The sequence below is a fragment of the Notolepis coatsorum genome (assembly GCF_963971535.1).
Source record: "Notolepis coatsorum genome assembly, chromosome: 1".
Classification (NCBI taxonomy): Eukaryota; Metazoa; Chordata; class Actinopteri; order Aulopiformes; family Paralepididae; genus Notolepis; species Notolepis coatsorum.
The window spans coordinates 308876225-308948070 of NC_140165.1; the positions used below are offsets into that span (position 1 = coordinate 308876225).

General features: G+C 40.5%; 4 protein-coding genes across 4 annotated transcripts; 3 read left to right on the forward strand and 1 right to left on the reverse strand.

Annotated features, from left to right (window-relative positions):
* Positions 1 to 2478: 2478 nt before the first annotated feature.
* On the reverse strand, positions 2479 to 6241 carry LOC311225861 (E3 ubiquitin-protein ligase TRIM39-like; the record flags this gene model as incomplete). Its single annotated transcript, XM_084311253.1, has 3 exons — positions 2479 to 3023; positions 5045 to 5099; positions 5849 to 6241. The coding sequence occupies 3 exons, from the start codon at positions 6239 to 6241 to the stop codon at positions 2479 to 2481; spliced, it is 993 nt and encodes a 330-aa protein (XP_084167379.1).
* Positions 6242 to 23455: 17214 nt separating this feature from the next.
* LOC311225872 (E3 ubiquitin-protein ligase TRIM39-like) lies at positions 23456 to 27123 on the forward strand (the record flags this gene model as incomplete). Its single annotated transcript, XM_084311264.1, has 3 exons — positions 23456 to 23848; positions 24517 to 24571; positions 26579 to 27123. The coding sequence occupies 3 exons, from the start codon at positions 23456 to 23458 to the stop codon at positions 27121 to 27123; spliced, it is 993 nt and encodes a 330-aa protein (XP_084167390.1).
* Positions 27124 to 49541: 22418 nt separating this feature from the next.
* Positions 49542 to 53293, forward strand: LOC311225883 (E3 ubiquitin-protein ligase TRIM39-like; the record flags this gene model as incomplete). Its single annotated transcript, XM_084311275.1, has 4 exons — positions 49542 to 49934; positions 50058 to 50117; positions 50677 to 50731; positions 52749 to 53293. 4 exons carry the CDS (start codon positions 49542 to 49544, stop codon positions 53291 to 53293), a joined length of 1053 nt encoding a protein of 350 aa, XP_084167401.1.
* Positions 53294 to 63757: 10464 nt separating this feature from the next.
* LOC311237401 (succinate receptor 1-like) lies at positions 63758 to 67818 on the forward strand. Its single transcript, XM_084325251.1, has 2 exons — positions 63758 to 63936; positions 65090 to 67818. The coding sequence occupies exons 1-2, from the start codon at positions 63784 to 63786 to the stop codon at positions 66047 to 66049; spliced, it is 1113 nt and encodes a 370-aa protein (XP_084181377.1). The 5' UTR covers positions 63758 to 63783; the 3' UTR covers positions 66050 to 67818.
* The last annotated feature ends 4028 nt before the right edge of the window (positions 67819 to 71846 follow it).

Below are 71846 nucleotides of genomic sequence, written 5' to 3' on the forward strand. Positions count from 1 at the left end.
AATTTGAAATGAAGGCCCCCAGCTGAGGTCATAACATACAGAGGCTGACTGACTGTGGAGGAAGATAGTGGCTGCAACCTTTTCTTCTTTAAACACAAAACAATTGTAATTCTTCACCGGCAGCACAGAGTTGATTGAGGTTGGCTTAGATGTCTGGAAGTGTTTGCAGTATTATGCCACAAGAGAGCACTGTTGTATTGCAATAGAGAGTAGAGCCACTGCCGATGGAGACTGACATCAGTGTTCAGGTTAACAGAGCATGAGGTGAGGAGAACCTTTAAGAAAGGCAGCAGGACCGGATGGCATCCCCTGTTGCGTCCTAAAAGTCTGTGCCGACCAACTGGCCCTGGTATTCACTGACATATTCAACCTGTAGAACAGTCTGTCATCCCCACCTGTTTGAAAAAGTCCACTATTGTCCCTGTACCCAAAAAATTAGAGAGTTAAATAATTTTGTGTCCTGTAGGCTACTGTGCAGGACAGTGCAGGACAGTCCTACTGATATTAGTGGTGGTGATGGTGTGTTTATGTTTAGTAGTAACATTGTAACAGTTACAATGGAGTAAAGGATATTAAGAAACACTTATTTTCTGTTGTTGTGGACAGCTGAATGTCAACTCTTCTGATGGTAAGTCATATGTTTAATTTACGCAAGCCAGCCTTGGCTCTTTTAACAATATGCAAAATATGCTGTACTCATACTGAAGTTATTCATATACTGTATACTAGGTCTGATCTGCTTGGGATTCCACGTGACATACTTAATGCTGTGTGTGTGAGAGAGAGAGAGAGAGAGAGAGAGAGAGAGAGAGAGAGAGAGAGAGAGAGAGAGAGAGAGAGAGAGAGAGAGAGAGAGAGAGAGAGAGAGAGAGAGAGAGAGAGAGAGAGAGAGAGAGAGAGAGAGAGAGAGAGAGAGAGAGAGAGAGAGAGAGAGAGAGAGAGAGACAAGATGAGGTGGAAACCGAGCTCCACTTAACAACCTGCCCACTATACCGAGACATCCGAGACATAATACTTCCCACAAATTGCAAACACCCAAAGAGACTTTGAAAACATGGACAATAACTCAAAACTCCCATACCTAGTGGGAGAAATACAAGAATGTGCAAACACAGCAAGATTTGTGAGCTGCTGTGACAAGAAAAGGACATCCAACGGAATACAACCACCATAAAGACTGTATGTAAGAAATTCCTTCTGTAATGTACCGATTTCTTTTGATTTCTCTGTTTGATTGTTTTGTTTGGCAATGTAAACATATGTTTCCCATGTCAATAAAGCCCATTTGAATTGAGAGAGAGAGAGAGAGAGAGCATCGATCTCCTCTCTCTACCTCTCTCTCTTCAACGCAGTGAGCTCTCCGTAGTATAATCATGATCATTATCATCGACTGGAATAAAAAATAAAAATAAAATTTACAATTTACATAGAATGATTTTAAAACTCCAACCCAGGACTAACTAATTTGTTCTGAGTTAATCTCTTAGATCAGCGTTAGCAGCTAAGGTTAGTTAAGGTTTTTACCAGGACGGGTATATAAAGCATGTTACTCATTTATTGGACCCATTGCTCACGGTCTGACAACAGGGGCAAAAACAAGCTCATTGATGGATGTAATAACAGATGGAATCATTAAATGTGGTTCCACACGCTACTGAGGCTCCCGACTGTTAAATGAATTGCCAATGTCTCGTTTCTTCCTCGTTACTGATAAGACTTCAATCCACCAAAGACCAAACATGTGTAGCAACTGCAGAAGAAGCTTTTCATTGGCAAATTTCTCATGGGCGCAACTCACAAATTAATGTTCCTTACAAATGGGGCACCATTTATAAAAGGAAATAACAGGCTTTCCAACAGTATAAAATGCATTGCCAAAAAGCAGTTAGAGAAATAATCCAAACACATTTCCAAACATTTTGTTCCATGTTTAGTATTGTATACAAATGTTTAACATCTCATTTTCCCTCCATCAAGTTAGTATGAGACAATCCCTGTTAAATTTTAAGAGGTTCAAATGATTTGATAAATGTAGACCTCTGTACATATCGCAAACACACCATACAATCATCATTTTAACTCCCATCTGTAGTGTCGTCTCTAGTTCAGAAGGTACATCTGTAGTGTTCTCTAGCTAGTGTCTACGACCCTGACCAAAGCCAGAAAATGTGACCACACACCACCCCCGGTCCCCCCTACATTGGCTCCCAATCCAGGCCACATCTGACTTTATAAAGTGCTTCTGCAAACAAAATACTGGTTTACACCACTGCATTCCATTACGATATAGACACTGGCACATGCCGTCTGCGCCAAAGAGACAGGCCATCCATCATTAGGCTCAACAAGATGCAGGCAGCAATGAAGTTATAAAAGTCTTTATTAAAAATACAAATTCATACATTTAAAAAAACCAAACGCATAAAAACATTTTTAAAATTGCATGCAGTAGACAAGACTAGTCCCCATGAGTAGTCTCTAGATCGACATGCCAATCCTGGCAGTCAGCGGGCCGACCCCCTTGTCCGGGCAGAAGGCTGGGAAGAGTCTCCCTTTATTCGAGTCTACAATGAGTTTGTAGATGCAGGACTCATTCCTGTAAAAACATAGGTAACCTCTGCCACTGTAACATATGCCAAGTGTCACCCTGGAAGTGTTATCCACCGGCACCGGCAACGGTGTTCCACAAACTGTGAACTGGCCATTCAGGCACTCCAGGACCCAGAAGCCATTCTCAGGGCGAAGGCCGCCATACTTCTTCAACCTTGTGGCAGACTCTGTCGCCACGCCGACAAACCAGGAATTACCAGTGTTGAATCCCTCCCACGCATCGATCTTAACCTCCCAGTAGGACCGTTTTGTGGGGCAGAGGGCGTTGGAGCCGAGGACGCAGGGAATGCCTGTAAAGCGCCGAGCACTCGGGCAAAAGCTCCGGTTTCTCTTGTGGTTCACACGGATGGTTCTGCTCTTGTTCAGGAAGATTAAAGATGGATGTGCCGTCACCTGGTCATAAGTCACAGCAACTGGTGGTAGAACAATGAAAAGTGGTTAATTCTAGTAAAATAAGGACCATAAATTAACATTCGGTGTGGCAATAAACACCAGCAATAGATTCAAAATGATCCATTTGGTGCAAGAATGAATTAACTTTGCCAATGACAAAAAAAGGTAAGCCATGGTAATGCCACCAACGTCAGTCACACATTTTAAACATACAAGTAAAATCACATACAGTACCTGCACATTTCTCCACGGTTGCATGTTCTAAAAGGAAGGTAAACAAAGACAATACATCAAGTCTCATGGCATCAGGCTAAACTTGTACCGTTTAGTTTTGTACATGCCATGTATATCATGCCAGTTTGGGTACCACTTTTACTATACACACACACACTTCAGATTTTGTATTGCAACGTGTAATATAACAGATCGGGCATACAGACCCTCATCTGCACCAACTGTAAAATGAAATATAGAATCCATCGTTTCCATCATTAACCTGCCCATACCCAATCTATTTTACAGATTATAATGACAGAAATCCATTAATCTTTCTGAGTTTCTCATTTTACGCCAGTCTATAATTATGCCAATCACTGCTGGGTTGCAATTCTTGTATGAAAAGTACTATACAAATAATTATACATCTGTACCAGGTTTAAAAAGGGTACCCTGCCTTACCCATGTCGGGAAAGGTATTGGTTTCCCTATCCATCACAGCCATAAAACGATTGCAGATATGTATGTAATGGCATACATCAGGCGGATCAAGATGACACTGATCAAGATGAACTTTGATGGAGAGAAGAATCTAGAGGGGGGGGGGGGGGTGAAAATGGGTCCATGTCAAGTTGATAACTAAACAGCAATCACATTCCAGCAATAACCATCTACAGACACGGTTTTCCAAACTATTCATGTACAAGGTGAATGTCAGACATTTCATAATTTTTGGGGGTTTTCTGCATTTTTCTCCCATCCCAATTTAGTCGTTATGCCAATTTCCTTCCTGGTCGTTGCGTGCATTACCCCACCGTTGGTCTGAGGAGGGTGTAGACTATCAAATGCCTTCTCCCAATACATGTGGAGTCGCCAGCTGCTTATTTTTCACCCGACAGCGAAATCTGATGAGTTTCACTGGGGGAACGTAACGTGTGCAGAGGTTCACGCCATCTGCCCCAGATCCCCTCCCTGCTGAACAGGCACCCCGACCGACCAATAGGAGTCGCAGTTTGCAATGACCAGACACCTATCCCACCTACCAACAATGCCAATTGTGTTAGTAGGGACGACTGACCCAAGCTGGAGGTACCTCCGACAGCCCGATTCAATCCCAGAGTCTCTGCGGTGGTAGGAGAGTGCTTAGTCCACTGCACTACCCAGCCGCACCTACATTTAATTTTTAAACTGAAAGACCAACCCACCATACAGTAGGTCTCTAGATGAAGACAAGGAGTTCTACTGTACCTTCAAGAAGCTGAAGTCATCCGTTAAGCCCCTATGAAGTAGGTTCCTCGTCCTAGTCCTGGTCTCAGTCCAGCACCGAAAGTCATCACAGCTTTCCAACTCAGTCAGCTTGAGTGTAAAACAAAAAAAAAGACAGTTGATGATATGAGACAATTCAAACTGAATTATAGAGAAATGTTCACGAGGTACAGGGATGAGGAAGGGATTTGACATTGATGGGTGTTTTACATTTTTATATATACAATTTTGTTTTGCATATATATATTGCATATTTATTTGTTTAAGGTTTTAAATTAGTACACTCATTGAGTAGTGGAAAAGTGTACTTCTTTTCGAACATGTAAAATGTTTTGCTTTTGTTTATTTATGTATTTTCCCATTTAATTTCTTGATCAATGATTTGTTTTGGTTTTATATCGTTTGTATTTACATGTTCGAAATAAAGATTTCAATCAAAAATCTAAATTGCTACCAGTATAACCAAGTAAGCAGATTAGTGCAAATTGTTAAATCATGGCGTCAACCATTCTCTGGACGACCAACAGGTGAAGGTTCTTCATGTGTTGCGCAGAAGCACCAGTCAGGCTTGAACGAGACAACTCCAGGTCATGGGCCACACGCCGCACCCTGGCCTGTGGGAGGGATCATAGAGATTGAGCATAGTTATTAATTATTGAAAAACAGGTGACGCAGCACTTCAGACTATTGCACCATCACTGTCCCTAAGAAGGCATCGTGTGGACCAATTGTCATCTACTCACTAGATGTTCCGTGTCAACACTTCCTTTGGTCCATCCTCCTTCCAATTTGCTGCTCCCAGCAGTGGATGAGGTGCAAAATATGTTGAAGATGGACAAATTGACCCCCCCCCCCCCCCCCCTCACTACTTTAAGGATCTGCAACTCCCAGCCTTGAACTAATATTTATTCCGCTTCATGGATTACATACCATGTAATTTTATTTAGTAGTTTTTATTATTTCTCCAATCTCTGATGTATGCATAGTATTTTATTTAGTTTGTCCCCTTTAAGAGGGCCTTTTGCCCTCTCACCAATTCATCATTGTAAGTAAGAATGTGTTCTTAATTGACCTGCCTGGTTAAATAAAAGTTAAAATATAACCCCTCATCTGGTTGTTTTAGTCAGTGCTACACAAAAGAAAGTTGACACGGAATGGGCAGTCTTTAGTAACCCTCCTCACCTCAGAGCGTTCAACGTAGTTCAGAGCACCAAGTTTACCCTGGATCACTGGAAGCATCACCTGGGTCGATATAGAAATATATGCAGGCATCGGATACATGTCACAAGAAAACACTTCCAAAACTAAGTACTTGCAGATGAAAGTTTTATTCGAGTAATAGTTACTACCGACATGACCTTACCTTCAGAGCCGTGGATATGGTCACAACATCATGTCCGTCTCCCTTGTGAGTCTGCATGGCACATGACTGACACAACATGACATCATGCTTCATACAGAAGAGGCTCAGCACACGGTGGTGCACTGAGCACATCGGCCTGTCCTCCGGTCGCCCTACAGGGGTGGACGCCATCCTGTAGGACTCAACAATGTCTTGCAGAACACAATTGACGTGCAAGGCTGGTCGACCCAAGAAGTCTTTCCGGCAGATGGGACAGCTGGTTCCGTAGCTCTGGTACATCTCCAAACAAGCCTTGCAGAAGGTATGGCCACACGGCGTGGAGACTGGCTCATTGAGCAGGTCTAAGCAGAGGGGACACTGCAGCCTCTGTGCAGCCTCAGCAATGGAAGCCATCTAGGGGTAGAGAGACATTACTTGGCTACATATTGGACCAGACAAAAGAGTCAGGGTGGAGGCTTCAACATCAAAAGGGCATCACAACAACTGAAACAGTAACTGGGGAAAGGTGCACACATGTATGGATGAAATATATCTTGATTTTGCCAATAACAGTAACCTATAACCTAATAAACCAAGGTCCTAAACATTATGCCAATAGCAGTAACTATACCACGAATTAAACAAGAGGGAAAAAAATACATTTCGAAGAGGATACCTTCTTTTTTTCGTTACAGCCCTAAAATATATTTATTAAAAGGATCCCTCGTCTAATATATATCCTGACTCATTTTAAGTGGAACATAAAAAGATTTTCAAATATGGCACTTGGTGAGGGGTTCAAGAAGCCTCCTTTGGGACTGTATACAGGAGCAGCCTTCACATGAGAGAAAGTGACATCGCACACATTAACATGAAGGCGCTGGGAGCGAGTTAGCAAGGCATTAATTTGCTGCAAGTGGTATTTATTTTGTTAAAATAATAGCTCTACATTCCAACAGCCATCACTTACAGATGTTGATAAGTAAGATGGCTCTCCCAGTCCCACCCGTTCTGCAGTAAGAATAAAATAAATGTTATTGTATCTCATCCCATTCCAACTTCACCTATAGTCAGGAGAGAACTCTACTGCAAAATTGTCACATTTGAAATAAAAACTAGTTAAAAGCAAATATGCTTGAAACAAGTAAAATAATCTGTCAATTCAGTTGGATATCTAGGATCCTCTCCCGATAGAATACAGAAAGGGATATTCCAAAAAAAAAGTCTGGTTACTGGAGGGAGGGACTGGGAGACCTATGCTACTGAACAAACAATCAGTGATTGTAGAATGTAGAGCCATATAACACATTTTAACTAAATAAATACCCTTTGATGATGGCTTTACTATTAATATTAGGTATTGGAATAGACTTAAATATAAACACATTTCAAACCTGTTCAGATAGTTGGCCCTCTTCAGTTGATGAGAATTAAGTTTCAGCAAAACAACCTACTGTGGAAGAGTGGAAGACGTGTTTTACTTTAGTTACAATTAGCCTCCAAACATTAGCCTCCAAACAGATGCTAACAATCAGGCTACAAACACTAGCATGTCACAGACACTAGTTAACCAATTAACCCTTCCAGAACCAGACAGAGCCAAGCAAACAGTCCCAACAGGAACTCCAACCTAATGCCAGCAAGAATCTAACAGATTTCAACAAAACCAGGTCAAATAACAACAAACAAAAACCAATAAAGTCAATCTCAAAAGGTCCACCAACTAAAGGCCCCAATTTGTCACAAACGGGTCAATTGTGACAAATAGGGATTGAGTCCACACGTGAAAAGTTATTTCACAATATAATTTATTTAAACTTATATAACAAACAATAATTTATATAAACAATGAATATGTATAAGAATCAGTGATGAATGCAATGTGTGGATGAGTGAAAAAGGTGTGGTGTGGTGCAAGTAGGAATATTATAGTTCAAAAGGGTGGTGGATAACCTGTTCATGGAGATGGAGATGGAGAAGCAGAGTGAGAAGGTTAACGAGGGACATATACATACAGGCAGCTCTCACTGCCCAGGTGAGTCCAATTGGGCTGACAAGCCACTCACTACCTGCTCTGGAGAGGCAGTAGACTCACCAATCAGCATGCAGAGTGGGGGCCGTCACACTGACAACAGCCCTCTATCACAACACACCAAAAGCTGGCTTTTTTAACACACAATCACAGAAACACCTGTCAGGTGTGACACCTGTGATGTCAGCGGTTACACCTCAGTGGTTTATGTAGGGAATAAACTACTATTTTCATATCAGAAAGACACACAGACCAACAGGTAACACTTATAAAGTAAAAATGGTAAAATTGTTACATTAACACTATCAGTGCCGGCCTTGTTTTCCTTTTTACCACCTTGAATGCCATCATCCACTTCAATGTTAGCGTTAACAACGCATAATCTATGTTTTAAATTATGGCTATGTGTCTAATATGCCCGTCGCTTATCAATGACTTGTTTGCAGTCAACATTGTCGAAACGGATTGTTTTTTAATCGGTTCATATTCTTTTTATAGCATTTCGAAAAGCTATCGTTCTCTCGAAAATTTCCGGAAAATTGAAAGATTCCCACATAAACAGCATTTATTGGAATATTCTCAAATACACTAGACACGTTGTCATTTGTCGGCCTATTTATGAATAGTTTTCAAATAACCGCTAGATTATCGATAATATATGTGTACTTATGCACGCTATAGAAGCGAGCTGGGAAATCTATTCTCTCATTTCCTCAACATCACACACACACACACACACACACATACACACACACAGCACATGCTGATATCTCAGTGAATACAGCTCTGATTATCCTAAAACTGGTAACATAGACTCCTTACCTTAGATCAGATGTTCTCCAACAAGATTATTCCAATTCCTGATCGCCATTCCAAATATCGATCGCGTTTATTGATTGATTATTGGCTGCTGTATATATATATTCCACGCTGCTTTCCAACTCGCGATCACTTCCATGTTCATCAGACGGCTTGCCAGCACAGTGGATTGGCTCCACCTCCACAGATCCAGCAGTATAATCAAATGGCCTGCAGTTACACAGGGATAGACGATAGGGGGCGGTATTTTCCCATCTGAGCTTCTAGAGGCTCTGCTGTACCAACGGGAGACTCGGTTGATGAAATATGAATTCAGATCGCTAATAAAAAAATCAAACGACAATTCACGTTGTCGGCACTCAACGGGGGGCATGATAAGACGACAATACACGTCGTCTGCACTCAAAGTGTTAATGTTTTTCCTGAATCAAGTGGAGGTCTCTCATAGGCCCGTTTAGGTGTCTTGCCTCTGCGTTGGCACCAATCTTTTATCATTTTTGCATTTGTATTTGTATACAGGGCTGTTTCTGACCATTTTGGTGCCCTAGGCCAGGCCCCCCCCCCCCCCCCCTTTGTAGATTTTTTTGTCAAATGAGTCGTGCAATAGTCAATTTTGGTGAGTTGTTTTTACACAATTCACTCATGACATTTAGGTAACATTAATGAACAAAGTGACAACTACACTATGTAAATTGTAAACCTATTTTTTTTTTTTATTCCAGTCGATCATAATGATCATGATTATACTACGGAGAGCTCACTGCGTTGAAGAGAGAGAGGTAGAGAGAGGAGATCGATGCTCTCTCTCTCTCTCTCTCTCTCTCTCTCTCTCTCTCTCTCTCTCTCTCTCTCTCTCTCTCTCTCTCTCTCTCAATTCAATTCAAATGGGCTTTATTGACATGGGAAACATACGTTTACATTGCCAAAGCCAAACAAAACAAAACAATCAAACAGAGAAATCAAAAGAAATCGGTACATTACAGAAGGAATTTCTTGTACAGTCTTTATGGTGGTTGTATTCCGTTGGATGTCCTTTTCTTGTCACAGCAGCTCACAAATCTTGCTGCTGTGTTTGCACATTCTTGTATTTCTCCCACTATAGGTATGGGAGTTTTGAGTTATTGTCCATGTTTTCAAAGTCTCTTTGGGTGTTTACAATTTGTGGGACGTATATGTCTCTGATGTCTTGGTATAGTCGGCAGGTTGTTAAGAAGTGGAGCTCGGTTTCCACCTCATCTTGTGTGCATCTCTCTCTCTCTCTCTCTCTCTCTCTCTCTCTCTCTCTCTCTCTCTCTCTCTCTCTCTCTCTCTCTCTCTCTCTCTCACACACAGCATTAAGTATGTCACATGGAATCCCAAGCAGATCAGACCTAGTATACAGTATATGAATAACTTCAGTATGAGTACAGCATATTTTGCATATTGTTAAAAGAGCCAAGGCTGGCTTGTGTAAATTAAACATATGACTTACCATCAGAAGAGTTAACATTCAGCTGTCCACAACAACAAAAAACGTGTTTCCTTTACTCCATTGTAACTGTTACAATGTTACTACTAAACATAAACACACCATCACCACCACTAATATCTTTAAGAAAAAAATATTTTTATTAGAACTGAATGTATCAAATTAAATAACACATTTTAAATTGCAATTATTATATATAACCAGATAATCAGTAATAGAATTGATAAAATAAAACAAACTGAACTGTACATTAAATGATAAAACTATAAACAATATAATTATCATTAACAAAATAATGTGTGCATTTTGTGTCAGGTGCATTTATTATAGATGAGTTATGCATTTGTCTTCCAAATTTAACCCGACAAGACAGTCAATTTTAATCGATCAGGAATTGAGGAGGACTGTGGAGAGAGAATCCCTGACTCAATATCTTTGGGAACTATAAGAAAAAAAATTACTGAGATGGTAAACAAATGCATGAACAAAACATCAACAGATGGAGACAACATTGATATGACCCTGGTAAAGAATATAATTGAGGGAATTGTGGATCCATTAACTCACATATTTTATCTTCCATTCAAAACGGGAACATTTCCAGAAAAAATTTAAATGGCTAAAGTTATCCCAAAGCTGGAGATAAACACCTCTTCACCAAGTAACAGACCGGTATCATTATTATCACAGTTCTCAAAAATACTTGAGAAACTATATGATGAAAGACTGGCCAAATTCATTGAAAAACGTCAACTATTAATGGATAGTCAGTATGGTTTCAGAACAGCTAGATCTACTTCCATGGCATTAATGGAGCTACAGTAGTAGAACAAATAACCACATGTATAGAGAGAAAGAAATACGCACTTCGTATATTCATTGACCTTAAAAAAGATTTGATACAATAGATCATGAGATTCTACTTAAAAAGATGGACAGGTATGATGTCAGAGGGGTCGCATTTGAATGGCTTAAAAGCTATATTAGTCATAGACAGCAATTTGTTCAAATAAGCCAGAACAAGTCAAGGTGCTTAAATATTACCTGTGGTGTCCCACAGGGGTCAGTGTTGGGACCCAAATTGCTGCTGGAAACCACACATAAAATATCTATGCTCAAAAATTGTGAAAAGCTTGGGAATTCTGGGTAAAATGAAATACATCTTAAATCAGAAATCACTGTACACTCTGTATTGCACACTCATTGTACCCTACCTCCTGTCATATTGTGTTGAAATTTGGGGAAATACATATAAAACCAACCTACAAAAGATATGCACACTGCAAAAAATAGCTATAAGGATTGTACATCATGATGGTTATAGAGATCATACCAATTGTTTATTTGTTAAAAGTCAAACTCTGAAATTTTAAGATTTGGTTAAATTCAAAACTGCACAATTCATGTTTAAAGTAACACAAAATATAGTCCCGGGCAACATACAAAAATGTTCATGGGCAGAGATGGGGGTTATAATCTAAGAGGGGAATTTAATTTAAAACAACCTATTGTCTGTACAAAAGCAAGTGCATCTCAGTTTGTGGGGTATTCATTTGGAATAGTCAAGTCAAGTCAAGAGTTTTATTTGTCACGGCATACAAGTATACAATGAAATGCGGGTGGTCTTGCCCGCAACGATGTGCAATACAGTAGTACAACATATAATAGAATCCAATAAAACAACATTGTGCAATAAACAGGTAACATAGTGGGGCATCTCGGTATTTGTACATAGTTATTTACAGAGCATGGAGGACATGCTAGGTCCTTTGGTAGTGCAATACACTGTTTCTGTTGCTATACTATTTTTAAGTGACCTTTCCTTTGTGGCCATAAGTGTGGGCGTGTGCAGCATGAGTGTGTGCTTGCTCATGTTAAAGTGGCTGCTAGTGTGCGAGCGTGTACAGCGTGCGTGTCGTGTGTGTGCTCATGTGTGCTTGTGTTTGGAGAGTTCAGTGTTCTGTGGCACTCAGTGTTCAGTGTTCAAGGCTCTGATGGCCTGGGGGAAGAAGCTGAGCCGAAGCCTCTCTGTCCTAGTAGCTGGGGTTCGCAGGCGTCTGCCTGACCTCAGCAGCTGGAACAGGCTGTTATTGGGGTGGTGAGGGTCTTTCATTATTCTGCAGGCTCTGGATTTGCACCTCTTGTTGTATAGAACCTGCAGGGGAGGTAGTGCAATACCCGTGGTACGCTCGTCTGGTTGTCCTGGCACCAGCGTTCCAGTACCTCAACCTCCTCCCGGTAGGCCTTCTCGTCTTTGTCCGAGATCAGCCCCACCACCACGTGTCGTCTGCAAACTTCACTATGGTGTTGGAGCTGAACTTGGCCACACAATCGTGTGTGTAGAGTGAGTACAGCAGGGGGCTCAGAACACAGCCCTGGGGGGACCCGATGCTCAGGGTGATGGTGTTGGAGGTCTGACCCCCCACCCTGACCGCCTGGGGTCTTTCACTCAGAAAGTCCAGTACCCAGGCGCTCAGAGCGGAGCTCAGACCCAGCTCGATCAGCTTGTCCACCAGTCTGGTGGGGACTATGGTGTTGAACGCTGAGCTGTAGTCAATGAACAACAGTCTCACATAGCCCCCCTTCTGGCGGTCAAGGTGAGAGAGGGTGCTGTGCAGTACCTGGGAGACCGCGTCGTCAGTGGACCTGTTTGTCCTGTATGCAAATTGCATAGGGTCCATATCACTTGGGGAGGGAGGCACAAATGTGATCCTTGACCAGCCTCTCGAAACATTTCATGACCACAGAGGTGAGTGCCACCGGTCTGTAGTCATTGAGACATGTTGGGGAGGGTTTCTTCGGTACAGGGATGATGGTAGACATCTTGAAGCAGGCAGGGACAACTGACTCCGCCAGGGATTGATTAAATATGGCGGTGAACACAGGGGCTAGCTGGTTGGCACAGGACTTAAGTATGCGTCCTGTTATACCATCTGGGCCAGCCGCTTTCCTGGTGTTCACCTGCATAAATGCTCTTCTCACACTGTGTTCCCCCCTCTTGTGGAGCAGGCGATGTGTTGAGAAAAGGACAGCATCACTTTTTTCAAATTCGCCTGGTTGAAATCACCAGCTACGATCGTCGCTGCGTCTGGGTGTTTGATCTGGTGTTTATTGAGATGGTCGTGTAGTTCCACCAGCGCTTTGCCAGTGTTCGCTTGTGGAGGGATATATACGGCGGTCATGATGACCGCGGTGAACTCACGGGGGAGGTGGAACGGACGGCACAGAATTGAAAGATCCTTGATGTAGCAATAAAAACAAGTACTATACTACACTTCCTTAACAGACACATCTGTTAATACTCATCATAGCCAGGCCATTGCGACGGTCCTGTGACATTGTAGACCTCAAGTATGTTTTAATGAGCTTCAATTTTGAGAAGCTCCTTGTTGCAACCCTGGCTCAGAGGGAAGCAACATAAAGGGGACACAGACACCAACGGTCAAGTTTTTTCTTTATTTAAATTTTTTTAAACCTTCTTTCTCTGATTTTCTGTGTCAGTGGATTTATGTACTGGTGTGTGGACATGGGTGTTTGTAGTGTCTGTATGTCAGGATGTGTGGTATAAAAAGAAAAATACATACAATAATATTCCATTTTATAGACAAAAGAATAAAAAAGGAATAACATTTCCAAACATTTTGTTCCATGTTTAGTATTGTATACAAATGTTTAACATTTCTCTTTTTCCCTCCATCAAGTTAGTATGAGACACTCTGTAGACCTCGTACAATCGCAAACACACCATACAATCATCATTTTAACTCCCATCTGTAGTGTCGTCACTAGGTCAGAAGGTACATCTGTAGTGTTGTCTCTAGCATAGTGTCTACGACCCTGACCAAAGCCAGAAAATGTGACCACACACATCCCTGTCCCCCCTACATTGGCTCCCAATCCAGGCCACATCTGACTGTATAAAGTGCTTCTGCAAACAAAATACTGGTTTACACCACTGCATTTATCATTCCATTATGATAAAGACACTGGCACATGCCGTCTGTGCCAAAGAGACAGGCCATCCATCATTAGGCTCAACAAGATGCAGGCAGCAATGAAGTTATAAAAGTCTTTATTAAAAATACAAATTCATACATTTAAAAAAAAAAAAAAAACACAAAAACATTTTTAAAAGTGCATGCAGTAGACAAGACTAGTCCCCATGAGTAGTCTAGATCGACATGCCAATCCTGGCAGTCAGCGGGCCGACCCCCTTGTCCGGGCAGAAGGCTGGGAAGAGTCTCCCTTTATGAGAGTCTACAATGAGTTTGTAGATGCAGGACTCATTCCTGTAAAAAAATAGGTAACCTCTGCCACTGTAACATATGCCAAGTGTCACCCTGGAAGTGTTATCCACCGGCAACGGTGTTCCACAAACGGTGAACTGGCCATTCAGGCACTCCAGGACCCAGAAGCCATTCTCAGGGCGAAGGCCGCCATACTTCTTCAACCTTGTGGCAGACTCTGTCGCCACGCCGACAAACCAGGAATGACCGGTGTTGAATCCCTCCCACGCATCGATCTTAACCTCCCAGTAGGACCGTTTCGCGGGGCAGAGAGCGTCGGAGCCGAGGACGCAGGGAATGCCTGTAAAGCGCCGAGCACTCGGGCAGAAGCTCTGGTTTCGCTTGTGGTTCACACGGATGGTTCTGCTCTTGTTCAGGAAGATTAAAGATGGATGTGCCGTCGCCTGGTCATAAGTCACAGCAACTGGAGGTAGAACAATGAAAAGTGGTTAATTCTAGTAAAATAAGGACCATAAATTAACATACCCACTCTGGTTGGCAATAAACAAAAGAGCAACAGATTCAAAATGATCCATTTGGTGCAAAAATTCATTAAATACTTTGCCAATGACAAAAAAGGTAAGCCATGGTAATGCCACCAACGTCACAGTCACACTTTTTAAAAATACAAGTAAAATCACATACAGTACCTGCACATTTCTCCACGGTTGCATGTTCTAAAAGAAGGTAAACAAAGACAATACATCAAGTCTCAAGGCATCAGGCTAAACTTGTACCGTTTAGTACATGCCATGTATATCATGCAAGTTAGGGTACCTTGTGTATAGTTACTTTTACTATACATACACTTCAGATTTTTTATTGCAACGTGTAATATAACAGATGGGTCCATATAGAATCTATCGTTTCCATTATTAACCTGCCCATACCCAATCTATTTTATAGATTCTAATGACAGAAATCCATTAATCTTTCTGGGTTTCTCATTTTACACCAATCACTGCTGGGTTGCAATTCTTGTATGAAAAGTACTATACAAATAAAGATTATACATCTGTACCAGGTTTAAAAAGGGTACCCTGCCTTACCCATGTCGGGAAAGGTATTGGTTTCCCTATCCATCACAGACATAAAACGATCGCAGATATGTATGTAATGGCATACATCAGGCGGATCAAGATGACACTGATCAAGATGAACTTTGATGGAGAGAAGAATCTAGAGGGGGGGGGGGTGAAAATGGGTCCATGTCAAGTTGATTGCAAGAACAACTAAACAGCAATCACATTCCAGCAATAACTATCTACAGACACGGTTTTCCAAACTGTTCATGTACAAGGTGAATGTCAGACATTTCATAATTCTTTGGGTTTTTCTGCATTTTTCTCCCATCCCAATTTGGTCGTTATGCCAATTCCCTTCCTGGTCGTTGCGTGCATTACCCCACCGTCGGTCTGGGGAGGGTGTAGAGTAGACTATCACATGCCTTTCACTGGGGGAACGTAACGTGTGCAGAGGTTCACGCCATCTGCCCCAGATCCCCTCCCTGCTGAACAGGCGCCCCGACCGACCAATAGGAGTTGCAGTTTGCAATGACCAGGACACATATCCCACCTACCAACACTGCCAATTGTGTTAGTAGGGACGACTGACCCAAGCTGGAGGTACCTCCGACAGCCCGATTCAATCCCAGAGTCTCTGCGGTGGTAGGAGGGTGCTTAGTCCACTGCACTACCCAGCCGCACCTACATTTAATTTTTAAACTGAAAGACCAACCCACCATACAGTAGGTCTCTAGATGAAGACAAGGAGTTATACTGTACCTTCAAGAAGCTGAAGTCATCCGTTAAGCCCCTATGAAGTAGGTTCCTCGTCCTAGTCCTGGTCTCCGTCCAGCACCGAAAGTCATCACAGCTTTCCAACTCAGTCAGCTTGAGTGTAAAACAAAAACAGGACAATTGATGATATGCGACAATTCAAACTGAATTATAAAGAAATGATGTTCACGAGGTACAGGGATGAGGAAGGGATTTGACATTGACGGGTGTTTTACATTTTTATATACATAAAATTTTGTTTTGCATATATATATATTGCATATATATTTGTTTAAGGTTTTAAATTAGTACTCATTAAGTAGTGGAAAAGTGTACTTCTTTTCGAACATGTAAAATGTTTTGCTTTTGTTTATTATTTTTTTTCCCCATTTAAGTTATTGATCAATGATTTGTTTTGGTTTTATATTGTTTGTATTTACATGTTCAAAATAAAGATCTCAATCAATCAAAAATCTAAATTGCTACCAGTATAACCAAGTAAGCAGATTAGTGCAAATTGTTAAATAATGGCATCAACCATTCTCTGGACGACCAACAGGTGAAGGTTCTTCATGTGTTGTGCAGAAGCACCAGTCAGGCTTGAACGAGACAACTCCAGGTCACGGGCCACACGCCGCACCCTGGCCTGTGGGAGGGATCATAGAGATTGAGCATAGTTATTAATTATTGAAAAACAGGTCACACAGCACTTGACTATTGCACCATCACTGTCCCTAAGAAGGCATCATGTGGACCAATTGTCATCTACTCACTAGATGTTCCGTGTCAACACTTCCTTTGGTCCATCCCCCTTCCAATTAGCTGCTCCCAGCAGTGGATGAGGTGCAAAATATGTTGAAGATTGACAAATTTCCCCCCCCCCCCCTCACTACTTTTAGGATGTGCAACTCCCAGCCTTAAACTAATATTTATTCCGCTTCATGGATTACATACCATGTAATTTTAATTATTTCTCCAATCTCTGATGTATGCATAGTCTTTTATTTATTTTGTCCCCATTAAGAGGGCCTTTTGCCCTCTCGCCAGGTCATCATTGTAAGTAAGAATGTGTTCTTAATTGACCTGCCTGGTTAAATAAAGGTTAAAATATAACCCCTCATCTGGTTGTTTTAGTCAGTGCTACACACAGGAAAAGTTGACATGGAATGGGCAGTCTTTAGTAACCCTCCTCACCTCAGAGCGTGGATCACTGGAAGCATCACCTGGGACGATATAGAAATATATGCAGGCATCGATACATGTCACAAGAAAACACTTCCAAAACTAAGTACTTGCAGATTAACGTTTTATTAGAGTAATACAGTTACTACCGACATGACCTTACCTTCAGAGCCGTGGATATGGTCACAACATCATGTCCGTCTCCCTTGTGAGTCTGCATGGCACATGACTGACACAACATGACATCATGCTTCATACAGAAGAGGCTCAGCACACGGTGGTGCACTGGGCACATCGGCCTGTCCTCCGGTCACCCTACAGGGGTGGACGCCATCCTGTAGGACTCAACAATGTCTTGCAGAACACAATTGACGTGCAAGGCTGGTCGACCCAAGAAGTCTTTCCGGCAGATTGGACAGCGGGTTCCGTAGCTCTGGTACATCTCCAAACAAGCCTTGCAGAAGGTATGGCCACACGGCGTGGAGACTGGCTCATTGAGCAGGTCTAAGCAGAAGGGACACTGCAGCCTCTGTGCAGGCGAAGCAATGGAAGCCATCTAGGGGTAGAGCGACGTTACTTGGCTACATATTGGACCAGACAAAAGAGTCAGGGTGGAGGCTTCAACATCAAAAGGGCATCACAACAACTGAAACAGTCACTGGGGAAAGGTGCACACATTATGTATGGATGAAATACATCTTGATTTTGCCAATAACAGTAACCTACAACCTAATAAACCAAGGTCCTAAACATTATGCCAATAGCAGTAACCATACCACGAATTAAACAGGGAAAAAAATACATTTGGAAGAGGATAATTGTAAATGTTTAAGGACCTTATTTTTTTCGTTACAGCCCAAACAAATATTTATTAAAAAGATCCCATTTTAAGTGGAACATAAAAACATTTTCTAAGATGGCACTTGGTGAGGGGTTCAATAAGCCTCCTTTGGGACTGTATACAGGAGCAGCCTTCACATGAGAGAAAGTGACATCGCACACATTAACATGAAGGCGCTGGGAGCGAGTTAGCAAGGCATTAAGGTGCTGTAAGTGGTATTTATTTTGTTATGTTAAAATAATAGCTCTACATTCCAACAGCCATCACTTACAGATGTTGGTAAGTAAGATGGCTCTCCCAGTCCCACCTGTTCTGCAGTAAGAATAAAATAAATGTTATGGTATCCATTCCCATCCCATTCCCACTACAAAATGGTCAAATTTGAAATAAAAACGAGTTAAAAGCAAATATGCTTGAAAGTAAAATAATCTGTCAATGCAGTTAGCAAATTTGTCTTTGCAAGATTCTTATAAGTAAAAATATCTAGGATCCTCTCTCGATAGAATACAGGAAGGGATATTCCAAAAAAAGTCTGGTTACTGGAGGGAGGGACCAATGCTACTAACAATCAGTGATGGCCACCAGAATGTAGAGCCATTTAACACATTTTAACTAAATACCCCTTGATGGCTTTACTATTAATATTATAGACTTAAATATAAAACACATTTCAAACCTGTTCAGATAGTTGGCCCTCTACAGTTGATAGGGAATTCAGTTGCAGCAAAACAACCTACTGTAAGAGTGGAACACAGACATGTTTATATTCACTTTTACCAGACAGCTTTTTAAAAGTGTTTTACTTAATTACAATTAGCCTCCAAACAGATGCTAACAATCAGGCTACAAACACTAGCATGTCACAGACACTAGTTAACCAATTAACCCTTCCAATTAACCCTTTCAGAACCAGACGGAGCAAACAGTCCCAACAGGAACTCCAACCAAATGCCAGCAAGAATCTAACAAATAGTTTAACAACCAGGTCAAATAACAACAAACAAAAACCAACAACATCAATCTCAACAAAAGGTCCACCAACTAAAGGCCCCAATTTGTCACAAACGGGTCAATTGTGACAAATAGGGATCGAGTCCACACGTGAAAAGCCATTTCACAATATAATTTATTTAAACCTATATAACATACAATAATTTATATAAACAAAGAATATGTATAAGATTCAGTGATGAATGCAATGTGTGGATGAGTGAAAAAGGTGTGGTGTGGTGCAAGTAGGAATATTATAGTTCAAAAGGGTGGTGGATATAACCTGTTCATGGAGATGAAGAAGCAGAGAGAGTAGGTTAACGAGGGACATATACATACAGGCAGCTCTCACTGCCCAGGTGAGTCCAATTGGGCTGACGAGCCACTCACTACCTGCTCTGGAGAGGAGAGGCAGTAGACTCACCAATCAGCATGCAGAGTGGGGGCAGTCACAAACAGCCCTCTATCTCTGGCCATGTCCCCACGTATCTGGATCTTTTGCCAAACGCACATTTTATTCCACGATTGGGCCTTTCATCCACACGTAAAGGGTGTTTTCAGAGACATAAACAGAGATTTTCTCAAACGCATTTTAAAGTGAAGATTTTCCAAAATATCCGTTCAGTGGATCCGTGCAGCCACTGTAAACGCATAGTCTAGATCAGGGGTGTCAAACTCATTTTCACAGAGGGCCACATCAGCATTATGGTTGCCCTCAAAGGGCCAAAGACCGTATAAAGGTTAATGTAATGTAAAATAAATGTAGCTACTCATTTACATATTGTTAAACATGTTGTTTCTGTATTTATTACTTATTCAAGTTATACATATTGCAATTATGCATTTGCATAGATGTACAAATATATGTTAGCTTATGTTATTTTAACAAATAATTTTAGTTTATCAGAACCCCATATTACTCCATTAATCAATGATCAAACCATTCAAGTAAATAACAAAGAAGAAGATCATCAAATACAAGCTATGACATTAAGTTTGTTCAAAACCTTTTTGTCACAGTCAAGAGGGGCAGAACTAACAACTGAGCTGCAAAGAACACGTGGGACAGATGTAGCAGATGTTACAAAAACAAATGGCTGCACACAACCTTGCAGAGGCCATACATCCAACTAATGGAAGATAGTTTAATTAACTTTAATTAACAGATTGCAGAATGGGTACAGTACAGTACAGTACAGCTCAATACACACAATTGTTAAGGGATGCAGACCAGAGAAAGACTTTCGACTTGTTTACATCAGGGTCCACCATTTTCAATTCGTAATAAAATTGCTATTATGTGTCTGCATGAACACACAACTGTAACTGTACTCAAAAATAACAAAATAAGGGTTGTCTCAGTTCACAACTATATTGGTCAAGCTTTGGGTGGGACTTGTTTGCGTCCCTACAGCTTCTTATTCAATTGAGCGAGATGCTCGGTTATGTCACACAGCCAGTTTGCATCTGACAGTTCAGACAATATTTCTTCAACGCTTTGTTACCTATTCCGCCTGGATCTTTTTTGTATTTTGGGCTGTAAAATTGTCAAAGAATGTCTGAGGAGTAAGTGCTTTTGGCTTTTTTCCTTTGTTACTTCATCAATACCTCAGATGTTCAACATACATGTATGTGTAAGAATGTGTAATAACTAAGGCTGTCAAAGTTAAAGCTTTATTAACACATTAACCCACAATTATTTGAACGCCGCTATTTTTTAACCCAAGATTATAATGTTAAAAACAAAAAAAAAATTATATTTTTTTTTACCAGAGCTCTATAGGGGCCACATCAAATGACGTGGCGGGCCACATTTGGCCCGCGGGCCATGAGTTTGACACCTACAGTATGGTCTAGATAAACGATGGCGCCACAGCTCACTACGCATGCTCAGACTGTGGCGAGCCGTAATAATATCTGGCGCGTCAGATTGTTTGGCGAATATTACTTTACTATTTCTCTAATATATATCAGACCGACTATAGACTAGCTAGGCTATATATTTCAGCTATAATGTCCTTACAGAGAAACTACCACCACCTAAAACATCCTTATTACGCCTTGTTTTATCCATATAGGCAGTAGCGCTTTGAAGTAATAATAACTTCGGTGGACTTGGTGCTGAAATGTCATTCAAACTATCCTTACTTATGCGACGACGGCACCACACGTGAACAGTACAATGCAATTAATTAATGTCTTGTTGTAATTAGTATATATATAGTTTGCTTTGTGATAAGGACTCGCCATTTAGTTTCAGAATCCGGAGATTGTTAGCCCCTTTTGTGACTGTGATGCACCGAGTGAATCCACAGTCACTTGCTCCTCAATAGGAAATCAACCTAGATTTATCCTGAAGGACTGGTTCTAACCGAACCGTTCGTGGCCCGCATGGCCTGCATGCTTGTTGGAGCAATTCATATGCGTTTATGTCTGGATGGAGTTTTTTTTTTAACACTGTGGTGTGGACGGGGATTTTATTTTAAACAGAGCCTGTGACTGCCCCCACTCTGCATGCTGATTGGTGAGTCTACTGCCTCTCCAGAGCAGGTAGTGAGTGGCTCGTCAGCCCAATTGGACTCACCTGGGCAGTGAGAGCTGCCTGTATGTATATGTCCCTCGTTAACCTTCTCTCTCTGCTTCTTCATCTCCATGAACAGGTTATCCACCACCTTTTTGAACTATAATATTCCTACTTGCACCACACCACACCTTTTTCACTCATCCACACATTGCATTCATCACTGATTCTTATACATATTCATTGTTTATATAAATTATTGTTTGTTATAGGTTTAAATAAATTATATTGTGAAATAGCTTTTCACGTGTGGACTCCCTATTTGTCACAATTGACCCGTTTGTGACAAATTGGGGCCTTTAGTTGGTGGACCTTTTGTTGAGATTGACTTTGTTGGTTTTTGTTTTTATTTGACCTGGTTTTGTTAAACTATTTGTTAGATTCTTGCTGGCATTAGGTTGGAGTTCCTGTTCGGACTGTTTGCTTGGCTCTGTCTGGTTCTGGAAGGGTTAATTGGAAGGGTTAATTGGTTAACTAGTGTCTGTGACATGCTAGTGTTTGTAGTCTGATTGTTAGCATCTGTTTGGAGGCTAATTGTAACTAAAGTAAAACACTTCAAAAGGTGTCTAGTAAAAGTGAATATAAACCATATTATGTAAGGAATACAAACATGTCTGTGTTCCACTTCCACAGTAGGTTGTTTTGCTGCAACTTAATTCCCATCAACTGAAGAGGGCCAACTATCTGAACAGGTTTGAAATGTGTTTATATTTAAGTCTATTCCAATACCTAATATTAATAGTAAAGTCATCATCAAAGGGTATTTAGTTAAAATATGTGTTAAATGGCTCTACATTCTACAATCACTGATTGTTTGTTCAGTAGCATGGGTCTCCCAGTCCCTCCCTCCAGTAACCAGACTTTTTTTCTATCGGGAGAGGATCCTAGATATTCTTAACTGCATTGACGGATTATTTTACTTGTTTCAAGCATATTTGCTTTTAACTATAGTTTTATTTCAAATGTGACCATTTTGAAGTATAGAGTTCTCTCCTGACTATAGGTGAAGATGGGATGGGATACCATAACATTTATTTTATTATTACTGCAGAACAGGTGGGACTGGGAGAGCCATCTTACCTACCAACATCTGTAAGTGATGGCTGTTGGAATGTAGAGCTATTATTTTTAACAAAATAAATACCACTTACAGCACCTTAATGCCTTGCTAACTCGCTCCCAGCGCCTTCATGTTAATGTGTGCGATGTCACTTTCTCTCATGTGAAGGCTGCTCCTGTATACAGTCCCAAAGGAGGCTTATTGAACCCCTCACCAAGTGCCATCTTTGAAAATCTTTTTATGTTCCACTTAAAATGACCCAGGATATCTATTAGACGAGGGATCTTTTTAATAAATATATTTTAGGGCTATAACGAAAAAAAGAAGGTATCCTCTTCCAAATGTATTTTTTCCCTCTTGTTTAATTCGTGGTATGGTTATTGCTATTGGCATAATGTTTAGGACCTTGGTTTAATAGGTTGTAGGTTACTGTTATTGGCAAAATCAAGATATATTTCATCCATACATAATGTGTGCACCTTTCCCCAGTGACTGTTTCAGTTGTTGTGATGCCCTTTTGATGTTGAAGCCTCCACCCTGACTCTTTTGTCTGGTCCAATATGTAGCCAAGTAACGTCTCTCTACCCCTAGATGGCTTCCATTCCTGAGGCTGCACAGAGGCTGCAGTGTCCCCTCTGCTTAGACCTGCTCAATGAGCCAGTCTCCACGCCGTGTGGCCATACCTTCTGCAAGGCTTGTTTGGAGATGTACCAGAGCTACGGAACCAGCTGTCCCATCTGCCGGAAAGACTTCTTGGGTCGACCAGCCTTGCACGTCAATTGTGTTCTGCAAGACATTGTTGAGTCCTACAGGATGGCGTCCACCCCTGTAGGGCGACCGGAGGATAGGCCGATGTGCCCAGTGCACCACCGTGTGCTGAGCCTCTTCTGTATGAAGCATGATGTCATGTTTTGTCAGTCATGTGCCATGCAGACTCACAAGGGAGACGGACATGATGTTGTGACCATATCCACGGCTCTGAAGGTAAGGTCATGTCGGTAGTAACTGTATTACTCTAATAAGACTTTAATCTGCAAGTAATTCGTTTTGTAAGTGTTTTCTTGTGACATGTATCGATGCCTGCATATATTTCTATATCGTCCCAGGTGATGCTTCCAGTGATCCAGGGTAAACTTGGTGCTCTGAACTACGTTGAACGCTCTGAGGTGAGGAGGGTTACTAAAGACTGCCCATTCCGTGTCAACTTTTCTTTTGTGTAGCACTGACTAAACAACCAGATGAGGGGTTATATTTTAACCTTTATTTAACCAGGCGGGTCAATTAAGAACACATTCTTACTTACAATGATGACCTGGCGAGAGGGCAAAATGCCCTCTTAAATGGGACAAAATAAATAAGACTATGCATACATCAGAGATTGGAGAAATAATTAAAATTACATGGTATGTAATCCATGAAGCGGAATAAATATTAGTTTAAGGCTGGGAGTTGCACATCCTAAAAGTAGTGAGGGGGGGGGGGGGGCGGTCAATTTGTCAATCTTCAACATATTTTGCACCTCATCCACTGCTGGGAGCAGCAAATTGGAAGGAGGATGGACCAAAGGAAGTGTTGACAATAGTCTCAAGTGCTGTGTGACCTGTTTTTCAATAATTAATAACTATGCTCAATCTCTATGATCCCTCCCACAGGCCAGGGTGCGGCGTGTGGCCCGTGACCTGGAGTTGTCTCGTTCAAGCCTGACTGGTGCTTCTGCGCAACACATGAAGAACCTTCACCTGTTGGTCGTCCAGAGAATGGTTGATGCCATGATTTAACAATTTGCACTAATCTGCTTACTTGGTTATACTGGTAGCAATTTAGATTTTTTTTGTATTGAAATCTTTATTTTGAACATGTAAATACAAACTATATAAAACCAAAACAAATCATTGATCAAGAAATTAAATGGAAAAAAAATTTAAAAAGCAAAACATTTTACATGTTCGAAAAGAAGTACACTTTTCCACTACTCAATGAGTCTACTAATTTAAAACCGTAAACAAATATATATGCAATATATATATGCAAAACAAAATTGTATATGTAAAACACCCGTCAATGTCGAATCCCTTCCTCATCCCTGTACCTTGTGAACATAATTTCTCTATAATTCAGTTTGAATTGTCTCATATATCAATTGTCCTGTTTTTGTTTTACACTCAAGCTGACTGAGTTGGAAAGCTGTGATGACTTTCGGTGCTGGACGGAGACCAGGACTAGGACGAGGAACCTACTTCATAGGGGCTTAACGGATGACTTCAGCTTCTTGAAGGTACAGTAGAACTCCTTGTCTTCATCTAGAGACCTACTGTATGGTGGGTTGGTCTTTCAGTTTAAAAATTAAATGTAGAGCGGCTGGGTAGTGCAGTGGACTAAGCACCCTCCTACCACCGCAGAGACTCTGGGATTGAATCGGGCTGTCGGAGGTACCTCCAGCTTGGGTCAGTCGTCCCTACTAACACAATTGGCAGTGTTGGTAGGTGGGATAGGTGTCCTGGTCATTGCAAACTGCGACTCCTATTGGTCTGTCTGTGTGCCTGTTCAGCAGGGAGGGGATCTGGGGCAGATGGCGTGAACCTCTGCACACGTTACGTTCCCCCAGTGAAACTCTGATTCAGATTTCGCTGTCGGGTGAAAAATAAGCGGCTGGCGACTCCACATGTATTGGGAGAAGGCATGTGATAGTCTACACCCTCCTCAGACCGACGGTGGGGTAATGCACGCAACGACCAGGAAGGAAATTGGCATAACGACCAAATTGGGATGGGAGAAAAATGCAGAAAACTCCCAAAAATTATGAAATGTCTGACATTCACCTTGTACATGAATAGTTTGGAAAACCGTGTCTGTAGATGGTTATTGCTGGAATGTGATTGCTGTTTAGTTATCAACTTGACATGGACCCATTTTCACCCCCCCCCTCTAGATTCTTCTCTCCATCAAAGTTCATCTTGATCAGTGTCATCTTGATCCGCCTGATGTACTCCATTACATACATATCTGCAATCGTTTTATGGCTGTGATGGATAGGGAAACCAATACCTTTCCCGACATGGGTAAGGCAGGGTACCCTTTTTAAACCTGGTACAGATGTATAATTATTTGTATAGTACTTTTCATACAAGAATTGCAACCCAGCAGTGATTGGCATAATTATAGACTGGCGTAAAATGAGAAACCCAGAAAGATTAATGGATTTCTGTCATTAGAATCTGTAAAATAGATTTGGTATGGGCAGGTTAATGATGCAAACGATGGATTCTATATTTCATTTTACAGTTGGTGCAGATGAGGGTCTGTATGCCCGATCTGTTATATTACACGTTGCAATACAAAATCTGAAGTGTGTGTGTGTGTATAGTAAAAGTGGTACCCAAACTGGCATGATATACATGGCATGTACTAAACGGTACAAGTTTAGCCTGATGCCATGAGACTTGATGTATTGTCTTTGTTTACCTTCCTTTTAGAACATGCAACCGTGGAGAAATGTGCAGGTACTGTATGTGATTTTACTTGTATGTTTAAAATGTGTGACTGACGTTGGTGGCATTACCATGGCTTACCTTTTTTTGTCATTGGCAAAGTTAATTCATTCTTGCACCAAATGGATCATTTTGAATCTGTTGCTGGTGTTTATTGCCACCCCGAATGTTAATTTATGGTCCTTATTTTACTAGAATTAACCACTTTTCATTGTTCTACCACCAGTTGCTGTGACTTATGACCAGGCGACGGCACATCCATCTTTAATCTTCCTGAACAAGGGCAGAACCATCCGTGTGAACCACAAGAGAAACCAGAGCTTCTGCCCGAGTGCTCGGCGCTTTACAGGCATTCCCTGCGTCCTCGGCTCCGACGCACTCTGCCCCGCGAAACGGTCCTACTGGAAGGTTAAGATCGATGCGTGGGAGGGATTCAACACCGGTCATTCCTGGTTTGTCGGCGTGGCGACAGAGTCTGCCACAAGGTTGAAGAAGTATGGCGGCCTTCTCCCTGAGAATGGCTTCTGGGTCCTGGAGTGCCTGAATGGCCAGTTCTCAGTTTGTGGAACACCGTTGCCAGTGCCGGTGGATAACACTTCCAGGGTGACACTTGGCATATGTTACAGTGGCAGAGGTTACCTATGTTTTTACAGGAATGAGTCCTGCATCTACAAGCTCATTGTAGACTCTCATAAAGGGAGACTCTTCCCAGCCTTCTGCCCAGACAAGGGGGTCGGCGCGCTGACTGCCAGGATTGGCATGTCGATCTAGACTACTCATGGGGACTAGTCTTGTCTACTGCATGCACTTTTAAAAATGATTTTTAAAAATGTTTTTGTGTTTGGTTTTTTTAAATGTATGAATTTGTATTTTTAATAAGACTTTTAAAACTTCATTGCTGCCTGCATCTTGTTGAGCCTAATGATGGATGGCCTGTCTCTTTGGCGCAGACGGCATGTGCCAGTGTCTTTATCGTAATGGAATGATAAATGCAGTGGTGTAAACCAGTATTTTGTTTGCAGAAGCACTTTATAAAGTCAGGTGTGGCCTGGATTGGGAGCCAATGTAGGGACAGGGGGTGGTGTGTGTGGTCACATTTTCTGCCTTGGTCAGGGTTGTAGACACTATAGAGAAAACACTAGATGTACCTTCTGACCTAGAGACGACTACAGATGGGAGTTAAAATGATGATTGTATGGTGTGTTTGTGATATGTACAGGGGTCTACATTTATCAGAAATCATTTGAACCTCTTAAAATTTTAACAGGGATTGTCTCATACTAACTTGATGGAGGGAAAATGAGAAATGTTAAACATTTGTATACAATACTAAACATGGAACAAAATGTTTGGAAATTTGTGTTTGGATTATTTCTCGAACTGCTTTTTGGCAATACATTTTATACTGTTGGCAAGCCTGTTATTTCCTTTTATAAATGGTGCCCCATTTGTAAGGAACATTCATTTGTGGGTTGCACCCATGAGAAATTTGCCAAATCTTCTGCCAATGAAAAGCTTCTTCTGCAGTTGCTACACTCATGTTTGGTCTTTGGTGGATTGAAGTCTTATCAGTAACGAGGAACTAAAAACGAGACATTGGCAATTAAAGTCAGGAGCCTCAGTAGTGTGTGGAACCACATTTAATGATACCATCTGTTATTACATCCTTCAATGAGCTTGTTTTTGCACCTGTTGTCAGACCGTGAGCAATGGGTCCAATAAATTAGTAACATGCTTTATATGCCCGTCGTGGTAAAAACCTTAACTAACTTTAGCTGCTAACGCTAATCTAAGAGATTAGCTCAGAACAAATTTGTTAGAATGATTTTAAAACTCCAACCCAGGACTCTCCTTATACACACATTTTAAACAGCCTCAAATGGCTTCGGGTTGAGAGGGTCTCAATTAAAACCCAACATGACACACGGGATACTCTGGAATACTGTCCCTCAATATCTTAGTGGATATTTTAACATGGTAAGGGATGTACACGGACATGCCACCAGGGGGAGTCCTACAGACATCGTCCCAGTGAGATGCAATAGGAAAATAGGCCAGAACTCATTCCTATATTCAGCAGCAGTACAATGGAATAGCCTACCAATGGAGTTGAAGCCCATAAACCCCTTCTCCACTTTTAAATTGGCTATAAAGAGGTGGATCATAAGTAGCAGAAGCTGGGAGTAGTGACCAAAGGGTTTTTAATGTGTTATTCCTTTTTTATTCTTTTGTCTATAAAATGGAATATTATTGTATGTATTTTTATTTTTATACCACACATCCTGACATACAGACACTACAAACGCCCACGTCCACACACCAGTACATAAATCCACTGACATAAAATCAGAGAAAGAAGGTTTAAAAAAAAAAAAAAAAAGAGAGAAAAAAAAAACTTGACCGTTGGTGTCTGTGTCCCCTTGATGTTGCTTCCCTCTGAGCCAGGGTCGTAACAAGGAGCTTCTCAAAATTGAAGCTCATTAAAACATACTTGAGGTCTACAATGTCACAGGACCGTCTCAATGGCCTGGCTATGATGAGTATTAACAGAGATGTGTCTAGCAAGGAAGGAAGTCAAGGTGTGTCATATTTTAAGGCTGCTAAAAGTAGAGTCCCATTTCATTGTTTAAACAAAGGTGAATGTTCCCAAGCCGATCTGTTAAGGAAGTGTAATATATAGTACTTGTTTTTATTGCTACATCAAGGTCATTCCAAATGGATACCCCACAAACTGAGATGCACTTGCTTTTGTACAGACAATAGGTTGTTTTAAATTAAATTCCCCTCTTAGATTATAACCCCCATCTCTGCCCATGAAGATTTGTGTATGTTGCCCGGGACTATATTTTGTGTTACTTTAAACATGAATTGTGCAGTTTTGAATTTAACCAAATCTTAAAATTTCAGATTTTGACTTTTAACAAATAAACAATTGGTATGATCTCTATAACCAGCATGATGTATCCTTATAGCTATTTTTTGCAGTGTGCATATCTTTTGTAGGTAGGTTTTATATGTATTTCCCCAAACTTCAACACAATATGACAGGAGGTAGGGTACAATGAGTGTGCAATACAGAGTGTACAGTGATTTCTGATTTAAGATGTATTTCATTTTACCCAGAATTCCCAAGCTTTTCGCAATTTTTTAGCATAGATATTTTATGTGTGGTTTCCAGCAGCAATTTGGGTCCCACCACTGACCCCTGTGGGACACCACAGGTAATATTTAAGCACCTTGACTTGTTCTGGCTTATTTGAATTAAAATGTGATATCGGAAAATATCGGTATCGGTTTTCCAAAAAAATTTAAAATTTATTTTTTATTTTTTATTTTTTACATTTCTATAACCTTTATTTACCCAGGCAAGCAAGTAAGAACAAATTCTGATTTAATGTATTGTCAAAAGTATGCATAATGTTGTGTTAATTCCACAACAACAGATATGTAATGTTAATTACCTGAAATTATTCCATTTATGGGGGGGGGAACCCTGCATATATCGGTATCGGTTGATATCGGTTGATATCGTTATCGGAAATTAAGAGTTGGACAATATCGGTATATCGGTATCGGTAAAAAAGCCAATATCGAGCATCCCTAATTGTATCAAATCTTTTTTAAGGTCAATGAATATACGAACTGCGTATTTCTTTCTCTCTATACATGTGGTTATTTGTTCTACTAGCTCCATTAATGCCATGGAAGTAGATCTAGCTGCAGTGGCGGCTCTACCACTAGGGGCGCTAGGGCACGACCCACCTGTTAACTGAGAGAAGAAGAAAAAAAAACGTTTTAGTTTTTTGTTTTATAGCCCTATAAATAATATAAACATGTTTAAAATGAATAATATTTACTCATTTTAAGTATGTTTGTGTTTCCAATGCACAATATAACTTAATTTTACAAAGATTAATAATAGTTTTCCTGAACAGGAAGTGACGATTCTGTCTGATATAGACCTTTTCATTACGTAGCCGCAGGCATTTCTCCTCACCGTATTTCTCTCTGGGCTAGGCGCAATTGCGCCTGGAGTGCGCGTGCCCGCCGTGCACTGGTTCATCGCTATATCCGTCGCAGCCACGCGCTTTGCGTTGAATATGATGTATTATGATGGAACTCGGGCGCTGGTTTGAAACGACCTAGCAAGCAGCCGAGCGTCTAAAAGCTCTCTGATTGGTTGACGCGGTACTTTCCGTAACCGCAGTTTGCAACATGAGTTTATGCTGTTGTTGTGTTGTGTGATGCAGATATTTGTCTTGGAGCGTGATGGCAAGTTCTTTCAACGGTTAGGCTTAGGCACTCTTTCAAAGTTGGTTAAGGTTAGAGTTTGTCTTAGAGCATGGCGATAGAACACCAGGTAGTTTGCAGGCTGTTCGAGGCAGAAATGGACAAAGACACAGCTCTTCACACACACAGTACTTGTTGGCTAACAACAAGCTATATATGGATGCAGTGTGGAGGGACATGGATGGACATCAACACAGGCTGGATGGACAATGCCATGGAGTGGATATACTTTATCAACAAGCCAACAACAAGGTAGATTAGCGATCTTAACTCTAGTTTAATACATGATACGTTGTCTACTGATGCCGCATAATATCAACAGCTGATTCGTTGTAACGTTACAGCTTTCAGCTAACGTTAGCTACTGCTAGCTGTTAGCTCCGTTTAGCTGGCCACTTTTATAATTACTGCATGGAAACGGAGTAACGTTAACGTTTAAACGTTATGTCGAGGTCATACAATACTACAGTCGACATAAGGTTAACGTTACCCCGTTTCCATGAAGTGTTTAAATAGCAGCAATCTTGTTGAAAATGTAACGTTACTCAAATGCTCTCTCTCTCTCTCTCTCTCTCTCTCTCTCTCTCTCTCTCTAATTTCGCCGCGTGTGGGGCATAACCACTCAGACAATGAATGGTAACTTGTTTAAAATGACGAGATATACAAATGTGGTTATTATTGAATGGATCTGACATCATCTGAGAGAGAGCGAGAGAGCGAGAGAGCGAGAGCGAGAGAGAGAGAGAGAGAGAGAGCTGTGCGTGTTTGTGTTGGGCTATTGGAAACGTGGTTGCATTTGACTGACTGATCATATATTGATCGATGACAATGGTGATAATATTCGCCAATGCGTGCCTTGTAGTACAAGGCACGCATTGGCGAATATTATCACCATTGTCAATGCCCCACGGGCCCCGAGGCGAGATTGACAGCTCGGCCCCCCCCCCCCCCAAATCCAACATGAAACAAAACATATCACAATACAATAATAATACGTCAAATGTATATACTCTCTTTTCTGGACTCTTTTCGTATCACAAACAGTACTGTATTTGCAAATCTGGTATGTCATGTATAGATGTAGCACTACTGTCTATCTGTATGTCATTATGTTATAATGAATTGAAAATGGGGGACCCTGATGTAAACAAGACGAAAGTGTTTCTCTGGTCTGCATCCCCTTAACAATTGTATGTATTGAGCTGTACTGTATTGTACCCATTCTGCAATCTGTTAAATAAAGTTTTCATTCATTCACCATGACATGTTTAGGTATTTGGCCAGATCCAGCTTGTCTGTGATGAGAGTGTTTTCTGTCTTTATGATTGACTATCATCATTAGATATTTCAGTTTCGTTATTACAGTAGCTGGCTAACAGTACGTTAGTTGACTAATACCAGAGTCAGAATTGGGTAATATGCCGACTACTGGCAGTGATGCGACCTATGTTACCACATAACTTTTGTCATCTCTGGTACTATGCAGTGCACTATGCAAAACGGCAAAGAGATAGGTAACGTTCGTTAAGTGCCAAATTACCATCATCATGATACACCCTCACATAATTCACAAAGTGTTCACATGCGCCACCCATGTGGTAACCTAGAAATACCATAGATTGTGGCTAGGTGGTAACGTATATGTTTTCTATGATCACTATGAATTGAAAATGGGGGACCCTGATGTAAACAAGACAAACGTCTTTCTCTGGTCTGCATCCCCTTAACGAGCCGTACTGTATTGTACCCATTCTGCAATCTGTTAAATAAAGTTTTCATTCATTCATTCACATTACGTTAGTTAGCATCCAAGCTAGCGTGATAACGTTAGTAGTACTAGGTAGCTTACCTGCAATAATGTTGTCATCGTCCTGGACAGATAAGACTTGTTAAATCATAATATATCCACACTTTGTGCTGGTAAATGTCCCCTTTAGCTGCTCGGCGTCGTCGGATTTTAATACACCACGGTGGTGATGTGGGGGACCCTGATGTAAACAAGACGAAAGTCTTTCTCTGGTCTGCATCCCCTTAACAATTGTATGTATTGAGCTGTACTGTACTGTACCCATTCTGCAATCTGTTAATAAAGTTTTCATTCATTCATGTTTCAGGTGACTTATTATGTTGTGTTTCTCTGATGTCGCGTTCACGTTACGTGGGAAGAAGCGGAAGAACCAGAGGACATCTCGTTGCTACAACTAGGAAGCCTTCACGCATTGACTCGATCAAAACGCCCACATCCATACTTCCGCAATTCGTGACGCGAAGTGGGAGATATCGGGGTCTATAAAAAATCCCATATGTCCTAGTAGGAATTACAACTAGGAGGCTGACGTGAATGGTTTTTCCCAGTCGGAAGCTGATTCTTCCGATTCTTCCCACGTAACGTGAACGCGACATCAGAGAAAAATATCACATCCGCGCTGCTTGTGAGATTTACGTGGCTACGTCACAGCCAAGGAAAGGGAGCGCTGGATTTGTGCAAAACGCCCTGTTCCTAAACCACACGCTATCAGTCGTACTCGTACCACAGTACTGGCAAAACGGGAGGAGCCTAGAATCAAAACAAACGCACCAGTCCCAGTTGCCGTTACCACCAGTTGTGTTCGATCCAGTCCCACACGCGAACGGCAACTCCATTCAGTCCCGGGCCTGGGCCCGGGGCCGGAGGGGGGGCCGGGGCCCGGGCCCCCCCTCCCGCCAGACGGTGGGCGGGCCCTAAGGCCGCTGCCTCCCCTGCCGCGCCTATAGCTCCGCCCCAAGGCTTGTACATGTTTGCAAAATGTTTGGTATAGCGCCCCTAGTGGTATCAAATCAAGTATTTTTGAGAACTGTGATAATAATGATACCGGTCTGTAGTTGGTGAAGAGGTGTTTATCTCCAGCTTTGGGATAACTTTAGCAATTTAAATTTTTTCTGGAAATGTTCCCGTTTTGAATGGAAGATTAAATATGTGAGTTAATGGATCCACAATTCCCTCAATTATATTCTTTACCAAGTCATATCAATGTTGTCTCCATCTGTTGAAGTTTTGTTCATGCATTTGTTTACCATCTCAGTCATTTCTTTTTTTTCTTATAGTTCCCAAAGATATTGAGTCAGGGATTCTCTCTCCACAGTCCTCCTCAATTCCTGATCGATTAAAATTTACTGCACTTAACATGCAAATACTTGTCGGGTTAAATTTGGAAGACAAATGCTATATAATAAATGCACCTGACACAAAATGCACACATTATTTTGTTAATGTTAATTATATTGTTTATAGTTTTATCATTTAATGTACAGTTCAGTTTGTTTTATTTTATCATTTGCCTTAATTCTATTACTGATTATCTTGTTATATATAATAATTGCAGTTTAAAATGTGTTATTTAATTTGATACATTCAGTTCTAATAAAAATATTTTTTTCTTAAAGATATTAGTGGTGGTGATGGTGTGTTTATGTTTAGTAGTAACATTGTAACAGTTACAATGGAGTAAAGAATATGAAACACTTATTTGTTTTGTTGTGGACAGCTGAATGTCACCTCTTCTGATGGTAAGTCATATGTTTAATTTACGCAAGCCAGCCTTGGCTCTTTTAACAATATGCAAAATATTCTGTACTCATACTGAAGTTATTCATATACTGTATACTAGGTCTGATCTGCTTGGGATTCCACGTGACATACTTAATGCTGTGTGTGAGAGAGAGAGAGAGAGAGAGAGAGAGAGAGAGAGAGAGAGAGAGAGAGAGAGAGAGAGAGAGAGAGAGAGAGAGAGAGAGAAAAAGAGAGAGAGATGCACACAAGATGAGGTGGAAGCCGAGCTCCACTTCTTAACAACCTGCCCACTATACCAAGACATCAGAGACATATACTTCCCACGAATTGCAAACACCCAAAGAGACTTTGAAAACATGGACAATAACTCAAAACTCCCATACCTACTGGGAGAAATACAAGAATGTGCAAACACAGCAGCAAGATTTGTGAGCTGCTGTGACAAGAAAAGGACATCCAACGGAATACAACCACCATAAAGACTGTACATGAAATTCCTTCTGTAATGCACTGATCATCGATCTCCTCTCTCTACCTCTCTCTCTCCAACACAGTGAGCTCTCATTATGATCGACTGGAATAAAAATAAAATAGGTTTACAATTTACATACTGTAGCTGTCACTTTGTTCATTAATGTTACCTAAATGTCATAAGTGAATTGTGTAGGCCTAGGGCATGAATTGTGTCTGGCCTAGGGCATCAAAATGGTCAGAAACGGCCCTGTATACAAATACAAATGCAAAAATTATAAAAGATTGGTGCCAACGCAGAGGCAAGAGACCTAAACGAGCCTATGAGAGACCTCCACTTGATTCACGAAATACATTAACGTAACAATTTTACCATTTTTACTTTATAAGTGTTACCTATTGGTCTTTGTATCCCTCGATATGAAAATAGTTGTTTATTCACTACATAAACCACTGAGGTGTAACCGCTGACATCACAGGTGTCACACCTGACAGGTGTTTCTGTGATTGTGTGTTCAAAAAGCCAGCTTTTGGTGTGTTGTCTGTGAGTGAGAGATAGAGGGCTGTTGTCAGTGTGACGGCCCCCACTCTGCATGCTGATTGGTGAGTCTACTGCCTCTCCAGAGCAGGTAGTGAGTGGCTCGTCAGCCCAATTGGACTCACCTGGGCAGTGAGAGCTGCCTGTATGTATATGTCCCTCGTTAACCTTCTCACTCTGCTTCTCCATCTCCATGAACAGGTTATCCACCACCCTTTTGAACTATAATATTCCTACTTGCACCACACCACACTTTTTTCACTCATCCACACATTGCATTTATCACTGATTATTATACATATTCATTGTTTATATAAATTATTGTTTGTTATATAGGTTTAAATAAATTATATTGTGAAATGGCTTTTCACGTGTGGACTCGATCCCTATTTGTCACAATTGACCCGTTTGTGACAAATTGGGGCCTTTAGTTGGTGGACCTTTTGTTGAGATTGATGTTGTTGGTTTTAGTTATTTGGCCTGGTTTTGTTAAACTATTTGTTAGATTCTTGCTGGCATTTGGTTGGAGTTCCTGTTGGGACTGTTTGCTCCGTCTGGTTCTGGAAGGGTTAATTGTTTAATTAGTGTCTGTGACATGCTAGTGTTTGTAGCCTGATTGTTAGCATCTGTTTGGAGGCTAATTGTAACTAAGTAAAACACTTTTAAAAAGGAATGTCTAGTAAAAGTGAATATAAACCATATTGTTAAGGAATACAAACGCGTCTGTGTTCCACTCTTACAGTAGGTTGTTTTGCTGCAACTTAATTCCCATCCAACTATCTGAACAGGTTTGAAATCTGTTTTATATTTAAGTCTCAATACCTAATGATAGTAAAGCCATCAAAGGGTATTTATTTAGTTAAAATGTGTTAAATGGCTCTACATTCTGATGGCCATCACTGATTGTTTGTTCAGTAGCATTGGTCTCCCAGTCCCTCCCTCCAGTAACCAGACTTTTTTTTTGGAATATCCCTTCCTGTATTTTATCAGGAGAGGATCCTAGATATTTTTACTTCTAAGAATCTTGCAATTTGCTAACTGCATTGACAGATTATTTTACTTGTTTCAAGCATATTTGCTTTTAACTAGTTTTTATTTCAAAGCGCCTTCATGTTAATGTGTGCGATGTCACTTTCTCTCATGTGAAGGCTGCTCCTGTATACAGTCCCAAAGGAGGCTTATTGAACCCCTCACCAAGTGCCATCTTATAAAATGTTTTTATGTTCCACTTAAAATGGGTCAGTATATCTATTAGACGAGGGATCTTTTTAATAAATATTTGTTAGGGCTGTAACGAAAAAAAGAAGGTCCTTAAACATTTACAATTATCCTCTTCCAAATGTGTTTTTTTCCCCGTTTAATTCGTGGTATAGTTACTGCTATTGGCATAATGTTTAGGACCTTGGTTTATTAGGTTGTAGGTTACGGTTATTGGCATAATCAAGATGTATTGCATCCATACATAATGTGTGCACCTTTCCCCAGTGACTGTTTCAGTTGTTGTGATGCCCTTTTGATGTTGAAGCCTCCACTCTGACTCTTGTCTGGTCCAATATGTAGCCAAGTAACGTCTCTCTACCCCTAGATGGCTTCCATTGCTGAGGCTGCACAGAGGCTGCAGTGTCCCCTCTGCTTAGACCTGCTCAATGAGCCAGTCTCCACGCCGTGTGGCCATACCTTCTGCAAGGCTTGTTTGGAGATGTACCAGAGCTACGGAACCAGCTGTCCAATCTGCCGGAAAGACTTCTGGGGTCGACCAGCCTTGCACGTCAATTGTGTTCTGCAAGACATTGTTGAGTACTACCGGATGGCGTCCACCCCTGTAGGGCGACCGGAGGACAGGCCGATGTGCCCAGTGCACCACCGTGTGCTGAGCCTCTTCTGTATGAAGCATGATGTCATGTTGTGTCAGTCATGTGCCATGCAGACTCACAAGGGAGACTGACATGATGTTGTGACCATATCCACGGCTCTGAAGGTAAGGTCATGTCGCTAGTAACTGTATTACTCGTAATAAAACTTTAATCTGCAAGTACTTAGTTTTGGAAGTGTTTTCTTGTGACATGTATCGATGCCTGCATATATTTCTATATCGTCCCAGGTGATGCTTCCAGTGATCCAGGGTAAACTTGGTGCTCTGAACTACGTTGAACGCTCTGAGGTGAGGAGGGTTACTAAAGACTGCCCATTCCATGTCAACTTTTCTTTTGTGTAGCACTGACTAAAACAACCAGATGAGGGGTTATATTTTAACTTATTTAACCAGGCAGGTCAATTAAGAACACATTCTTACTTACAATGATGAATTAGTGAGAGGGAAAAAGGCCCTCTTAAAGGGGACAAACTAAATAAAAGACTATGCATACATCAGAGATTGGAGAAATAATAATAACTACAAAATAAAATTACATGGCATGTAATCCATGAAGCGGAATAAATATTAGTTCAAGGCTGGGAGTTGCAGATCCTTAAAGTAGTGAGGGGGGGGTCAATTTGTCCATCTTCAACATATTTTGCACCTCATCCACTGCTGGGAGCAGCAAATTGGAAGGAGGATGGACCAAAGGAAGTGTTGACACGGAACATCTAGTGAGTAGATGACAATTGGTCCACATCAGTGGCGTCGTTAGCCCTGGGCTTCCGGGGCTTTAGCCCCGGATGTTTTTCTCCTAGCCCCGGATCTAAAAAAAAAAAAAAAAAAAATTTACATTTTTTTTTTACTTTTTTTTTTTTTTTTTACTTTTTTTTTTTTTTTCTGTCAGCATCCCCATTGTCTGTGCTGAATGTTTGTTAGTGTTTGGTATTTTTTGTTGGTTTTTAGTACTTTTAAACATTTTTAGTAAGTATTCATTTGATCCTATAATTCTTTCATTCACCGATTTGTGGACTTTTTTTTTAGTGTCCTGAAAGGCGCCTTATAAATCAAATGCATTCGATTGCCTAAGCATGATTTTGAAAACGGGGCCCGGTGTTTCAAAACACACAATTAGCACAACCACACACACAATTATCAGAACACCTCAGATCCTTTGCTAAATTAAACACTTGTCAAAACCATACACTAATTTTGTTACCATATGAAACACACGTTACATAATGACTTAATTCTGTTTGAACCAGTTACACACACTGCTGTGCTTAACCTAAAACACATTTAGCAATTCTACTTCTCAGTGATTAGAGTACTGTAAGTGAAGTACGCAGATAATGTGCAAATATACAATAAATTCACCAAACACTACACAAGACCAATGCTGTAGACAGATGAAAATATAATTTATTTATCTACATATACCCAAATCAATGATGCAGACTGATGAAAAAAATAACATTTTCTCTCCATATAACCAAATCAGTCAACATTTCAACATGGAGAATCACAACAATACATGTCCCAGTTTTCATGCTACTATGTGCATAACACTGTAAGCTCAGCAAATATCAGACAAACATAAAATACTGTATCCAGTACAGGTTAAAATTACAGTAACACAATTTTTTTTTTTTTGAAAAAATGTAAACAGAAAATACTAGACATTATCTCTTTGCCTAGCTGGACCTGGCAAGATAATTTTTTGTTGTGATTCTCCATGTTGACTGATTTGGGAAAATGGGAGAAAATGTATATTTTCATCAGTCTGCATCATTGGTTGTCTTGTGTAGTGTTTGGTGAATGTATTGTATATTTTCATGTTCTCTGTGTACAGTACTTCACTCTCCTTCCATTTTGGTTGAAGACAGGTGAACTCACCTGCTGCATTTTTATAGTGCTTAAACCTGATTGTGTATCTACAATTAACTGTTTTTATTTTGTTATTCGTGTATATGTGTATATATTATATGTATATATATGTGTATATATGTATATTTGTACTCCTGTTGGGGCTTCTTGGACCAGATCAATGTTTTATCTGGCTAAATAAATAAATAAATAAGAAACTGATGATTTGGTCCTGTTAACTTTGAATTTTCTAGGGACTGCCCATATCCCTCTCATGGACCTGGACCTCACTTTGAGAACCTCTAATGATTCTAGTTATTCAGTATTCATCTCTAATTAATCTAAAATTGCGTATTTCTGTGCTTAAAAAAAAAAAAAAAAAAAAAAAAAAAAGGGGGGGGGGGGGTGACCCCCCCCTCCACCCCCCTGGGCTGAAGCCCCCAATGTTTTCTAACCCTAAAAACGCCCCTGGTCCACATGATGCTTTCTTAGGGACAGTGATGGTGCAATAGTCTGAAGTGCTGCGTCACCTGTTTTTCAATAATTAATAACTATGCTCAATCTCTATGATCCCTCCCACAGGCCAGGGTGCGGCGTGTGGCCCATGACCTGGAGTTGTCTCGTTCAAGCCTGACTGGTGCTTCTGCGCAACATATGAAGAACCTTCACCTGTTGGTCGTCCAGAGAATGGTTGATGCCATGATTTAACAATTTGCACTAATCTGCTTACTTGGTTATACTGGTAGCAATTTAGATTTTTTTTGATTGAAATCTTTATTTCGAACATGTAAATACAAACCATATAAAACTAAAACAAATCATTGATCAAGAAATTAAATGGAAAAAAAATAAAAAAAGCAAAACATTTTACATGTTTGAAAAGAAGTACACTTTTCCACTACTCAATGAGCGTACTAATTCAAAACCTTAAACAAATATATGCAAAACAAAATTGTATATATAAAATAAAATGTAAAACGCCCGTCAATGTCAAATCCCTTCCTCATCCCTGTACCTCGTGAACATCATTTCTCTATAATTCAGTTTGAATTGTCTCATATCATCAATTGTCCTGTTTTTGTTTTACACTCAAGCTGACTGAGTTGGAAAGCTGTGATGACTTTCGGTGCTGGACGGAGACCAGGACTAGGACGAGGAACCTACTTCATAGGGGCTTAACGGATGACTTCAGCTTCTTGAAGGTACAGTAGAACTCTTTGACTTCATCTAGAGACCTACTGTATGGTGGGTTGGTCTTTCAGTTTAAAAATGAAATGTATGTGCGGCTGGGTAGTGCAGTGGACTAAGCACTCTCCTACCACCGCAGAGACTCTGGGATTGAATCGGGCTGTCGGACGTACCTCCAGCTTGGGTCAGTTGTCCCTAATTGGCAGTGTTGGTAGGTGGGATATGTGTCCTGGTCATTGCAAACTGCGACTCCTATTGGTCTGTCGGGGTGCCTGTTCAGCAGGGAGGGGATCTGGGGCAGATGGCGTGAACCTCTGCACACGTTACGTTCCCCCAGTGAAACTCAAATTCAGATCAGATTTCGCTCTCGGGTGAAAAAGAAGCGGCTGGCGACTCCACATGTATTGGGAGAAGGCATGTGATGGTCTACACCCTCCCCAGACCGACGGTGGGGTAATGCACGCAACGACCAGGAAGGGAATTGGCATAACGACCAAATTGGGATGGGAGAAAAATGCAGAAAACCCCCAAAAATTATGAAATGTCTGACATTCACCTTGTACATGAACAGTTTGGATAACCTTGTCTGTAGATAGTTATTGCTGGAATGTGATTGCTGTTTAGTTATCAACTTGACATGGACCCATTTTCACCCCCCCCCTCTAGATTCTTCTCTCCATCAAAGTTCATCTTGATCAGTGTCATCTTGATCCGCCTGATGTATGCCATTACATACATATCTGCAATCGTTTTATGGCTGTGATGGATAGGGAAACCAATACCTTTCCCGACATGGGTAAGGCAGGGTACCCTTTTTAAACCTGGTACAGATGTATAATCTTTATTTGTATAGTACTTTTCATACAAGAATTGCAACCCAGCAGTGATTGGCATAATTATAGACTGGCGTAAAATGAGACTCAGAAAGATTAATGGATTTCTGTCATTAGAATCTATAAAATAGATTTGGTATGGGCAGGTTAATGGAAACGATAGATTCTATATTTCATTTTACAGTTGGTGCAGATGAGGGCATGTATGCCCTATCTGTTATATTACACGTTGCAATAAAAAAATCTGAAGTGTATGTATAGTAAAAGTAACTATACACAAGGTACCCTAACTGGCATGATATACATGGCATGTATAAAACTAAATGGTACAAGTTTAGCCTGATGCCTTGAGACTTGATGTATTGTCTTTGTTTACCTTTCTTTTAGAACATGCAACCGTGGAGAAATGTGCAGGTACTGTATGTGATTTTACTTGTATGTTTAAAATGTGTGACTGTGACGTTGTTGGCATTACCATGGCTTACCTTTTTTGTCATTGGCAAAGTATTTAATTAATTCTTGCACCAAATGGATCATTTTGAATCTGTTGCTGGTGTTTATTGCCACCCCGAATGTTAATTTATGGTCCTTATTTTACTAGAGTTAACCACTTTTCATTGTTCTACCTCCAGTTGCTGTGACTTATGACCAGGCGACGGCACATCCATCTTTAATCTTCCTGAACAAGAGCAGAACCATCCGTGTGAACCACAAGAGAAACCAGAGCTTCTGCCCGAGTGCTCGGCGCTTTACAGGCATTCCCTGCGTCCTCGGCTCCGACGCCCTCTGCCCCGCGAAACGGTCCTACTGGGAGGTTAAGATCGATGCGTGGGAGGGATTCAAGACCGGTCATTCCTGGTTTGTCGGCGTGGCGACTGAGTCTGCCACAAGGTTGAAGAAGTATGGCGGCCTTCTCCCTGAGAATGGCTTCTGGGTCCTGGAGTGCCTGAATGGCCAGTTCACAGTCTGTGGAACACCGTTGCCGGGGCCGGTGGATAACACTACCAGGGTGACACTTGGCATATGTTACAGTGGCAGAGGTTACCTATGTTTTTACAGGAATGAGTCCTGCATCTACAAACTCATTGTAGACTCGCATAAAGGGAGACTCTTCCCAGCCTTCTGCCCGGACAAGGGGGTCGGCGCGCTGACTGCCAGGATTGGCATGTCGTTCTAGACTACTCATGGGGACTAGTCTTGTCTACTGCATGCACTTTTAAAAATGTTTTTATGTGTTTGGTTTTTTTAAATGTATGAATTTGTATTTTAAATAAAGGCTTTTATAACTTCATTGCTGCCTGCATCTTGTTGAGCCTAATGATGGATGGCCTGTCTCTTTGGCGCAGACGGCATGTGCCAGTGTCTTTATCGTAATGGAATGATAAATGCAGTGGTGTAAACCAGTATTTTGTTTGCAGAAGCACTTTATAAAGTCAGATGTGGCCTGGATTGGGAGCCAATGTAGGGACAGGGGGTGGTGTGTGGTCACATTTTCTGCCTTTGGTCAGGGTCGTAGACACTGGCTAGAGACAACACTACAGATGTACCTTCTGACCTAGAGACGACTACAGATGGGAGTTAAAATGATGATTGTATGGTGTGTTTGCGATATGTACAGAGGTCTACATTTATCAGAAATCATTTGAACCTCTTAAAATTTAACAGGGATTGTCTACTAACTTGATGGAGGGAAAATGAGATGTTAAACATTTGTATACAATACTAAACATGGAACAAAATGTTTGGACATTTGTGTTTGGATTATTTCTCTTAACTGCTTTTTGGCAATACATTTTATACTGTTGGAAAGCCTGTTATTTCCTTTTATAAATGGTGCCCCATTTGTAAGGAACATTCATTTGTGGGTTGCGCCCATGAGAGATTTGCCAAATCTTCTGCCAATGAAAAGCTTCTTCTGCAGTTGCTATTTACTCATGATTGGTCTTTGGTGGATTGAAGTCTATCAGCAGGGCTTGACGTTAACTTTTTGGCTCACTAGCCACTCAGCATTTTCCCTAGCCGTGGGCAGGTGTCAACGTCAAGCCCTGCATATCAGTAACAAGGAAGAAACGAGACATTGGCAATTAATTTAACAGTTAAGGTTTCAAGTTTCTTTAATAGTTGTCATACAGAAGTACAGAATACTTTTATACAAAATGCTTCTTACTGTTACGCTCCAGAGAGCGTCGGGAGCCTCAGTAACGTGTGGAACCACATTTAATGATACCATCTGTTATTACATCCATCAATGAGCTTGTTTTTGCCCCTGTTGTCAGACCGTGAGCAATGGGTCCAATAAATGAGTAACATGCTTTATATGCCCGTCGTGGTAAAAACCTTAACTAACTTTAGCTGCTAACGCTGTTCTGAGCTAGAGATTAGCTCAGAACAAATTAGTTAGAATGATTTTAAAACTCCAACCCAGGACTCACCTTACACACACATTTTAACAGCCTCATGGCTCCGGGTTGAGAGGGTCTCTCAATTAAAACCCAACACACAGGATACTCGGGAATACTGTCCCTCAATATCTTAGTGGATATTTTAACATGGTAAGGGATGTACACGGACATGCCACCAGGGGGAGTCCTACAGACATCGTCCCAGTGAGATGCAATAGGAAAATAGGCCAGAACTCATTCCTATATTCAGCAGCAGTACAATGGAATAGCCTACCAATGGAGTTGAAGCCCATAAACCCCTTCTCCACTTTTAAATTGGCTATAAAGAGGTGGATCATAAGTAGCAGAAGCTGGGAGTAGTGACCAAAGGGTTTTTAATGTGTTATTCCTTTTTTATTCTTTTGTCTATAAAATGGAATATTATTGTATGTATTTTTCTTTTTATACCACACATCCTGAAATACAGACACTACAAACACCTACGTCCACACACCAGTACATAAATCCACTGACACAGAAAATCAGAGAAAGGTTTAAAAAAAATAAAAAATAAATAAATAAAACTTGACAATGTTTACAATGTCACAGGACAGTCTCAATGGCCTGGCTATGATGAGTATTAACAGAGATGTGTCTAGCAAGGAAGGAAGTCAAGGTGTGTCATATTTTAAGGCTGCTCAAAGTAGAGTCCCATTTCATTGTTTAAACAGAAGTGAATGTTCCCAAGCCGATCTGTTAAGGAAGTGTAGTATAATAGTACTTGTTTTTATTGCTACATCAAGGCCATTCCAAATGGATACCCCACAAACTGAGATGGACTTGCTTTTGTACAGACAATAGGTTGTTTTAAATTAAATTCCCCTCTTAGATTATAACCCCCATCTCTGCCCATGAACATTTTTGTATGTTGCTCGGGACTATATTTTGTGTTACTTTAAACATGAATTGTGCAGTTTTGAATTTAACCAAATCTTTAAATTTCTGAGTTTGACTTTTAACAAATAAACAATTGGTATGATCTCTATAACCAGCATGATGTACAATCCTTATAGCTATTTTGTGCAGTGTGCATATCTTTTGTAGGTTGGTTTTATATGTATTTCCCCAAACTTCAACACAATATGAGAGGAGGTAGGGTACAATGAGTGTGCAATACAGAGTGTACAGTGATTTCTGATTTAAGATGTATTTCATTTTACCCAGAATTCCCCAGCTTTTCGCAATTTTTTAGCATAGATATTTTATGTGTGGTTTCCAGCAGCAATTAGGGTCCCAACACTGACCCCTGTGGGACACCACAGGTAATATTTAAGCACCTTGACTTGTTCTGGCATATTTGAACAAATTGCTGTCTATTACTAATATAGCTTTTAAGCCATTCAAATGCGACCCCTCTGACATCATACCTGTCCATCTTTTTAAGTAGAATCTCATGATCTATTGTATCAAATCTTTTTTAAGGTCAATGAATATACAATGTGCATATTTCTTTCTCTCTATACATGTGGTTATTTGTTCTACTACTGTAGCTCCATTAATGCCATGGAAGTAGATCTAGCTGTTCTGAAACCATACTGACTATCCATTAATATTTGACATTTTTCAATGAATTTGGCCAGTCTTTCATCATATAGTTTCTCAAGTATTTTTGAGAACTGTGATAATAATGATACCGGTCTGTAGTTGGTGAAGATGTGTTTATCTCCAGCTTTGGGATAACTTTAGCAATTTTCATTTTTTCTGGAAATGTTCCCATTTTGAATGGAAGATTAAATATGTGAGTTAATGGATCCACAATTCCCTCAATTATATTCTTTACCAGGGTCATATCAATGTTGTCTCCATCTGTTGAAGTTTTGTTCATGCATTTGTTTACCATCTCAGTAATACATTTTTTTCTTATAGTTCCCAAAGATATTGAGTCAGGGATTCTCTCTCCACAGTCCTCCTCAATTCCTGATCGATTAAAATTGACTGCACTTAACATGCAAATACTTGTCGGGTTAAATTTGGAAGACAAATGCATAACTGATCTATAATAAATGCACCTGACACAAAATGCACACATTATTTTGTTAATGTTAATTATATTGTTTATAGTTTTATCATTTAATGTTTGTTTTATTTTATCATTTGCCTTAATTCTATTACTGATTATCTTGTTATATATAATAATTGCAATTTAAAATGTGTTATTTAATTTGATACATTCAGTTCTAATACAAATATTTTTTTCTTAAAGATATTAGTGGTGGTGATGGTGTGTTTATGTTTAGTAGTAACATTGTAACAGTTACAATGGAGTAAAGGATATGAAACACTTATTTGTTTTGTTGTGGACAGCTGAATGTCAACTCTTCTGATGGTAAGTCATATGTTTAATTTACACAAGCCAGCCTTGGCTCTTTTAACAATATGCAAAATATGCTGTACTCATATGTTATTCATATACTGTATACTAGGTCTGATCTGCTTGGGATTCCACGTGACATACTTAATGCTGTGTGTGTGAGAGAGAGAGAGAGAGAGAGAGATGCACACAAGATGAGGTGGAAACCGAGCTCCACTTCTTAACAACCTGCCCACTATACCAAGACATCAGAGACATATACTTCCCACAAATTGTAAACACCCAAAGAGACTTTGAAAACATGGACAATAACTCAAAACTCCCATACCTAGTGGGAGAAATACAAGAATGTGCAAACACAGCAGCAAGATTTGTGAGCTGCTGTGACAAGAAAAAGGACATCCAACGGAATACAACCACCATAAAGACTGTACAAGAAATTCCTTCTGTAATGTACCGATTTCTTTTGATTTCTCTGTTTGATTGTTTTGTTTTGTTTGGCTTTGGCAATGTAAACGTATGTTTCCCATGTCAATAAAGCCCATTTGAATTGAATTGAGAGAGAGAGAGAGAGAGAGAGAGAGAGAGAGAGAGAGAGAGAGAGAGAGAGAGAGAGAGAGAGAGAGAGAGAGAGCATCGATCTCCTCTCTCTACCTCTCTCTCTTCAACGCAGTGAGCTCCCCGTAGTATAATCATGATCATTATGATCGACTGGAATAAAAAAAAAAAAAGAGGTTTACAATTTACATAGTGTAGTTGTCACTTTGTTCATTAATGTTACCTAAATGTCATAAGTGGATTGTGTAAAAACAACTCACCAAAATTGACTATTGCACGACTCATTTGACAAAAAAATCTACAAAAGGGGGGGGGGGGGGGGGGCCTGGCCTAGGGCACCAAAATGGTCAGAAACAGCCCTGTATACAAATACAAATGCAAAAATGATAAAAGATTGGTGCCAACGCAGAGCCAAGACACCTAAACGGGCCTATGAGAGACCTCCACTTGATTCAGGAAAAACATTAACACTTTGAGTGCAGTCGACGTGTATTGTCGTCTTATCATGCCCCCTGTTGAGTGCCGACGACGTGAATTGTCGTTTGATTTTTTTATTAGCCATCTGAATTCATATTTCATCAACAGAGTCTCCCGTTGGTACAGCAGAGCCTCTAGGAGCTGAGATGGGAAAATACCGCCCCCTGTCGTCTATCCCTGTGTAACTGCAGGCCATTCGATTATACTGCTGGATCTGTGGAGGTGGAGCCAATCCACTGTGCTGGCAAGCCGTCTGATGAACATGGAAGTGATCGCGAGTTGGAAAGCAGCGTGGAATATATATTTACAGCAGCCAATAATCAATCAATAAACGCGATCGATATTTGGAATGGCGATCAGGAATTGGAATAATCTTGTTGGAGAACATCTGATCTAAGGTAAGGAGTCTATGTTACCAGTTTTAGGATAATCAGAGCTGTATTCACTGAGATATCAGCATGTGCCGTGTGTGTGTATGTGTGTGTGTGTGTGTGTGTGCTGTTGAGGAAATGAGAGAATAGATTTCCCAGCTCGCTTCTATAGCGTGCATAAGTACACATATACTATCGATAATCTAGCGTTTATTTGAAAACTATTCATAAATAGGCCGACAAATGACAACGTGTCTAGTGTATTTGAGAATATTCCAATAAATGCCGTTTATGGGGGAATCTTTCAATTTTCCGGAAATTTTCGAGAGAACGATAGCTTTTCGAAATGCTATAAAAAGAATATGAACCGATTAAAAAACAATCCGTTTTGACAATGTTGACTGCAAACAAGTCATTGATAAGCGACGGGCATATTAGACACATAGCCATAATTTAAAACATAGATCATGCGTTGTTAACACTAACATTGAAGTGGATGATGGCATTCAAGGGGGTAAAAAAAAAAACAAGGCCGGCACTGATAGTGTTAACGTAACAATTTTACCATTTTTACTTTATAAGTGTTACCTGTTGGTCTGTGTGTCCTTCTGATATGAAAATAGTTGTTTATTCCCTACATAAACCACTGAGGTGTAACCGCTGACATCACAGGTGTCACACCTGACAGGTGTTTCTGTGATTGTGTGTTCAAAAAGCCAGCTTTTGGTGTGTTGTCTGTGAGTGAGAGATAGAGGGCTGTTGTCAGTGTGACTGCCCCCACTCTGCATGCTGATTGGTGAGTCTACTGCCTCTCCAGAGCAGGTAATGAGTGGCTCGTCAGCCCAATTGGACTCACCTGGGCAGTGAGAGCTGTCTATATGTATATGTCCCTCGTTAACCTTCTCTCTCTGCTTCTCCATCTCCATGAACAGGTTATCCACCCTTTTGAGCTATAATATTCCTACTTGCACCACACTTTTTTCACTCATCCACACATTGCATTCATCACTGAATCTTATACATATTCATTGTTTATATAAATTATTGTTTGTTATATAGGTTTAAATAAATTACATTGTGAAATAGCTTTTCACATGTGGACTCCCTATTTGTCACAATTGACCCGTTTGTGACAAATTGGGGCCTTTAGTTGGTCGACCTTTTGAGATTGACTTTATTGGTTTTTGTTTGTTATTTGGCCTTGTTTTGTTAAACTATTTGTTAGATTCTTGCTGGCATTTGGTTGGAGTTCCTGTTGGGACTGTTTGCTTGGCTCTGTCTGGTTCTGGAAGGGTTAATTGGTTAACTAGTGTCTGTGACATGCTAATGTTTGTAGTCTGATTGTTAGCATCTGTTTGGAGGCTAATGTTTGGAGGCTAATTGTAACTAAAGTAAAACACGTCCACTTCCACTCTTCCACAGTAGGTTGTTTTGCTGAAACTTAATTCCCATCAACTGAAGAGGGCCAACTATCTGAACAGGTTTGAAATGTGTTTATATTTAAGTCTATTCCAATACCTAATATTAATAGTAAAGACATCATCAAAGGGTATTTATTTAGTTAAAATGTGTTATATGGCTCTACATTCTACAATCACTGATAGTTTGTTCAGTAGCATAGGTCTCCCAGTCCCTCCCTCCAGTAACCAGACTTTTTTTTGGAATATCTCTTCCTGTATTCCCTTCCTGTATTCTATCGGGAGAGGATCCTAGATATCCAACTTACTTGTTTCAAGCATATTTGCTTTTAACTAGTTTATTTCAAATGTGACCATTTTGCAGTAGAGTTCTCTCCTGACTATAGGTGAAGTTGGGATGGGATGAGATACCATATAGTAACATTTATTTTATTCTTACTGCAGAACGGGTGGGACTGGGAGAGCCAACTTACTTATCAACATCTGTAAGTGATGGCTGTTGGAATGTAGAGCTATTATTTTAACAAAATAAATGCTACTTACAGCACCTTAATGCCTTGCTAACTCGCGCCTTCATGTTAATGTGTGCGATGTCACTTTCTCTCATGTGAAGGCTGCTCCTGTATACAGTCCCAAAGGAGGCTTATTGAACCCCTCACAAAGTGCCATATTTGAAAATCTTTTTATGTTTCACTTAAAAGAGTCAGGATCTTTTTAATAAATATATTTTAGGGCTGTAACGAAAAAAAGAAGGTATCCTCTTCTAAATGTATTTTTTTTCCCCCTCTTGTTTAATTCGTAGTATGTTACTGATATTGGCATAATGTTTAGGACCTTGGTTTATTAGGTTATACAGTAGGTTACTGTTGGCAAAATCAAGATATATTTCATCCATACATAATGTGTGCACCTTTCCCCAGTGACTGTTTCAGTTGTTGTGATGCCCTTTTGATGTTGAAGCCTCCACCCTGACTCTTTTGTCTGGTCCAATATGTAGCCAAGTAACTTCTCTCTACCCCTAGATGGCTTCCATTGCTGAGGCTGCACAGACGCTGCAGTGTCCCCTCTGCTTAGACCTGCTCAATGAGCCAGTCTCCACGCCGTGTGGCCATACCTTCTGCAAGGCTTGTTTGGAGATGTACCAGAGCTACGGAACCAGCTGTCCATTCTGCCGGAAAGACTTCTTGGGTCGACCAGCCTTGCACGTCAATTGTGTTCTGCAAGACATTGTTGAGTCCTACAGGATGACGTCCACCCCTGTAGGGCGACCGGAGGACAGGCCGATGTGCCCAGTGCACCACCGTGTGCTGAGCCTCTTCTGTATGAAGCATGATGTCATGTTGTGTCAGTCATGTGCCATGCAGACTCACAAGGGAGACGGACATGATGTTGTGACCATATCCACGGCTCTGAAGGTAAGGTCATGTCTGTAGTAACTGTATTACTCTAATAAAACGTTAATCTGCAAGTAATTCGTTTTGTAAGTGTTTTCTTGTGACATGTATCCGATGCCTGCATATATTTCTATATCGTCCCAGGTGATGCTTCCAGTGATCCAGGGTAAACTTGGTGCTCTGAACTACGTTGAACGCTCTGAGGTGAGGAGGGTTACTAAAGACTGCCCATTCCGTGTCAACTTTTCTTTTGTGTAGCACTGACTAAAACAACCAGATGAGGGGTTATATTTTAACCAGGCAGGTCAATTAAGAACACATTCTTGCTTACAATGATGACCTGGCGAGAGGGCAAAAGGCCCTCTTAAAGGGGACAAACTAAATAAAAGACTATGCATACATCAGAGATTGGAGAAATAATTAAAACTACAAAATAAAATTACATGGTATGTAATCCATGAAGCAGAATAAATATTAGTTCAAGGCTGGGAGATGCAGATCCTTAAAGTAGTGAGTGGGGGGGGGGGGGGGGGGGGTCAATTTGTCCATCAACATATTTTGCACCTCATCCACTGCTGGGAGCAGCAAATTGGAAGGAGGATGGACCAAAGGAAGTGTTGACACGGAACATCTAGTGAGTAGATGACAATTGGTCCACATGATGCCTTCTTAGGGACAGTGATGGTGCAATAGTCTGAAGTGCTGTGTCACCTGTTTTTCAATAATTAATAACTATGCTCAATCTCTATGATCCCTCCCACAGGCCAGGGTGCGGCGTGTGGCCCATGACCTGGAGTTGTCTCGTTCAAGCCTGACTGGTGCTTCTGCGCAACACATGAAGAACCTTCACCTGTTGGTCGTCCAGAGAATGGTTGACGCCATGATTTAACAATTTGCACTAATCTGCTTACTTGGTTATACTGGTAGCAATTTAGATTTTTGATTGATTGAAATCTTTATTTCGAACATGTAAATACAAACAATATAAAACCAAAACAAATCATTGATCAAGAAATTAAATGGGAAAATACATAAATAAACAAAAGCAAAACATTTTACATGTTCGAAAAAAAGTACACTTTTCCACTAAATGAGTGTACTAATTTAAAATCTTAAACAAATATATATGCAATATATATATGCAAAACAAAATTGTATATATAAAAATGTAAAACACCAGTCAATGTCAAATCCCTTCCTCATCCCTGTACCTCGTGAACATCATTTCTCTATAATTCAGTTTGAATTGTCTCATATCATCAACTGTCCTGTTTTTTGTTTTACACTCAAGCTGACTGAGTTGGAAAGCTGTGATGACTTTCGGTGCTGGACGGAGACCAGGACTAGGACGAGGAACCTACTTCATAGGGGCTTAACGGATGACTTCAGCTTCTTGAAGGTACAGTATAACTCCTTGTCTTCATCTAGAGACCTACTATATGGTGGGTTGGTCTTTCAGTTTAAAAATGAAATGTAGGTGCGGCTGGGTAGTGCAGTGGACTAAGCACTCTCCTACCACCGCAGAGACTCGGGGATTGAATCGGGCTGTCGGAGGTACCTCCAGCTTGGGTCAGTTGTCCCTACTAACACAATTGGCAGTGTTGGTAGGTGGGATAGGTGTCCTGGTCATTGCAAACTGCGACTCCTATTGGTCGGTCGGGGCGCCTGTTCAGCAGGGAGGGGATCTGGGGCAGATGGCGTGAACCTCTGCACGCGTTACGTTCCCCTAGTGAAACTCGATTCAGATTTCGCTGTCGGGTGAAAAAGAAGCGGCTGGCGACTCCACATGTATTGGGAGAAGGCATGTGATAGTCTACACCCTCCTCAGACCGACGGTGGGGTAATGCACGCAACGACCAGGAAGGAAATTGGCATAACGACCAAATTGGGATGGGAGAAAAATGCAGAAAACTCCCAAAAATTATGAAATGTCTGACATTCACCTTGTACATGAATAGTTTGGAAAACCGTGTCTGTAGATGGTTATTGCTGGAATGTGATTGCTGTTTAGTTATCAACTTGACATGGACCCATTTTCACCCCCCCCCCTCTAGATTCTTCTCTCCATCAAAGTTCATCTTGATCAGTGTCATCTTGATCCGCCTGATGTACTCCATTACATACATATCTGCAATCGTTTTATGGCTGTGATGGATAGGGAAACCAATACCTTTCCCGACATGGGTAAGGCAGGGTACCCTTTTTAAACCTGGTACAGATGTATAATTATTTGTATAGTACTTTTCATACAAGAATTGCAACCCAGCAGTGATTGGCATAATTATAGACTGGCGTAAAATGAGAAACCCAGAAAGATTAATGGATTTCTGTCATTAGAATCTGTAAAATAGATTGGGTATGGGCAGGTTAATGATGGAAACGATGGATTCTATATTTCATTTTACAGTTGGTGCAGATGAGGGTCTGTATGCCCGATCTGTTATATTACACGTTGCAATACAAAATCTGGTGTGTGTATAGTAAAAGTGGTACCCAAACTGGTATGATATACATGGCATGTACTAAACGGTACAAGTTTAGCCTGATGCCATGCGACTTGATGTATTGTCTTTGTTTACCTTCCTTTTAGAACATGCAACCGTGGAGAAATGTGCAGGTACTGTATGTGATTTTACTTGTATGTTTAAAATGTGTGACTGTGACGTTGGTGGCATTACCATGGCTTACCTTTTTTGTCATTGGCAAAGTATTTAATTAATTCTTGCACCAAATGGATCATTTTGAATCTGTTGCTGGTGTTTATTGCCACCCCGAATGTTAATTTATGGTCCTTATTTTACTAGAATTAACCACTTTTCATTGTTCTACCTCCAGTTGCTGTGACTTATGACCAGGCGACGGCACATCCATCTTTAATCTTCCTGAACAAGGGCAGAACCATCCGGGTGAACCACAAGAGAAACCAGAGCTTCTGCCCGAGTGCTCGGCGCTTTACAGGCATTCCCTGCATCCTCGGCTCCGACGCCCTCTGCCCCGCGAAACGGTCCTACTGGGAGGTTAAGATCGATGCGTGGGAGGGATTCAACACCGGTCATTCCTGGTTTGTCGGCGTGGCGACTGAGTCTGCCACAAGGTTGAAGAAGTATGGCGGCCTTCTCCCTGAGAATGGCTTCTGGGTCCTGGAGTGCCTGAATGGCCAGTTCACAGTCTGTGGAACACCGTTGCCGGGGCTGGTGGATAACACTTCCAGGGTGACACTTGGCATATGTTACAGTGGCAGAGGTTACCTATGTTTTTACAGGAATGAGTCCTGCATCTACAAACTCATTGTAGACTCTCATAAAGGGAGACTCTTCCCAGCCTTCTGCCCAGACAAGGGGGTCGGCGCGCTGACTGCCAGGATTGGCATGTCGATCTAGACTACTCATGGGGACTAGTCTTGTCTACTGCATGCACTTTTAAAAATGTTTTTATGTTTTTTTTTAATTTTAATTTTTTAATGTATGAATTTGTATTTTAAATAAAGACTTTTATAACTTCATTGCTGCCTGCATCTTGTTGAGCCTAATATGGATGGCCTGTCTCTTTGGCGCAGACGGCATGTGCCGTGTCTCTATCGTAATGGAATGATGAATGCAGTGGTGTAAACCAGTATTTTGTTTGCAGAAGCACTTTATAAAGTCAGATGTGGCCTGTATTGGGACTGGAGCCAATGTAGGGGGGACAGTGGGTGGTGTGTGTAGTCACATTTTCTGCCTTTGGTCAGGGTCATAGACACTAGCTAGAGACAACAATACAGATGTACCTTCTGACCTAGAGACGACACTACAGATGAGAGTTAAAATGATATGGTGTTTGTGAAATGTACAGGGGTCTACATTTATCAGAAATCATTTGAACCTCTTAAAATTTTAACAGGGATTGTCTCATACTAACTTGATGGAGGGAAAATGAGAAATGTTAAACATTTGTATACAATACTAAACATGGAACAAAATGTTTGGAAATTTGTTTTTGGATTATTTCTCGAACTGCTTTTTGGCAATGCATTTTATACTGTTGGAAAGCCTGTTATTTCCTTTTATAAATGGTGCCCCATTTGTAAGGAACATTCATTTGTGGGTTGCGCCCATGAGAAATTTGCCAAATCATCTGCCAATGAAAAGCTTATTCTGCAGTTGCTATTGACTAATGTTTGGTCTTTGGTGGATAGAAGTCTTATCAGTAACAAGGAAGAAACGAGACATTGGCAATTCATTTGTCAGGAGCCTCAGTAGCGTGTGGAAGAACCACATTTAATAATCTCTTTATCTCTGTAAAATTATCAAAGAAGTAGCCAAAAGTTACACTATCACTAACTGGATAGTTGATAATAAATATTTCAATTTATTAGCAAAAATATTGTGAAATCATTAAAGGAAAACTCCATTTTACCCTGGAGTTAGACAAGAAGATACATAAATGTTTCTAGATCTGTGCATGCAGTAGGAGTAGGAAGACATTGGGAACTAGGCTAATGGAGGAACCTACTTCCAGTGACTGACACTAAGCTAGGCTAATGGTGCGCGTCTTCCTACTTCTACTGCATGCACGGAGAAGAAAAAGATATGTATCTTAACACACCAACATTTTGGGAACCGTGGAGTTAGACAAGAAGATGCATACCTTTTTCTTCTCTGTGCATGCAGTAGGAGTAGGAAGACGTTGGGAACTAGGCTAATGGAGGAACCTACTTCCAGTGACTGACGCTAAGCTATAGGCTAACTGTGCGTGTCTTCCTACTCCTACTGCATGCACAGAGAAGAAAAAAGGTATGTATCTTCTTGTCTAACTTAGATCGGCAAATAAGCTAATTTCCCAAAATGTTGGAGTTTTCCTTTAAGTCTGCTATAAGCTATTCTCCCTCTTGTGTGTGTGTGCATACATACTATTGACATGGAATAGGCTAATTAACTTTAACAATCCTGATTCCTGAGCCTATTTTATTCAAAAGGAATATATTGATTTAAATATGTATATAGCTATATAAAAAATATATTTAATTAATCATATCTCGTGTGCTAGCACAAGCACTACTATAGCGTGGAGTGGAGAAAACACACAATACATATAATTCATGGAAATATACTAAAAAGATATTTAAAAATGTTGGCCGGTAAAAAATCTTAAACTTTTTTTTCTTTTTTTCTCAAGATGGTCATTGGTTTCTGCATTCTTCATTCGCAATTACAATCACAATACAGCAATTCTTCTTAAACAATCATGTTCTTTTATCATTTCACATCTTTCTCTTAGACTCCACACTCTTGTGAAATGTTAACATTTCTATCGATTCCTTTCCTATGACAAAAGTATTTAAATTTGTATTATATTTAAAATAAAAGTTAAAGAATAAAATAAATTAAAGTCAACAAGCTAGCGAGTGAACTTGGGAATATTTCATCACATGTATCACAAAGGTTAGAATAGAATTATTAAGTTGTTGTGCAATAAGTAAAGTTCACATGTTCTTTTAAACAAAAACAAAAACATTATGTTGTTACTAAGGCTGTCAATCGATAAAATATTGAATCTGATTATCGAATGATTGTCCATAGTTAACTCGCGATTAATCGCAAATTAATCGCATATTTGTTATCTGTTATAAATCTTAAACTGATCTTTTTCAAGTTTTAATACTCTTATCAACATGAGTCAACAAATGCTTGCTTTATGCAGGCATTTAACACAAAAGGATGACCCTCATGCATTGCTAATTTGCATCAAATTCAAAATCTTGAAGACATTTCAAATAATTGAGTCAGAAATAAACATAGTATCAATAATACACCTGAGTGAAGTCTAGTAAAAAAAAAAGTTTAAAAATAGAAATACTTTATAAAAAAAATAGTGGCGTTAAAAGAATTGTGCGATAACGCGCTAATAACGTGTTACCTTTGACAGCCTTAACTTGTTACATATTGAAGACTATCAAAATAATACAATAACATTTTCTTCTCTAAATGTTTACAAATGCAGTAAGTTCATAATTGACCAATGTCGAACGTAGATAGAAAACATTTTTTTTTATCTACGTTCCACCTGGATTTCCCTCTGTGATTTGTACCGTTTTCTTTCATTGTCATTCCAATGAATCACAGCCTTGTATTATTAAAAAAAATTATATTTTAAGTTAAAATTGATGTTGAAGTTGTCAAATTGATTCACACAAAATCCAATTGATCCCACTCCCCGCCTTCTTTTCCTCGATCCTCCAATCACAACTGTTGCACGACAGTTGTGATTGGAGGATCAAGTAAAGAGGGCGGGTTTCGGAAATGTCAATTGGTCCTCACAATATTACACCGGTATAGAAGTATGCAACCCTGTAAAACTCCCAACATAATAACTTGAAATGCTTTCCATACACATTTTATGCTAATCATCAAGGAAATGTGTGGAAATTCACTGTAAATAAAGTCTGATTTGAAAAAATCAGTGGCTCCATATGTAGCTCATTACATTGCTCTCAGACCAGTGGAATATTTATAGTTATTCCATGGCGTTTTAACATTCGCCAAAATGCTTGATTGTGATTGGTCAATAGCGCTCGGTTGCCCCTAACAGCGGTCAATTATTTCTTGATAATTCACCGCTACTACGGGCAACGCGCAATAATGACCGCTGTTAGGGGCAACAGAGCGCTATTGACCAATCACAATCAAGCATTTTGATCGCAGTCACGAAAGCTAAGCTTTACCATTATGCACAGCTGCACTACATCAGGTGCAATCAAGTCCACACACCTGCCGGCGATGACAGAGGAGCAACAGAACAACTGCGTCTGCATTTGATCTCGTCTTGTCGATGGTGTAAAATGAATTACGTATATTGTTAGTAAGTTAGCCCGAGGCTGCACCTCAGTGTTCCAGAACGCAGTGTCGGTCAATTATTTTGCGACAATGACCTCGTAGCTATACATTATCCCTTACTTATTCACCGGTCAGACTGAAAGGGCAGATGGTACAGGATGTCCTGTTGAAGGAATATCATCTACTACACACACACACACACGCACGCACGCATGCACACACACACACACACACACACACACACACACACACACACACACACACACACACACACACACACACACACACACACACACACACACACACACATCCAATCCTAGAGTGCATTATGCCCTTATACTGGATATTTGTGTCCAAATATGCAACCATTCAAAAGCTGGAATTAAAACCAGAAAATGAAGTGAAACAGCATCTAACTGGGCAATAAGACATTCAACAGTTTACACAACCTCCTGTCATACTCTTTACTTTACTCTTTCAATAGTTTTTTTTCTAACATGGCGTTAAACATGAATTATCTTTATTCATGGGTGTTCAGAAATCCCTGTTTCAAATATGTATTTACAGTATGTAGAATAAAAAAATAAAATATATATATTATAAAATATATATTACAGTAATTTTTATTTTTATGTAACCATTATTTAACCAGGCAGGTCAATTAAGAACAAATTCTTATTTTCAATGACAGGACAAAAGGTCCCCTGGAAGGGTAACAAGGAAAAGAGCCAAAAACACATCAAACAACTAAATCAAATTACAAAGGGGCATACATGAAGCAGAACAGTGAAATTACAGTTAAATATATGATTAAGTATATGTATAAACAACTCTGCGATAGAGTCCTTAAAAGTAGTGAGGGGGAGTCAATTTGTCTTTTTGCATCTCGTTCCAACTGCTGGGAGCAGCAAACTGGAAGGAGGATTGACCGAAGGAAGTTCCTTCCCACTGGTATTTAGTAGTTTATTGTTGATCGACATGCTGAAGGAGGATTTGTAATGTGTAGCAGGGTACATGTTGATATATTTCCCCCATCGCTGGCTGCAGCTGTGTTCACCTGTGAAAAGGCCCCATCAGTGAGTGCAGAGTACATGGTTCCACTGTGCTCCACAGCAGTGACTCAGCTAGACAGGCAGGCACCTGTACACTCACGGGGGCATAGCCCCTGGCCGGGCACAGCAAAAGTATTCAATAGACTAATCTGTGATATTAGTATTTAATAGCCACACAGGGTCAAACAATGACACGATGTGGTCCAGCCGAGAGTAAACGTTAGTAAACGCATCGGCTAATAGACCCGTAGAGGCATCTAAAGGGGGTTGTTCCTCTGAAACGGGTTATACTGTATAGGTGAAAACACCTTTAGAAACACACACACAAGAGCAGAGTGAGCCATTTAAAAGGCTCAACTCCTGTATACCTGGGTTTGTCACACTAAAGTGTAACAGTTTTGAATGTATCATTATTAATGATCGACTATTATAAATTACTTTGTCTTTTTTGCTGCTGTCTATTTGTATCCTAATTTTATGCAAATTGTATGCCTAAATGTATGTCTGCACTTTATGCATTGCTCTTGATCTGTGTCTTTTTTACTGCTGTGAAGCACTTTGAGCTGCAACTCTTGTATGAAAGGTGCTATACAACTAAAGTTTATTATTATTATTATTATTATTATTATTATTATTATTATTATTATTATTATTATTATTATTATTATTATTATTATTATTATTATTATTATTATTATTAGTATTATTATTATTATTATTATTATTATTATTATTATTATTATTATTATTATTATTATTATTATTATTATTATTATTATTATTATTATTATTATTATTATTATTATTATTATTATTATTATTATTATTATTATTATTATTATTATTATTATTATTATTATTATTATTATTATTATTATTATTATTATTATTATTATTATTATTATTATTATTATTATTATTATTATTATTATTATTATTATTATTATTATTATTATTATTATTATTATTATTATTATTATTATTATTATTATTATTAATAATAATAATATTAATAATTAACATATGATGATAATATTATACATATTGATCAGTAATTTTTCAATCTATGCATCCACTTTTATTAATATTATTATTATTATTATTATTATTATTATTATTATTATTATTATTATTATTATTATTATTATTATTATTATTATTATTATTATTATTATTATTATTATTATTATTATTATTATTATTATTATTATTATTATTATTATTATTATTATTATTATTATTATTATTATTATTATTATTATTATTATTATTATTATTATTATTATTATTATTATTATTATTATTATTATTATTATTATTATTATTATTATTATTATTATTATTATTATTATTATTATTATTATTATTATTATTATTATTATTATTATTATTATTATTATTATTATTATTATTATTATTATTATTATTATTATTATTATTACCAAAGCACAAGAGTTGTTTCCAGGGTGTCTGCTTGTATGCTCTGCACTCACCTGTCTGCACGTACTCTAATGGAATATGATGCCATATCATGCATCACATTTCCATAATAGAAAATAATATGCCTTGTGTATTTGCATACTTACGTACATGCACTTAACAACACATTGTTATGACGGTATTCTCATCTTCCCCCAGCAAACCATATGTTTGTATACACAAGCAGTGGCGGACTGGCCATCGGGACGTTCGGGACGAATCCCGATGGGCCGGAACCAAAGTGGGCTCCAATGTGACCCCAAGATACTTGAATTAATGGGATCATCCTTATGTTCCCCGGGTCCTATGTTCCCCGGGTCCTATGTTCCCCGCTTGATTGATTAATAGATTGACATTTTTATTAATTTTTATTATTTTATTAATTATGAATGTCCGCCTTGTTTCGAACTGGTTAAGCTTAGGCCCTCTTTCGAACTGGTTACGGTTAGAGTTTGGAATCAGGGCTGGTGGTCTAAAAATGTCAATCAATCAAAGCGGGGAACATAGAACCCGGGGAACATAGGACCCGGGGAACATAGGACCCGGGGAACATAGACATGCTCCCGAATTAATGTACAATGTCCAGCTCCGCCTCTCCCAGAAACACATTAGAGTGAGTGACCTCTACTGGTGACTTTGTGAACATCATAGACACTGTTTTCTTGGTGTTAAGTGAAAGACATGCTTTTGTTTTTGTCTTGAATGAGACATGAGACATCAGTGAATGAGATTCACGTTTCCTCCCAACCGCGAGTAGGCATAGAAGCGCAGAAATGGAGAACGAAAAAAAAAAAAAAAGTGGAGCTGAAAAAGCTAGAATAAAAAAACAAAAATTGCTAGTAAAAGACGCAGAACAATGTTCTAAAATTACAGACATGTTTAGTAGAGGAAGGGCTCTCGTTAGAGTAGCTGCTGCTGCTAATAATGATGAAGTTCAAGTGGAAGGAACCAACAGTAACATGACAGGTGCGTGCAGTAGCCTAGTGCATATGCTACTGTTGGTGTCTGCCGGTTCATGAGGGCTAGCTAGCCTATACTAGGTCTTGCAGTGATTTCAGTCATTCTATTACAAGACAATGTGCTTTCCGTATTCCTGATTCCTTACAGCACGTGGACATAAATAGTCGTGACTCGTGAAGTTTTTTCTCTGACTAAAAGTTTAGTTAGCAATGTTAGGACTAGTGCCCACCACAGCATCAGAAGCTAAAGTGCTAACCTAGAGAGCCAATCAGAACCTAGGACGGGCTGCAAATTAATCGGCTACTAATATTATAATAGTAAATACTAAAATAAAATACTATTATGTTCCCTTCCAAATTTTCATGTTGATATAATATTGGTAATCTAATTGATTGAATTGATTAGTTGCCATTTTACATGCTTAAATAAGATGTACCTTAGAATTCCCAACTGTTAGCCATGTTCTCGATATGATTAGTCTCATCTACATGTTTGTAAATAACCACAGCTAACTAGCTTAAGCTAACAACTCGGTCAACTACTACCCCGTAGTTAAACAAATGTGATTGCATATAACAGCTAACTGCTACAGCTAAGTTGGTAGTTAGCCTATTCCATTAATAATGTTGAATGTATTTATGAAGGTTGTTGATGGTGGTTGGCGCTGAATAGCAGACATGATTCCGTCAGTCTGCCACAGGGCAGCTGTGTTTGCTGATGCTGCTCATGACCACCAGTAGCGTGTGTGAGTGTGAATGCAGAGAGAGAGAGAGAGAGAGAGAGAGAGAGAGAGAGAGAGAGAGAGAGAGAGAGAGAGAGAGAGAGAGAGAGAGAGAGAGAGAGAGAGAGAGAGAGAGAGAGATGGCAAGCAGCCATGATGAAGTTGAGCTTAATCCAGTAGAATGAAAACGTTTATAAAAGACACCTAGGCCCTGTCCACACGAGAGTTTGGATTTAATATGACCGAAGTTTGAAAAAATAAAACTCCGTCCACACGGTGAACACAGGTGGACAACCGTGTATAACTGCGTACTCACGGGCAGAGCTGGAACCCAGCAACCGATACATTTAGTACAATGTAATACAATGCCAAAGCAGTAGGCGGCGATGTTGTTCAGACATGAAGGCCATTTCAACCAATCAGAAAAGACTGAACGCTCACTAAACTTCCTGTTGGGTCGCGATCTGCCATTAATTTACTGAAGAAGAAGAAGTAAACTTCCTGTTTAGAAGCACAGCTGGACCCTATTGATCATTTTGCCAACGGAACATATATTTTCAGCAAAGAAAGAAACTGCAATAAACAAACGGATACATTCACTGTGTTCTGCCTCTCATTTTGTTGATGAAACAAAACCATCAGCAACACAATTTACCACCAAGAGCGGATAGTTTAGTCTCACAAAAAAGATCTCCGGTGTTGTTAGCTACATGCTAATGTCAATGGCATTCTCTATGTATAGTATATAGCTTAAATGCTAACGTAATAATGTAACGTTAACGCTAGTATAATGAATGGATGCAAACGTTATTTAACACATTGCAGAATGGGTACAATACAATACGGCTCAATACAAACAATTGTTAAGGGGATGCAGTCTGGACTGGGTTCCTTATAACAATAACTTGACAACACATGAGTTTAGTTTAGCTGCAGCTACATGTTTACTCTGAGCGTCAACAGACATCAGTCGATCACAACACTCTTCAACACAGACGATACGTTTTGAACAAAAGTTTGTTACAATCATTTTCATATAACGCTACTTGGGACAGCTCTGCTGTAAACACTGGTGTAGCTGGCTCTGCTCTAATCTCTCTACCCCGCGGTCTGCCGTGAACATGGGGAATAATTGCGACAGCTCTGCTGTAAACACTGGGAATAACCTCGGTTGCTATGCCCACACGCAACTGCAAAACCGCACAACTCCACCCTGGCCACCGGTTTCAAAGACCGCGGTTGCAGTGTAGCAAATCCCCGGTTGTGTGTGGCCGAACAGTGCAACTGCGCACATACAATCACGGTTACATTAAACCCAGCGTTCGTGTGGACGGGGCCCTAGATCATGACATTACTTTTCAAATTGTGTATTATAATGTGTATATTTTAGTGATGTCCGATATTATCGGCCTACCGATATTGGCATTAAAATGTGATATCGGAAATTATCGGTATCTGTTTTCAAAAAAAGAAAAATTAAATATTTAAATTTTTTATATTTATTTAACCTTTATTTACCCAGGCAAGCAAGTAAGAACAAATTCTGATTTTATTTATTGTCAAAAGTATGCATAATGTTGTGTTAATTCCACAACAAGAGATATGTAATGTTAATTACCTGAAATTATTCGTTTTTTGGGGGGGAAACCCTGCATATATTGGTATCGGTTGATATCGGTATCGGAAATTTAAGTGTTGGACTATATCGGATATCGGTAAAAAAGCCAATATCGAACATCCCTAGTATATTTGTATCTTCTTCCTTACTGCCCCCACTACTGGGTGAGGGTCCATCACTACTAGCACAGATTTCAACTTTATTTTCAATTCTAGTGAAGATAACATGTTTTTCTCTATTGGATGAAATGGTGCAGCGATAAAAACATTGTATTCAAACATTTTATTCAATAAAGCCTCAACAAAGTGTTGGAACAGCATACAGAATATAGATGTGATGTCAGTCTGAATCAGAGCATTCTCTGCCTCATTGAATTCTGAATAATCAGATTCCAATGAACCCTCAAATTCTGAAAATGGGAGTAGTCACCACTCACCAACTTCCCCATCTTCTCTAGTCACCCCCACACCTTCTATTTGACCCATGACTTCTCAGCAGAGCCAGGACAAAACTTCCCTTTTCCTATCAACTCTGCTAATACTGAGTCACTATTGAGAGAGAGAGAGAGAGAGAGAGAGAGAGAGAGAGAGAGAGAGAGAGAGAGAGAGAGAGAGAGAGAGAGAGAGAGAGAGAGAGAGAGAGAGAGAGAGAGAGAGAGAGAGAGAGACTGAGAGAGACTGAGAGAGACTGAGAGAGACTGAGAGACTGAGAGACTGAGAGAGACTGAGAGACTGAGAGAGACTGAGAGAGACTGAGAGAGACTGAGACTCTTGGAATGTGTGTCTGGGAGGAAGTGGGGGGTCTTTCGATGTTGATTAAACGGCAAGCAACTAATGTCATGAGTGCCAAATTAAAGGACAATAAATCCAATCTAACTGAAATTGTGTAGCACAGACCTTTCTATGGATCAAAACCTCAATATTATTATGGTGTAGTTAATACTTCATGTATCCTTAATCCCTAGGCTAATGAGGCACTAAGATGTTACTAAAAAGTAAAAAGCCAAAGTAACGGTATATGTATGTGTGTGTGTGTGTGTGTGTGTGTGTGTGTGTGTGTGTGTGTGTGCACTGTGCACGAGTGCACATCTAGGGGCGGGGTGTAGATTTGGTCTCCCTGATGTTGACTCATTAGCCACAGCCTTGGGTTGTTTAATACTGGACAAGTGTTTCATAACGGCCGTTGTGTGGGCCGGTTTCGGGGCCGGTGTGTGGGCTGGTGCGTCTGAATGTCCCGGGCTGAATTTGTGTCCCAGTCCGCCACTGTACACAAGCGACTTTTCTACTCAGTATTGCTCACGCTGTTTCCAGTCAATAGATTAGATACGGGCTTCTCTCCCGGCTCCTGCACCTACAGTATACAGCGACCGAACCTCAGCATGGTAAGACTTACCTCTTTTACAATCTTTGCTTTTCCAGTATTTGTCATGTTCTTTATTAGAATGAGTCAAACTATACAGCTATAGTGTATAGTTCAGCCTCGTCAGCGTCCACCTGTTTTGATGGCAGCTAATGGAACAGCTAATGGGACAGCTAATAGGACAGTGTAGACTAGAGTATTATTTTGAAGAGAATGAAAAGGCCGTTGTCCCGGACTCAGTTCGATCCACTTTCAACAAAGTTTATTGAATGCACACCGAAAATCATCTTTAACAAATGACGAGACAATCCGAAAAACGTGGAACCTCTCTGAGTTGTCTGACTCCCCATGAGACCTATAGTAGTCTCCTTTTTATGCTTTGTGACAATCTTCCTGAAAAAACACTCCCCAAAGATATTTGACACTCATTCTCTTTGGTCTTTCCTAGGCAATTTCCTGGCTCCAATAGGAGAAATCTATGGTGCATGATACAAATCAATACTTAACATACCAGGCTTTGAGTTGAACCCTAAAAGGTTAAATTATGGTTCATCTAAGGTACCGCCTCACCTAATGCCTAAACTAAAATACCTTGAAACACACAGAAGACTATAAACATAAGCAATTTGGTTCATAGAGAAATACACTAACAGCTAATGGAACAGCTAATGAAACACTCTACACACAATGGAACCATTGAACAACGGAACACACAACACAACAATATGCCGCTGAACGAGACAGAGTTTTGTTTGTTTTTGTTTTGCCCTTACTCCTCTCTGTCCTCTCCGCTCCGCCTGCGCAGGTCCCTCAGGTCAGCCGATCAGAGGCTCCTGACAGTCCGGAGGTCTAACCTCAAGCTCAGGGGGGGCCGTGCCTTTGCTATCGCAGCCCCTGAACTGTGGAACAGCATCCCCACCTCCATTAGGCTTGCCCCCTGGATAGATGCCTTCAAATCGAGGCTCAAAACCCACTTCTACCTACTAGCCTTTCCCGTTCACTGACTCATGCCCTGTTTTTCTATGTGTTTGCCTGTGTGCCCTCCCATAAAACGGAGTGTGATTGTTGTCTATATGTATCTTGTGTATCTACCCTCTGTACAGCACTTTGGTTGACACGCGTCATGTGAAATGTGCTTTATAAATAAATCTGATTGATTGATTTATTGATTGTAGACGTTCGACTGCACCGAGATCGACGACCTGCTGGAGAGGTACTACCTGTCGCCCGCTTACTTCCTGGAATTCTGCCTGGGTTTCCCCGGCAACCTGGCGGTGGTCCTGGGCTACGTGTTCTGCCTGCCCAAGTGGCGGAGCATCAACGTGTACCTGTTCAACCTGGCGGCGTCCGACCTCGTCTTCCTCTGCACGCTGCCGCACCTCTCCTGCCTCTACGGCCGCGGCCAGCGGGAGACCAGCCCCGTCGGCTGCGTCCTCAACCGCTACATCCTGCACGTCAACCTCTACTCCTCCATCCTCTTCATGTTCTGGGTCAGCCTGGACCGCCTGCTGCTCGTACGGCACCCGGCGCAGGACCACTTCCTGCTGAAGCCGCGGGCGGCGCTGGCGGTGGCCGCGCTCACCTGGCTCGCCGTCAACCTCCAGGTGGCGCCGCTGGTGGCTCTGATGGTCCAGGACCTTCAGCGGGGGAATTGGACCCACTGCAAGGACTTTGCCAGCCTGAAGGGGGACATCGACCCGCTGGGGTACAGCCTGGGCCTGACCTTGACCGGCTACGTCCTCCCCCTGCTGGGACTCTGCCTGACCTCCCGCTGGATCGCACGCCTCCTCCGCGCCCAGGAGCGGGCTATCGAGGGGAGGACCACCACGTCCTACAAAGGGCCCCTCCGGGTGGTGGCGGTGGCGGCGGCCATGTTCCTGTTCCTCTACAGTCCGTACCATGTGATGAGGAACGTGAGGATAGCGTCTCGGCAGGAGTGGGCGGGGCTGCAGCTTTGCACCCGGATGTACATCGAGGCGGCGTACATCTTGACGCGACCGGTCGCCTTTCTTCACAGTGTCATCAACCCCGTCTTCTACTTCCTCATGGGCGACCGGTTCAGAGAGCTCCTGTTGGCTAAACTCAGAGCGCTGGGGAGGAAAACGCGACAGTGGAGGCATTCGATCTCGACATGATGTAGCAGCAGTGGCGAATCCTTATGGAAGCCAACGGAAGCCATGCCTCCCTAATATTAAAATATGAATTAATATCAAATATGAAATATGAAAAAAAAAAAAAAAAAAAAAAATCATATAGTTTACATTCTTTTTCATCTGTGCATCTGTGTTATAATTTTTTATTTTTTTTTAAATGTCTCCCTCTTCTCCTTCTCACTCCCTCTAACACACTGTCAGCCTCACTATGCTCACTGCAGCAGGAGAGGAGGCAGATGGTAGGTCTCTTTCTCCAGGCTTCCAGCATTATAGAGTCCAAATCCGATCCTAGCCAATCAGATTCGAGCTGACTGCCACACCCTAAAAGTTTAAAACGGGGCTGTGAGAAGAATCATGAGTGTGGAATCCCCTCTGCACACCTCCCCTCTGCACTCTGAACATTGTATTAACCCGTAACTGTTCCCACGGGCCGAATATTGCCCCAATCCTCGCGAGATTAAATCCACGGGGACCTCTCGGCGTGCCGAAGCTTTTCCTAAATCACTTCCATCATCGAAAACGAGGGGAAAAGGTCGGCTCGCGACCCTGAAAATGTCGCGTGATTTTAAAAACGCTGTATTAAGTGAGCCTATTATGGGATCCACGCGAGCTTTCTATCGTGGAAACATCTGGGCGTCCCGCAACTTTTACTGATTCACATGTAGCCCCTAAAATGCTTAGAAAAGGAAAACAGAAAGCGTGGAATAAACTCGCCGAAACGGAAAAGTGTCCCACGGGCGCGCCGTGATTCCGATCCGCGTGAAAATATTCACGGCCATAGAGGAGACCGTGGGACACCTTTTTGCAACCGAATATGTGTCTCGAATTTGCTCCCACGCGGCGCGCAAAATCGCGCAAGGAAAAATTGGACCAAAAATTAACCAATGCTCCAGCAGTATTAATGACCCTGATGTAAACAAGACAAACGTCTTTCTCTGGTCTGCACTGTACCCATTCTGCAATCTGTTAAATAAATAAAAAGAACGTTTGACTGGCCGCCGAGCCATACTGTAGTGTACATGGTGACTGCTTGACTTTAAAAAAAAAAGAAAAAAAAATGTATTAATAAAAATATTTAATAATTTTTTTTTTATAATTTTTTTTTGGCTTCCCCTGTTATTTTACCCACGCGACGCCACTGTGTAGCAGTTGTGCAAGTTCCCGTGAAACACACACATCAACTCTTTATATTCTGTATTGTTTCTCTGGCCAGTGTTTCCCAAACTGTAGGGCACTACCCCTTCTTGGGCAAACTTGAAACGGGTTGAGGGGCTGGGGTTGGAACAGGGTTCAACAGGGTGGAAAAGAACCCAACCTGAGCACGACACAAGAGCAAAATGGCCACCGTGTGCAATATGATCGTGTGGACTGTAAAGGAAGACTTTGCTCCGATGTTCAGCCATGTGAATGTCAAACACAACTCATTGTATTTCTTGTTCTTTCTCTCTATCCTTTTCTTCCTGAACTGGTAAACTCTTGTGTTTGAAGACATTGAAAAGCAGGACGGCAGAAAGATGTAAGACCTGCATCAGGGCGTCACGTGTCCATGTGTAAACCCTGTCATGGCTAATTGATGAAGAGACTGAAATAGTGTTGTCTCTCCCAGGTGTCAATACTGGTAGGATGTGGGTGGAAGGAGACAAGATATGTTATTACATAAACCTGTACCGGCTTGATTTTTTTAATACAAATTAAATGGAATACACTGTGTTGCTAACTGCTGTATTGTTTTGCTATACTGTAATGTAAAAAAGAATACAATACAAATAATAATCCAATAAAAAAATTATAAGGGTTTTGTTATTTTTCAGTTTTCAGTATTAGGTGTGCTACTTTCAATTTATTTATAAAAATGTTTTTTGGAAATGTTCAGTTTTTTCTTTTTTTTATATAATATGGGGCACATTTGCCAGGCGCTAGATTTTAGAAGTTCAGAATAGATATTTGATTGATTGATTGATTGATTGATTGAAAACTTTATTAACAGATTGCAGAACCGGGTACAATACAGTACGGCTCAATACACACAATTAAGGGGATGCAGACCAGAGAAAGTCTTTCGTCTTGTTTACATCAGGGTCCCCATTTTCAATTCATAATGACATTAATGACATACGCAACATACGCCATACAGATATACAGATAATATATCATGACATTTTTGACATACATGACATACAGGTATACAGTACTGTTACATTTGTGACATACAAAATATGCAAATATACAGTACTGTTAAACAGAGATCCTAACATAAAATAAACTAAAGGGAGGAAACTGTACATTAGGAGGGGGTGGGAGGGGGTTTGGACATATTGTGTAGAACAAACACGACACATGATGAAGGAGACTGATTCCCACAGACCTGTAGACATCCTACAGTCTGAATCCACATGCCATACAATATCCCATGTTTGTGGTGTTTAAGATATGAAACTTTTTACTGTATAAATAAATGTTTACTTTAGTTAGTTGTAAGTACACAATGCAGTTTTAGTTTAGTCTCGTTTTCTTCCAGTTAACGGGGCTGTGGGGCTCCTTCTTATACCCACGTTTTATTGTAAAAGTTATTGTAAATCGTTGAAGTGTGTACTAGGCCAGTGCTTCCCAAAGTGTGAGGAGCGACCCCCTAGTGGGGCGCGGAGGTACTGCAGGTGGGGCACCTGCCCCAAAACTGATAAACGCCAATGTCCACAAAATGAACTGACTGTCATGTGTTACTCTTTTACAGAGCAAATTATCATTATTTGATTTTATTTGATTTTATTATGCATGTTTTTCCCTTGAGTTCATCTCTGGAGGGGAAACCCTTGCGAGGGGGAGAACATGCAAACTCCACACAGAAGGGCCTGGGAGATACCCCACCTGGGTACCTGGCAACCCGGCAACCTGGTTCCCCAAGCGGGTATCGAACCCAGCAGGACCTTCTTGCTGTGAGGCAACAGTGTGAACCACTACACCACTGTGCTGCCGTTGACTTTCTGTGAGTGAGGAACACACACATGCGACTACATTTAAGCACTCTGCTGCTCCTACAGATTGTTTATAGTAATAGAGATCATAATCAGTACACTAGAGGTTCCAGTAAGGGCAGCTTGAATTAGCAGGTCCAAAAACCAATGCTTTAAGGAGATCTTTTATTTTTAGATCATTGACTCGTTGGAATAACCTGCGTCAAAACCTTTGCTGCATTTACAGTAAATTATCTTTTAAAAAGCATCTTAAATTGTATTTAACACTGTAAAATATTATTGTTTTGTTTTTTTGTTTTCTGTTTCTTTCCTCGCGTGTAATTTTAGCTATCTCATTTGTTAGCTTCATTATGCATTGTGTGTTGAGTAGGGCCTACTGACTTTTAATAATTTTGTTTTGCAACAATAATTGTTTTTGTATATATTTTTTTGTGGACCCCAGGAAGACTAGCTGGTTGCTATGGCACCAGCTAATGGGGATCCTTAATAAAATCTAAATCATATCAAAATCTAAATCAAAAATCCTCATTCAACATAATATGCACCATCAATAATATTCCATCACTGAAGCCTTGTTAATCAAAAACGGGGACAATGCTGCCTCCCGGTGGTCGGCCAGTGCAACTTCAGCATTGCATAAGTGCAACGTTTTGATTTATGAAATAGTTTACCGACCAGTGGTAAATAAAAATGAGCTATGTCCTCCGGTCAGTGATATAAAACACAGTGAACTCTACTCCAGCAGCAGGGACGTGCGCAGACGTTTTGGCAGGCAGGTGCTCGACACGACAGGCAGGTGCTGCGTTTCTGCTGCTGTGCTGGCTGACACTTACCTCATCATCAGTCTCTGTCTGTCTCCCTGACTCTCCTTTGCAACTTGTCTCTGTCTGTCTCCCAGACTTTCTTTTGCAACTTGTCTCTGTCTCCCTGACCATAGCTGTCAACATTGGGAATTTAAAATAAGGGAGATTTGCCAGCGACGGAGGGTGGGTGGGGGGGGGTTCTTCCCCTTGGTGGATTTTTTTTGTCAAATCAGTTATGCACTTTTGGTGAGCTGTTTCTATACAATTCACTTATATGACATTTAGGTATGACACAGGACTACAAAAGCATTTAGTATAGAAATGTGTCAACAGACTAAAGCAGGGAACCACAATATTTTGTATACAAATTATGCTGAGCAGAATGTATTATTTTTCTTGCAATTGAGCCAATTTTCATTAGGTACGGTTCTGAGGTGTGTGTTCAACAGAATGCAGTATCAAAAACACGTTCACAAAAAGTATGGGTTACTGAATGCTGAACTGCACTGTTACTAAGCCATTGTAAGACCGTACCTGTGTCCCTGTATCACTGGTCTCTGCTGCCCTTTGACTAAAACATTTTCATTCAATCAATCATAATACTAAAGGTTTGACTAAGATTTCTATGAAACTTTATCAAAAAAAAAAAAAAGGATTTTTTCTTTATATATATATATATATATATATATATTTTTTTCTTTTTTTTTTACTCATAAAATATATTGGGTCGCACCTAAATCGGCAGGGTCGGTCGGCAACCGGAAAAACAAACCATTATTTTTTTTAGGCCTTGTGCTATGTGACAACTTGGTTTCCCCATTTAGTGGGGTTATTGTTTAGTGTTATCCGTTTGCCTTGTCCTGTTGGTCTTATTGTGTATCCCCGTTTTATTCTCCCCTCCCTCCCTGGTGCTAATTTTGTGTTCATGGGTTCCATTCCCCTTAATTTAAATAAATATAAGTTAATTTGAAAACGTTCTTTCCTCCTGCCGGTACTTGTGCTACATGCACTGAACAACAACCCGGTTCAGCTACAGTTATGGGTTAACTTGTACATTTGTAAAGCATTTTCATCATAATTATCAACCTTTGTATGTGACAGTCCTATTGCAAAGTTTACAGATGGGAAAAAATAGTTTGACTCACCCAGTATTTGCATATGGCAGTGGCTCAGGAGGTAGAGCAGTCGTCTGGTAATCGGAAGGTTCCCGGTTTGATGCCCACTCCTCTTGGGCAGCATCTCGAAGTGTCCGATGAGCAGGTTGGCAGATTGGCATGGTTGCCTCTGCTGTGTGAGTGAATGGGTGAATGTGAGGAACAAAAAATTGTAAAGCGCTTTGGATAAAAGCACTATATAAATGCACCATTTACCATTCATTTGGCCAGGAAAGGTAGTTTCTGTAGATTTAGCAGAACTCATGAGCCGTATTAGCATGTCCATGTTGGAAGAGCATAATCCAGTAGTTCCAGAAACGGTGACATCCCACAGTCTCAATCCAAGGCAACCAAACAACAACACTTTTTTCTCTTCAAACGTCCTACTGTAGCATACTCTGTAAAATGAGACAAACTCAGGAGAGGCTTAGAAACTCAACATGTATGTCGTGTATGTCATTATATGTTATTTTTTTTTATCCACTTTTTCTCCCATTTTCTATATTTTCTCCCATCCCAATTTCGTATCATCCAATTCAACCCTCCCCTGTCACGAACGCTGTTTCTTGCCTCCCACAAGCCGGCTGCAATGTGGACTAAGTCATACATAGCACAAGTCCCCTCCGGTACTTGAGGTAACAGCAGTCGCATATTTTCACCTGTGCAGCTCGATCTCTCAGTGGCGAGGAGTAACGCGTGGGAGGCTCACGCTGCCCCCGACACTTCCTGATTCTACTGCGCAGGCGCACCAACCGACTTGTAAGAGTCGCTGTCCACAACGCCCGATCCCCACCCATCAGTTTCCCACCCCCTAATACGGCCAATGTGTATTAGTACGGACGACCAGCTA

Bases quoted from the DNA above. Each gene is read 5' to 3' on its own strand.
- LOC311237401 (XM_084325251.1), top strand. From the start codon at position 63,784: ATGTCCCGGGCTGAATTTGTGTCCCAGTCCGCCACTGTACACAAGCGA. The intron at 63,937-65,089 runs GTAAGACTTACC...TATTGATTGTAG, and splicing joins AGCGACCGAACCTCAGCATG to ACGTTCGACTGCACCGAGAT.